A 72089-nucleotide genomic window follows, 5' to 3' on the forward strand; every position below is an offset into this window, starting at 1 on the left:
CGGGCGGGCGGGCGTTAAATATTCTGCGTTAAACTTTTCAAAGAATTTTAACCAATGTTTATCTAACTTGGTCAGACTATTTGTCGGAATGTTATCTTGAATATATATGAATATGGGTCACCTCGGGTCAAAAACTAGGTCACTAGGTCAAATATTTAGAAGAAATATTTCACGGTATTAAATTCAACAATTTTTATCAAATCTTGATGAAACATGGTCAGAATGCTTGTCTGCATTATATCTTGCATATTTTTTAATATGAATCAACCCGGGTCAAAATCTAGGTCACTAGGTCAAATCTTAGGAAAAATATTTCCACATCATAAATTCATTTTTTTAGGCTTTACTGGCCAAAGGCCAGAATAGCTTATGCGATGGTATTGTGTACGTCGTGTGTGTGTGTGTCCATGCGTCTGTGCGTTCGTGCGTACGTCTGTAAACAAATGCTTGTGAACACGATACAGTCTTTGATTGTATCTCGATGCAACTTGTATAGTATTTAGATATCCACCAGAGCTTAGTTCCTTTCGAAAACCAGCCAGATCCTCTCATGCATGCTCATAGATTATGGGCCTTGAAAGTTTTCAAAAAATGCTATTTTTATCTAGGTCTATTTTTAGCCAGGTCTACATGAGCGAATGTCTATTTTAGCCAAGTTTACATGTACATGAGCTAAGTCTATTTTTAGCCAAGTTTACATGTACAGTCAAGTCTAGGATTAAAAGGAGACAACTTGCTTTTTGGTTCTGCAGTTGATTTTGTGAATTACTCTCCCTTGTTCTTGTTGAAAGGCCAAAGGCCATTTTAGCTCTTTTGCTAAAGTGTCTGTCGTTCGCGCATCCATCTAAACACAATTGGTTGTGAATGTTTGTTCAAAATATGCCCCTGGGGTCATTTCTGGCCACGCCGCAGGGTTCACAGGTTTGGTATGCTTAAATTGGGAAACGTTTGAAAATCTTTTTGTGTGTTCTTGCATCCATCTAAACACCATTGCTTGTAAATGTTTTTTTTTTCAAATTACGCCCCTGGGGTCATTACTGGCCATCCCCCGGGGTTCACAGGTTTGGTACTAAAATTGGAAATGTTTCAAAATATTTTTGTCTGAACCAACTATGCAGACCCTTGCTATTTTGAATAAGGCATAATTTAGTGATCTGCTACCATTGTTGTTCAAATTATGCCCATGGGGTCAAAACTGGCACTGCCCCGGGGGTCACAAGTTTCCTAGAGACTAATTTAAGAAATATTTTCAAAATCTTCTTGTTTCAAACCACAAGGCTGATACCTTTGATACTTGTTGTGGAGCATCATATGATGACCGTCTATCAAAAAAGTTGAAATTATGCCCCTGGAGCCAAAGCTGGGCCAACCCCTTTTGACCTGCTTTCTTATATTTAAAGCTACAGCAATACAATTTGGACCTTGTGTAAAGTTTGGCAAACGATCATCAATGTTGACCTTGACTTTGACCTTTTGATAAAACTTTTTTTATTTGTAAAGCTACAGAAATGAAATTTTAACCATGAGTACAGTTTTGAAAGCAAATATATATTTTTTTCGTCAGATGACCTTGGCACATATTAAAATAGTTCATGCAACTAATCTGCTTACAACACTTTCTGTCCTCAGATGTTGAACGTGCAACGTTTTCAGCTAACCCAAACACAAAACGTGAACTATATGTTTGTTACCTATTACCCATACATACATGCTCTGGATCGAAAATGACCACAAGAGCCATGCCAGTAGAGCATAGGCCCTCATGGGCCTCTTGTTTTCATATCTTGATGAAACTTGGTCAGAATGTATGTCAAATTCTAGGTCACTAGGTCAAAACTTAGGAAAATCTTTCCACGTCATTAATTCAACAATTTTGGTCAAATCTTAATGAAACTTGGTCAGAATATTTGTCTGCATAATATCTTGAAAGTTCTTTAATATGGGTCATCCCCGGTCAAAATCTAAGTCACAAGGTCAAATCTTAGGAGAACGAATTCCACGGTCATAAAAATTCATTACTTTTTGTCAAATCTTTATGAAACTTGGTCAGAATATTTGTCTACATGTTGTCTTAAACATTTTTGAATATGGGTCACCTCAGATCAAAAACTAGATCACTAGGTCAAATCTAAGGATTTTTTGTCCCGATGTCATAAAAAAAAAGAAATCTTAGATGATTAAGTGTGTCATCTAGGGTCAAAAACTAGGTCTCTGAGACAGATCTTATTGGAAAAGCTGATGTATTTATAAAATGTTCATTCTTCCTCACACAAATGGAATAATTTCTGTTTATCAGGTTATTTGTATGAACGATATCTCCAATAAGTATAAATGTGGGTTATTTTGGTTAAAAAGGTCACTAGCTCAAATCCTAGGTTTGCAAAATTGCATCGTCAAATAAAAAAAATAGGCTTTAATGCGGCGTTGCCGCATTGGCGTCATGTATTTATAAAAGTACAGTGTTGCAACTTTCATATAACTGTAAATGGACATGAAAATTAAAAAAAAAACCCTCAAAATTAGTTATTCAAAATTTATTACGAATTATACACATGTACGCAGTATACTGCACATAATATGTTCATGATGCAAACTATGTTGAATCTAATAAGATATGAATTCACGTATACTATATAGTTCACCTTTTATTCGAAAGTTACCAAACATGATTTTTGAAAGTAGAATTTGTCAGTCACATCAATTACATTGTTTTTTTGGTCTGATTGCAATTGATTCCAATAGAAACAATTTATCTGGAAAGTAATACTTGTATGCATCATCATTACATTTGGGACTGCCATAACAGCATTATTATTATTATTATTATTATTATTATTATTATTATTATTATTATTATTATTATCTAAACCTCTCTTTATCCCCAAATAGAATTGTACAAAGTCTCGCACTCTGTCTTTAAATGTGACATCATGTTATACGGTACTTTTACATTCTTTTAATTTACAATTTAATGGTTTTAAGATGCAGGTTATATCGAATTTCTAAATTAATGAGACTTGAGAAATAGAGCCATATCCAATAGTCAGAGCTGTGGGACCACTCTAGGTGGCATTCATTGCAGGTCTCGCGGCATTTTGGATACAGAATTACTCCTTTGGCGAATATCCCATCAACCAGTCGGAGTATAACTCCCGCTTTGGCTTCAAACTTTTGTTTAAATCACACGTGGATATGTGACAGAGCCATTATAACGGCGTGGGCAGACCTTTGTAAACTTAACAACAACAGAGCTTTGTAAATTAGAGAAAATGTGTTGCGTTCACCTTGCTTAAAATAATTTAGCATTTTGCACTTATCTTTGAAAACACGAAATGATGTGACAAAGGTCTAAAATACTAAAAATATATATTCAATATATATATATATCTTTGTATGACTCCTGAGAGTGCTCAGCGTTAAGCGATCGTTTGTTTTTCGTAAAGGCCTCAAAGTAAATGACAACGAATGCAGTGTGTTTATGTATTTCTCAATACTGTCAAAATACGCCATATTGATATTTCCATATACGATGCTACTCATAAAAATAGCAATAACCTTTACATAAGGCAGCAGACTTTGAGTTATAAAAAGATCCCGACGAAGACGATATTTGTTTATAGTCACTAACAAACGTGTTAATTTGAAACCCGATAAAATTCCGCAACATCTGCTAGTGTGTTCCTTTGTTTTAATGGATTTTTTACGTAATCAAAATCATATTGCTGGATTTATTCGTCAAGGTAGGATCACATTTTCATTTCAATTTCTGAGATTAAATGTCAATAAAAGTCCCAAATGTCGCCTAGAAACAATTGATTATAAAGATAATAGGTAACTCATGTTTTCATTTCTATCGAAAGAACCATGTAAGCTATTTCAGTGAAAAGTAAGCCAGTGATCTTGTTTATTTTTTGTTTCATTGAATAGTCATCGTAAACTATTTTCTATTTTGTTTTCTAAAATTGTTAATAATGAGTGTTGATGTTCTGATTCAATCGTTTAATGAGCTGCCGACGAGCACGACCGTCAAATTTCAATTAGGGATGGGTTGTCCAGCGGTTTGCGCATGCGCCCTGGCTAGTTTTGTTACCATTAAGGTAGTTATAGTTAATTTTTACCAGATTTGGTAAAACTAAACGATAACTATCACTTCATGTTTACATGTGATGTTGCGATATGATTGAAAGAATATTGACAGTGTTCCAAGCAACAAAAATACAATATGATGTTTTGTATATGCCTTGTTAAACGAATTAATGCGCCGGGGTTACAGACTGGCGCGCATGATACCGTGTGGTTTGAAATGGAGCGAATTTAACTAAAGACCACTTTGCTAAAATTCTTTCGTAAGATTTTTAACGTTGATGTGAATTGAAAACAAGCCAAAAATTAAGATTATCATATGAATTATGTACGGCTTTCTCCGATTTCAGAAATATTTATTGTCAGGAGCCGTGTACTTTGCATAAATTTTCAGCTCAGTAATCAGTTAGATTTTTAGAAAAAGTTTAGGATTTTGGAGAAAGTTCTATATTTGATACAGTTGTAAGCATTAACATAATAACAATAATAATAATAATAATAATAATAATAATAATAATAATAATACATGTACTACTACTACTACTACTACTAATAATAATAATAATAATAACAACTTTATTTAACGAAGGTTACATACTAAGTGTATAATCATTACAGACATACTACTTATTTCCAGCATGGCCTTCACACAAAAAGTATTACAAAAACACATATACTAAGTTACGTATTAAGCAACATACAAAACATACAATCACACTGTCACTATCATACATTGGCGGTAGATAAACTGAGCGGATGCAGCTCGGGGTCTGTACGCAATGCTTTGCTCTTGAAATTTCTGACTAAGGAAGAAAATGACATGTTATATCTCAGTTTTACATGAAAACCAGCTGACCGATTATAAACGTTTCTAGCTCTACTGGCAAAAGTACGTATACGTCGTCCGTGCGTGCGTGCGTCTGTAAACAATTACTTGTGACACAATCTTCAGTTTTAATTGAATCTTAATCAAACTTATGCAGTAGTTAGATATCCATGAGAACACGATTACCAAATCCGCCATCGCTGGAGTATGGCCCTTGAAATTATCAAAATTGCTTCGAGAGCCAACTTGTTTAAAGTGTTTGCAGTTAGTGATTGTCTTACTATTCATTTCCTTTAATTAAGAGTTTCAGAGGGTTTGTTGATTTTAGCTCTACTAATTTTTAGCTCTCCACCAAGTCTGTTTTAATTATGCTATTTGGGTCATAGCTTATCCCTCCCCTTTTTACCTACATGTACTTTCATATTTCTGAAGCAACAGCAAGGACACTTTTGAAAACAAACATTAATGGTGTGCTTGGATGACATTGAATGTGTCCTTTTGACTTCTTTCTTATTTTTAAGCTACAGCAATGAAATTAAGACAATGATTTAAATTAAATATCAATATCCTTCTAGGAGGACTCTGACTGTCACCTTTCGACATTCTTCCTTATCGTATACGTTTGGACCATGTTGAAAACAGATATCAATGGTGTGCTTGGATGACCTTGATTATGACCTTTTCACAAACTGCTTATTTTTGTAGCTACTGCAATGAAATTTGGAACATGAGTAAAGTTTTGCAAACAATCAATATTGACATTGACGGGTTACCTTTTTGACCAACTTTCTTATTTTTGAGGGTACAGCAATGGAATTTGTACAGTATGTACAGTTTGTGGACAAATATCAAGCTTAGATATTTGGTTTTAGCATTGTCTAATCGTCCTCTACCAGGATTGTTAGATACAAAATTATGACCCTTGGTTCAAAATATCTAGGCTCACCTGTGTTACATAGAGATATTAAGGGAAAAAAGTCTTGTTTGAAAATGAAAGGCCAACAGCTAAGATATATGGTGTACAACATTATCATTGATAACTAAGGTTTAACACATTCACTCAGGTGAGCGATTTAGGGACATCATATCCCTCCTGTTATTGTATCTCAATCAATCATATACAGCAGTTCGATATTGAAAATCAGCCAGATCTGCTCTTGTATGAGTATGTTATTATGGAGACAACTTTTACAGATAGTTGTGTGAAACGTATGGTTCATTTTTTAATGTTGGTTCAGTATATTGTCTGTTACTAGTATGTTCATGCTTTGGAAATGGACTTCTGTCACTAACATATATTAAAATTGTTCATTCAACTTAACAGATTACCACATGTTCTGTCCTCACATGTTGAACATGCAACGTTTTCAGCTCATCCAAACACAAAATGTTCCAAGTGAACTATAAATATGTTGTCTATAACCCATACCTACATGATTTGTATCAAAAATGACAAGGGTCATGCCAATAGAGCATATATATGTCCTCATGGGCCTCTTGTTTCATTGTTAGATTATTATTTCATTTTATGAGTTCTCCTTCGTATGTGAGCATTATTTGAGATCATGAAAAGTATGCCTTCCTGTATTTTTTTCATGTTACTTTAGAAAGGCTAGTATTCAAGAAATACAATGCAATACATATCGTCTATATTTTGTTGAACTTGTATCTAAGCAAAAAAGAAAATCGAATTCACTATGCACATCAAATTGGTAATTGAAAAGACAAGAAATCCACTGATGCACAGCACCAATGTACGCCGTAAAACTTTGTGTTGTCCAGAATGATTCAAGTGGAATATTAAGTTAAAAAAGAAATCAAACACTATTTTGTGGCAAAATATGTTTGAGAATCATGCAATGGTAAAAACATATAAACTGTGCATATACAAACAATGGTATCTACTACGCATTTATATGAATGATAGAAGTTTGTGAACACAGTTTAACATAGCATGATATTGTATGGTCCTGTTGACTTAGCCTCATAAGGATTGCATATTCCATTACAGAACATGTTCATATGATATCAACATAAGATGTGCATTAAGTAATATGATGCAGGTATTACCACAACAGCTACGTTTGAACAGAATGATGCACAAGATCGTTTTTTGATGAATAAAAACAGTACACACGTGACTAAGCTCGACCAATCAATATAAATACACAGTACTGATAAAACACTATATTCTGAAAAAAGATCAACGGCGTGTCCTTTTTGTAAAATTAAATACAGCAGCGACTGATTCCCGATTTCCACCATTAATAATTTTGCTTAGGCCGAAAATCAATCAGTAAGGGGGATGGAGCGTACGTTAAGCAAAAACAAACAACACAAACAAAAAGGTTTTCTAAAGATATGTTCATAATTTAGTACCAAAAAACAACGCGGTGCCTTTCATTAATATTTCACTGTTACAAAGTCAATACAAGAAACGGAGTATGGAAAGTAACTTCAAACTTCGGCTGTCTCAACCCATAGACGTCCCGCACTTCATTGCGGCACAAATAACACCACACCCACATATGCCCTCGCCTGCACTGCTTCGCGCCGACACAATTGACTCGTGTTGAATTTTAAAAATCCTATGTAGTGCGGGCGGTGTTTTAAAAAGTCCATAATTTTTTGAAGCGATGGAAACAGTATGATTGCTTATCATTTCTATGATAGCTATTTTATAAACTGACTTGGCACCATTTATGGTCATGAAGTAAACTCATAAGACTGATAAAATGGCTGCCAGTTGGACTGTGTTGAAAATCTGGTACAACAGGTTTAGTTTGCATTTATAAAAATGTGTTTTGCACCACCTGCGTAGATTACATGTTTATATTCCCAGTAAAGGCGCTTTGATGAAAAATATACTAAAATAACCACCGAGGCCGGAATGAGGCAATGCATGTGTGGAGTTTCAAAGAACATACGTCTTAAACTCTACTGGAGCCTTATGAGCGAATAAGAGTCTAAAAGATTCGACTATGAAAAAACAAATCTTTAATTTCCACCATACATATAATTGTGTTTATCTAAAACGTTCGTCAGAAAGTAAGAGCCCGAGGTAAGGGGGCAGCAAATCAGAACTATTTGGTTCGTTTTGTTTATAATCTGCTAGCGCATTAAAAATTGCAGCACACGTGTAACTTAAATTTAAAGCTGCACTCTCACAGATTGAACGTCTAGAGAATTTATTTTGGTCTTGGAGCGAGCCAATATATGCGAAAATGCATGTAAACCATTTATATAAGACTTTTCTCTATCAATAAGTAAAAAAATAGATGCTTTTTGCATTTTCCTTTAACCGTTAGTAACACTTTAAGCCATAGGACATTAGTTTTCGAACCGAAATATGGAAATCTGCGATCTGATATTTTGTGAGCAGTCTTTTATAACTGGTTTGCAGATATTTACGCAAATATTTGCTCATTCCAAGACAAAAAAAAAATAAAAAAGTTGTAAAAACGGAAAATCAGTGAGAGTGCAGCTTTTAACACTGAATCTAGTCTATACGAAAAGCAAACTCTTTGGATTCCTCTTATTGTAATTTTGTTCCAAAAAGTATACGTTATCATTGTTATAGTTATATCAAACAAAACATTATGTATTGAATAGTTTATAATATATGTATTTGTCCCCCTTACATTGCATACCATTGTGGAATAAAATGCATCTGTTTGTGATTTGCTTTGCGGTTATTTCCCTTACAACACATTTTAAAAGCTATTAAAAAAATATCACTGATGTTGTTATGTACTGTTACAGTATGAAGAGACATGCCAATTACGATTTTCTCGTTCTTAGATTCAACTCGTTCAGACTCTTGAACCTTACATGTCCATTAACAAGTCAATGACAAAGAATTCCAGCAGATGTCGTCTGCTGGTCGAACGCGCGTCACATAAATGACTGCATGGGGCTATAAAACATGCATTTGCCCTTACCTAATCGGCTTTATACCACATGGCGTAGGTTATTAGAGAATATTTTATTGGTATTTCTTGAAAATGGATATAAGATAAAAGCATATATAAACCTATTATATACTTGATTTCTTGATAACATTGCCATAATACAATCGCAGTTGATTGATTCAATGTAACACAAACATTGCATATAGTATAAAAAAGAAAAAAAAACGCGACAACATGTGCACTACATACCAATGCTGTGTTCACATGTAGGACAGCATCATCTACGTTTTCTAGATTTCACTTCAGAACATGTTAAAGAACAATCAAATGAATTCATTTGCATACTTGTTAAATACTAGATTTCTGAAATTGATGTAAAATATATAAATTGTGTAGCATTTTCATTACAGGCCAAGAAAATGAAACTTTTATAACATGCTTCCTTTGAATTTAATAAAGAAGAAAGTCATTAACTTATATATTTCAAATGGTAAAAAATTAGCACAAATTGCATAAATCATAACAATGGGGTCCTGGGCAAATCCTGTGCCCCAGGCATTGTTCTAGAATCAAAGAATGCAGAGCAAAACGAAACGCTTCTTGACTAGGATGACCTCGTTAAGTTATTGTACTCATAATAATCAACAAAAGATTGCACATTTTGGTACCGAATTTGCTTGATTGGTTGTATATTATATGAGCATAGGAAGAAACGTAAATGAGATTAGTATTTGAATATTGTCACAGTAAAGTAATATTTTAATTGTACACAGAATAGATGTCCATCCGATGTGATAGCTGTTTTCACATCTATTTCCTATTCGGGTTCGTGACAAATAAAGAATCGACTGCCTCTAGACAGCGGCGCCCTTAACTGTCAATCATAGCTACTTCAAGCATGCGCAATCGGTAAGGAGCTATGGTAAATAGGGTAAATCATCGATTGTCATTAGCCCACACATATGTGCGAACACCAAATAATATGGAGCTACAGTAAATGGGGTAAATCCTCGATTGTCAGCAGCCCACTCATATGTGCGAACAACAAATAATATGGAGCTACAGTAAATGGGGTAAATCCTCGATTGTCAGCAGCCCACTCATATGTGCGAACAACAAATAATATGGAGCTACAGTAAATGGGGTAAATCCTTGATTGTCATTAGCCCACATATATGTGCGAACACCAAATAATATGGAGCTACAGTAAATGGGGTAAATCCTCGATTGTCAGCAGCCCACACATATGTGCGAACACCAAATAATATGGAGCTACAGTAAATGGGGTAAATCCTCGATTGTCAGCAGCCCACTCATATGTGCGAACAACAAATAATATGGAGCTACAGTAAATGGGGTAAATCCTCGATTGTCATTAGCCCACACATATGTGCGAACGCCAAATAATATGGAGCTACAGTAAATGGGGTAAATCCTCGATTGTCAGCAGCCCACACATATCTGCGAACACCAAATAATATGGAGATATTTCATATGAGATACATAACACTGAATGTACGATTTAGAAAGTGCACTCAGTGTATGTATGAATATCATCGTGTAAAAAATAGATATAAGAACATTTACAACCTCAACGAAAGTAACCACTTCATAAGACACAGAGAGATTAAAACAGTTCAGGAGTATATCATACCAATGATAAATCTGTACTGCATTATGGAGCACTGTTCATATGGTTAAGTTGAAACACGGAATGAATCGCATAGGTTCTGTCAATAAGCTCCATCGAAACATGTAAAACTATTGATACACGTCGTACGGCTTCATTTATAGCAAGTGCCGGAACTATACTGAGAAATTCAACAAAACTAAGGACAAACGAATACATTAAACTATTTGCATATTCGACCTGAAGTTAAATACCATCTTTTGTGTAAAACCGTAGTCAATACATTTCTTTGTCTTTTATGTAATTGTCCAAAGTCAAAGTTACGTTATGTACAGGGAAGTCGAACAAGTATGGATTGAAGGAAAACAAACACCGTTTGAATGAAAAACGGGCATTTATTAAAATGCCATAAATATTGCTAAGTTATTTAAAAGGTAATTTAGAAAAGTTGTCCGAAAAACATATCTGGGTGGACCATAACCGCCAAAAGGAAACGCCGCCCAGATTGATTGGCTCCTGGGATAAAGTGCCCGTATGGCTAATTCCCGAGATATTGCCTAAATCCTTTGCCACGGCCGTACAGAAATAAATTGAACAACGGCCATAAATAATTTTATGTTTGCATAAAATTGAATTTGTCCATTAGCATTTCCTATAATGTAGGATTTTTTTTTTCAAAATGTTGACCAATGTACAATTGAAAATGATTTTTTTCAAATTTGTTTATGATTGTCAGACTGTAATAGGAGAAAGATATTTGTATAAGGCATTTTCCATGCAAATGCCATCACCAAAAAATAAACATTGACATGAACTATGAAAACAATGGAAATTTCAGTTTAAAAAAAAGATAACTGATATAAGGTTGATATACAGCTGCATTATGTAACCATATAAAACAATAATGCATGTTAAATTCAATTACAGAATTCGTGATTCGTTACATTGTGTAACTATAACAGAGGTGATTCCCACAGAGCCCGGTCGACCATTTAACCGAGGCTGATTCCGATTTCTTTCCCCACATGCACACCACACACACTCAGGGGTATGCGCTCGTCTAACGTTTTAGCTGTATTCATCGTTGCAACCAAACCTCTTCTTTGGCGCTAAATTGTCTTTAGCTGGAAACCTCACCCAAAAATGAGAGTTAATTCCTTTGGTAGGCTTCTAAATTCCTCTTAAACACTGTCATTGGTCAAGACATAATGAAGCCAATGTTAGCGGTCAGATAAAATAAACCTACCCGCACGCACACACGCACACACACATACACACACGCGCGCGCGCTCGCACGCACGCACACACGCACACACACACACAAACAAACGCACGCGCACACACGCACACACAAACATACACACACGCACGCACGCACGCACGCACACACAGAGCGAAGTTTGTATATAGTGATGCAAACCACTTCGTTTGAAGAACGACGCACACTCCGACAGCGCGACATCATGGACATTTTACAGTGATTTTCAAGCAATCATTGGAAACTCTTTCGAGGTAGACCCTTATGGCTAGTACACTGATTAAAGTAGTAATTCGTTCTAAATCTGCCAGTGTCCATTGGCAGTTACCTGTTAAATCACACATGAAGTTGCAGTATAAATACAACGGTGAATTCAAAAGACAGAGCTCAGATATGTGTTATGTTGCGATGGTAGTTTTGTCTCCCACGTTTGTTCAAGCCATATAAAGCAATGGGAGAATATAGCAAATAAATAATACGCAAACAGAAGGCAAAGCTTACGATACATCTGTGTGTCTGGAAGTCTTGTTAGAGGTTGAGTATATAAGTGAGACTGTGCTCATGCAGGAAGCTATAAATGACGTTTTATTTTTGTTTATCGTTATGAGATAAATTATGTTCACCGGCCATGTACCAGTGTACCCTGTTCTTTTTGTCTCCATTATCTTGTTATCAGCAAACGAATGTCAATAAATTATATATGAGTATTTGTTTTGTGGATAAGTTGCACAACTTAACATTGGGAAATTCTATGTTTTATCAGAATATTTGCAATAACAAGGACAGATTTGAACAATATGAGCTTATTTCAATGTATTTATGTGTTAAAAAACAAAATATTATTATAACAAAATCAACATGACACTCATAGCGTCGACTAGTTTTCATGCATATAAGTTATAGAAGAGAACACGATTTGTTACGTTATTTGTTTCGTGGCAAGCTTTGAAGTGTCATACTGCATGGCATGCTGAGGGTTATGCTAAATGCTGCTTTCGATTCTAATGATGGTCAATGATATTTGATGTAAGTATGTTCAGTATTTTGTGTCGATACTATATTTTGGATTTAACAATATATATTATATATAAGTACATTTAACAAAGACATAAATAACAGACATGCTAATTAAGGATGGAGGAGAGCTTAGAGCTAATAATTATTATTCGTCTCTCCTAATTTGACAATTAATAAAAACAACAATGTACACAATAATTAACCGACATTATATACATGGGAATAGCCCGATAGTTGTAATAATTGCGTCACTACGTAAGTGGTTATATAAAATGAAAGCACACTACGTCAGTGGTTATAACAAAAGGAAAACACGTCAGTGATTATAACGAAAGGACAATACGTCAGTGATTATAACAAAAGGAAAATACGTCAGTGATTATAACGAAAGGAAAATACGTCAGTGATTATAACGAAAGGAAAATACGTCAGTGATTATAACGAAAGGACAATACGTCAGTGATTATAACGAAAGGACAATACGTCAGTGATTATAACGAAAGGACAATACGTCAGTGATTATAACGAAAGAACAATACGTCAGTGGTTATAACGAAAGGAAAATACGTCAGTGATTATAACGAAATCACACTACGTAAGTAGTTAAAACGAAAGGACAATACGTCAGTGATTATAACGAAAGAACAATACGTCAGTGATTATAACGAAAGGAAAATACGTCAGTGATTATAACGAAAGGACAATACGTCAGTGGTTATAACGAAAGGACAATACGTCAGTGATTATAACGAAAGGACAATACGTCAGTGATTATAACGAAAGGACAATACGCCAGTGGTTATAACGAAAGAACAATACGTCAGTGGTTATAACGAAAGGAAAATACGTCAGTGATTATAACGAAAGGACAATACGTCAGTGGTTATAACGAAATCACACTACGTAAGTGGTTAAAACGAAAGGACAATACGTCAGTGGTTATAACGAAAGGAAAATACGTCAGTGATTATAACGAAAGGACAATACTTCAGTGGTTATAACGAAATGAAAATACGTCAGTGGTTATAACGAAAGGACAATACGTCAGTGATTATAACGAAATCACACTACGTAAGTGGTTAAAACGAAAAGAAAATACGTCAGTGATTATAACGAAAGAACAATACGTCAGTGATTATAACGAAAGGACAATACGCCAGTGGTTATAACGAAAGAACAATACGTCAGTGATTATAACGAAAGAACAACACGTCAGTGGTTATAACAAAAGGATAATACGTTAGTAGTTATAACGAAAGAACACTACATCAGTGATTATAACGAAAGAACAATACGCCAGTGGTTAAAACGAAAGAACAATACGCCAGTGATTATAACGAAATGACAACACGTCAGTGGTTATAACAAAAGGACAATACGTTAGTGGTTATAACGAAAGAACAACACGCCAGTGGTTATAACGAAAGAACAACACGTCAGTGATTATAACGAAAGAACAATACGCCAGTGGTTAAAACGAAAGAACAATACGCCAGTGATTATAACGAAATGACAACACGTCAGTGGTTATAACAAAAGGACAATACGTTAGTGGTTATAACGAAAGAACAATACGCCAGTGATTATAACGAAAGGACAACACGTCAGTGATTATAACGAAAGGACAACACGTCAGTGATTATAACGAAATGACAATACGTCAGTGATTATAACGAAAGGACAACACGTCAGTGATTATAACGAAATGACAACACGCCAGTGGTTATAACAAAAGGACAATACGTCAGTGGTTTTAACGAAAGAACAACACGCCAGTGGTTATAACGAAAGAACAACACGCCAGTGGTTATAACGAAAGAACAACACGTCAGTGATTATAACGAAAGGACAACACGTCAGTGGTTATAACAAAAGGACAATACGTCAGTGGTTATAACGAATGAACAATACGTCAGTGGTTATAACGAAAGGACGATACGTCAGTGGTTTTAACGAAAGGACAACACGTCAGTGGTTATAACGAAAGAACAATACGTCAGTGATTATAATGAAAGGACAACACGTCAGTGGTTATAACAAAAGGACAATACGCCAGTGATTATAACGAAAGGACAATACGTTAGTAGTTATAACGAAAGAACACTACATCAGTGGTTATAACGAAAGAACAATACGTCAGTGATTATAACGAAAGAACAATACGTCAGTGGTTATAACGAAAGAACAATACGCCAGTGGTTAAAACGAAAGAACAACACGCTAGTGGTTTTAACGAAAGAACAATACGTCAGTAGTTATAACGAAAGAACAATACGTCAGTGATTATAACGAAAGAACAATACGTCAGTGATTATAACGAAAGGACAATACGTTAGTAGTTATAACGAAAGAACAATACGTCAGTGGTTATAACGAAAGAACAATACGTCAGTGATTATAACGAAAGAACAATACGTCAGTGGTTATAACGAAAGGACAATACGTTAGTAGTTATAACGAAAGAACAATACGTCAGTGGTTATAACGAAAGAACAATACGTCAGTGATTATAACGAAAGAACAATACGTCAGTGGTTATAACGAAAGAACAATACGCCAGTGGTTAAAACGAAAGAACAATACGTCAGTGATTATAACGAAAGGACAACACGTCAGTGGTTATAACAAAAGGACAATACGTGAGTGGTTATAACAAAAGAACAATACGTCAGTGGTTATAACGAAAGAACAATACGCCAGTGGTTAAAACGAAAGAACAATACGTCAGTGATTATAACGAAAGGACAACACGTCAGTGGTTATAACAAAAGGACAATACGTGAGTGGTTAAAACGAAAGAACAATACGCCAGTGGTTAAAACGAAAGAACAATACGCCAGTGGTTAAAACGAAAAAACAACACGTCAGTGGTTATAACAAAAGGACAACACGTCAGTGGTTATAACAAAAGGACAATACGTTAGTGGTTATAACGAAAGAACACTACATCAGTGGTTATAACGAAAGAACAACACGCCAGTGGTTATAACGAAAGAACAACACGCCAGTGGTTATAACGAAAGAACAACACGCCAGTGGTTATAACGAAAGAACAACACGTCAGTGATTATAACGAAAGGACAACACGTCAGTGATTATAACGAAAGGACAACACGTCAGTGGTTATAACGAAAGAACAACACGCTAGTGGTTATAACGAAAGAACAACACGTCAGTGGCTATAAAGACAGGACAATACGTGAGTGGTTATAACGAATAACAATACAGCAGTGGTTACAACGAATAACAATACGGCAGTGGTTATAACGAAAGGACAATACGTCAGTGGTTATAGCGTTAGGACAATACGTCAGTGGTTATAACGAAATTACAATACGTCAGTGGTTATAACGAATAACAATACGTCAGTAGTTATAACGAAATGACAATAGATGAGTGGATTGGAAGAAGAGGAAGGAGGAATCAAGTTAAAGTTTAGACTGGTCATGTCCGAATTCAGAGTAGGCCTTCCGTATCTAAGAAAATATTTTCGTTATGGAGATAAATTTGTGAAAATGGTTGAATATGACTCTGTTTGAATTTTCGATTAAAGTTTCCATTTAGAAAGTGTCTGGACACTGATACGTTCAGTTGGTTGAATACTTTGAAAAAGGATTTGTCTCGGCTGGTGGTAGAGTTTGTAGTGAAAGAAATAATGCTATGTTGATTCGAATTGGCTACATTGGTAAAACGGGTCTGGAACAATATTCTTATATATTGAAAACAAATGCTTTCTAAGGGTGCTCCAGTGAGTCCTTATGCGTGAATGATTAATTGTGTCCTTACGAGTGCCTTCGTAGTGAAACGACGGAACATCTGGTCTGTTATAAAGAGCAGAAAGTCGGCGTTTGAATGTGGAAATGAATAGGATTCTCTGACATGGTCACGAAGCTCGTTCCAACGAGCACTTGTTGAAGGATTAAAAGAGGTTGCAAATAGGTGTGTGTTGTTAGAGTAGTTCCTTGTAGAAGAAGAGTTACGGAGGTTATAGGAAGTAACATTACGTTCTTGGTCGGGGACAAGAGATGAAAGATATATAGGTGTCAATGAGGTTACCATCTTGTAAAACAATATACTAGTAAGTCTATGTTGTTCTCGTCGTGAGTTAAGTGATTCAAACCCAGATTCTTTATTAGGTTTTTCCAGAGAGACAAGTTTTGTAGTTTCAGCAATAATTTTTAGTGCTTTGAGTTGGACTTTTTCTAGTAGATGTTCCTCTCGTTGGGTTAGATTTCCCAAACAACGTCACAATATTGCAAGGTTGGTCTAATAATTGAATTACACATTTTTTCAAGTGACTTTCTGTCGATTGTGAAATTCAGTGATCTTAGGGCATGAAATATTTTCTATAATAATACAAGTATGATCGTGCCAGGTGCCGTCGATTGACAGAGACCAAGGTGTTTGTGTGAGGTAACCTCGTGCATTTGTGTTTTATCCATAAAGACTGGAGGATGAATCGATTTGTTTTGTTTTCATGACATGATAATACATTTTGTAATATGTTTTATTGCATAAGGTTCTCCTGTTTAATCTGGGAGTAGGATTATGTTATTGGTCCCAGGTTTAATGAACCATTTAACATGTTCTAGCAGATCTAACTTCCTCTCAAGGGAATCGGTCATTGAAGGAACAACCCGCACTGGTGTTTTCTTTTCGATGCCTCTTGGCTGCATCTACCATTATTCCGCACATACACACATAACTTAGCCTTTCCACAAAGTGAAACACCCCCCCCCCCATTTTCGTCCAGGTATTTCCGTATTTTGATAAATAAATGCTACGTTTTGTTATGCCCGTTCTTATCAAAACACACACAGAAGAGGAAGGATAAATGTACGAATTACAAGACAATCACGCAATTCGTGGAGCTCATGGCCAAAAGCAACACCATTTGGTGACAATATTCAATTGTCCAACATATTTGTGGCCAAAAATACCACTGCCGTTGAAATGCTGTAGCTGATATTGCCTCATTTAAATACTTGAAGGGAAAAACACGAACAACCATCATGGGAAGCGTTTATGAAAATCACTTTGTGGACATATTTTAGTCTTCGTATCAGAATAAAACAAAGTTTTATTCGACGGAGAGCTCAGTTTACTGAATCATTTCATGATATTTATCATATCTTTCATAAAAAAAGTTCTAACTATTTCCAAAAGATTAACAACCGTACCTCAAATTCCTTTAGGATGAGTGGGCGTAGGTTGGCTTAAACCGCTGCGAAGGTGATTTTTTAGAAGGTCTACCCTGGAGATTCTCTGGCAAGCACTGCCGATCACATAAAAGGGTGATCACTGCGTATGAGATAGAAAAGGTCTGTGTTAAGTTGTATCCCTTTTTATCAATTTTGCCATTGGAAATAAATATGCACAGAAAGTTAGTAGATTTTTGTTTTGGTTCAGTTAAAATACGTGTGTACAAGTGTTAACACGTTATTTCTGAAATTCTGTCAAAATGATATCAGTCAGTACTGTAGTAGTGACATTGTTGACTTTCAACAATCGTTCAAAACTGGATATTTAATATATGAAAGCTCACTCACAGTTGCTGGATGCTGGTCTCTAGTACAGCTGCTCAACAAGTTAATTTAGCAAATAGCTAGTATTCTCAGATTTTAACCTGACATAGAATATGCCATTTGTCAAATTTTGTTTTCCATAGATTTACTGTAATACTGTAATGATCAAATATATACTAAAGTACACTACTGGTAAAGGTGTTTAGACATTAAAAGTAATGGCCATACTGGTTGAGTACCTAAATCGGAAAAGTACCTAAATATGTACCTACACCCGTTATAAAGGGTTTTTCCGATTCCGTTTATTTACAATTTTAATCAATAAAGACGCTTGCGTTAGATACAAGATCCAAAGAACACGTTACTACGGAATTTCAAATGTTTCTATCATTTGTAACGTGCGAGCCAATAAAACAAACACCAGAGAGCCGAGCTTTCTGGCGTAATGAAACAAACACCAACAGATCCCTTCAGGGAAAAGCATGCTCGACCCCGAAGGGGTCCACTGGTCTTTATATACACTAACTTCTCTATTCTCACATAGCCGGGGCTTTGCTAATTTGCATATTACCAACCAAGTTTACATCCGGTATGAACGTACTTCTGTTTTATACGGAATATTATTATGAACGCACCTCCGCCGCTGTAGACCTCTGCCGCCTACAGGGGACCGTTACACTTCAACCATCAGGAAAGCAGAGCTTTAAATATTGTTGAAGTTCCAACTTACTATGCCTCACAGAACAGCTGAGCTTTCTAGCAAGTGCATAAAAGTAGAGACTATGAACGCACATCCGCCGCATACAGCGGACCGTTACACATTCAAAGTTTTTTATGTTCAAATGTCAATACATGGCACGCGGGGGAATGACTTCGCATGCTTACCACAATCACAGCATATTCGGTATAGTCTGCACTTTTTTTAAATTAAATCGTCAAATTTTACTGACAAAAATGACGAAAAAAAAACAAGCTGGAAATAAAATAAATTTTAATTTACTAAAACAAAACATGTAGCAATGATTTAAAAAGGATACATATAAATGAATAACAAATTAAAATTGTTCCATATTTAGGTACTCCGAGGAAAAAAATGCAGTCCTTGACAGTGCGGTTAAAAAAAATATTTGCATGCAGATTAAGTATCTTGAAAAATACCATTTATATCAACCAATTGGTCTTGATTCCTAGTATTCTGATAGAAATTTTGTAGTTGTAATGCAAGTCTAACTAACAATATTTCCAAAAAGTGCCGAAAGTGTTCCGATTTAGGTACTTACCCATTTAAAGTGCACAGGCCGTCGTACAGAATAAAATGCAATATCTCAATAAAACTTCGCTTAAATAGGTCCAAGGTATATTTTAACTCAAATCACAGTAAAAATCAACAACAAACGTTTAGCTTATACATTCGATAACAATTTTTATAGTTTAAAAGATCGAGAGAAGCTTACACGTCTGGCCTCCGTGGGGCGTATTTATACTGCGATGAAAGTGATATAAACTTTCTTAACAGGTCAAAACACCCTTTAAACATACCAAAACACTCAAACAATCCGCTATTTTGTTCCGCATCGAACATATCCCTCGCTTAAAATTCCGCAAAAATAATTTAACCCCTAATTATATATGTTTAAAGTTGCATACTAAGCGCTTAAAGCGTTGACAGGCTTTCGGCCATCAGATGTTGCTGAAATGTTAGTGTGATGTAAAAGTATCTCATATAAAGCTAAAACTATTGATTATTAGTTCTTTTTTCATGTCTAAGATTTTAAACCTATCAGGTTATCGTTGTATATTTATATGTTTAATTGAATGTATTATATCTACTATGTAATGAGAAACACTCTGTGTTCAAGTTCTTAAAGCTGCACTCTCAAAGATTTTTTTTTTTTTTTGTCTTGGATATAGCATTTTTTTGTAAATATCTGCAAAGCAATATAAATAGAAGATGGCTGACAAAAGATCAGATCGCAGATTTTCATATTTCCGTTCGAAAATTAATGTTTTATGGCTTAAACCGTTAATTACGGTTTAAGAAAAATGCATAAAACATCAATTTTTGGAACTGAATATAAAAATCTGCGATCTAATTTTTGTCAGCAATCTTATATAACTGATTCCATGCATTTTCGCAAAAATTGGATCGTTCCAAGAAAAAAAAAGAAAAAAGTTGTCGCCACATTCAATCTGTGAGAGTGCAGCTTTAACAAATAAGATGAATCTTGAATATATGTTTTGTGAGATAGTCATGTAATGCCGAATGGAACGGAAAGTGTGTGTTGATTTCTCAGTTTGTTTTAGTAATTTCAGTCATGGATCTTGAGCATGTCGAATATTTGCAAGCCTCTGATATAAATCTATTCATTTTATGAAAGAGTGACATAGGTTGAGGGCAATTTTAAGATACATGTACATCAATATATACGGGCAAGACAATACAATATATGGTTGATTCGATCCAGAGGAATTATGCGCGAGGATCCTGTCATTGTAAGACGTAAACTTTATTAACGTGCTCAATGTATTTTGTTGGATGCATTTGCTTTTCCCCCCGAGTTTCAAGTAACTAAAAATTATTGTTAGTTTGTTTTACAATTACGTGGCTATACTCACAAAGCCTTTTAACGCATTAAGCCCTTTGGTTATAGTTGTCTTTCAGTCTCTTTGGTCATCGATGATAATCAATTTCGATCAATAGCCCTTATAGTTCGCTCTTTTGTTCGCTTTTTTGCAGCTCCAGTATCCATTGGAACTTTTTGTAAAAGACGTGTGCTATAAATTATAATTCTCTGACGCGATATAATTAAATTCTGATCATATTGGTAGTTAATTAAGATAACGAAAACTTGGCGTGATATGGAATACACTTATAACACTAGATTTGCTCCATGGCCTACAACAAAACTAAATAGAAAATATTTCATCTGAAAACATTTTTTATTTTGTTTATTTTGTTTTAAAAGTTGTTATCTGCAGCTCATCGCGACCGTGCCCTTTGACCTACTGATCTCAAAAAGGCACCATCTGGTGGTCATGACCAACCTCCTTACTAATTTTGAGGACAAAGGTCCAATCATTTTGTGCTCAAGGTCACCTGGGCCGATACCTTTGACCTAATGACATCAAAGTCAATAGGGGTTAACTGCTGATTATTGCCAATCTCCCTGCCAAGATGACCTGAGGCCCAAGCGCTCTCAGTCACCCGACCCTTTATTCGAAGAGGGCATAATAGGATATCAATTGGAATCATTTATGGCTTCTGCTATTGTCGCAGGACAGGGACGTATCATTGAATATTCTGATGGTCGTGGTCAAGGTTTGATACTTTATCTTTTACACTGATAAAGATGTCATGATAATTTACTAGCAAGTTAAAAGAAAATAATAAAATCGTATTTCCTGGTATCTTATTAAAATAAGGAAACAACTACTTATAACGCAGATTGTTTTGTGATTAAGTTACATGTGGAATTTGAATGCTATATTGAAGTCACTGTTTGAGTACTTAATTCAACAATAGAGTGGATGTTTTTATGATGGGCTCAAATCGGCCTTCTATACAGTAGTTTATCCTATGTCATAAAACGCTAAATTGTTGCTGCTAAAACGAGTTCCTCATGACTACGCTAACGTTCTGCTGTTGTTGCAATGAAAACATTCAAATCTCCAATCTTTCGTATCACACAAAAACGCCTTGATGAAAAATAGTACGCAAACCATCGGCCGATCTAAAACAATAGCATATATATAGCCCAACTGTAAACAAGGAAAAAGATGCTTCCGTGTTTCCATGATTTGTTTAGTAATAAGGAAGATACAGGTGTTCTTAACCCACGCCTATACAGAGCTACACAGGATATTGGATAATACTCCGGTCCAATTGTCGTTTACAGAAATGTTATTGTCTTTAACACTTTACCCGCAAACCATGTCTTCTCACGCAAGCAGTTTACATGAACTTTAAAGAGACTTGTTCGCGTATTATAGTGTCACACATCGAATAAGTGAAATGTAAACAAAATTCTTTTTTCAATGGTGAAAAAAAAAAATCATCAAAAGTTCTAAAAAGAGCACCATTGTTAATGTTAATAATCATTGAAAACTGTTTCAAATTATTCTCTATTTCACCGAAAAACGTTATTCTATGTTTGAAAATTATGTTAGTTAACTTGTTGTTTTGTGTTTGTTCTTAAAAATAAGTAAAGTAACTCAATTTCAACCACATTTAAAAAATAAATTTCCAGCATAAAATCTATGAGTCTTTAAGCTGCCGGGATTATGGATGATCAGTTATTGTAATGAACTGACCTTGGATGATTAGGAAATGAATTTATGTAGCAATATATTATATATATTAATAATTAATAAAATATAACACCTGCATCATTGCGCCCCCTCTAACGCCAAATTTCAAAAAATGGGAATGGCTTAAAAGTTTAAAGCTGCACTCTCACAGATTGAACGTTTTGACAAGTTTTTATTTTTTGTCTTGGAGGGAGCCAGTTTTTGCGAAAATCCATGGAAACAAGATATATTAGACTGCTGACAAAAAATCAGATTATATTTAAGTAAAAAAATTGATACTTTACGCATTTTACTTAAACCGTTATTAACGGTTTTAGCCATAAAACATTAATTTTTAAACGGAAATATGAAAATCTACGATCTGATTTTTTGTCAGCAATCTTATATCATTGGTTTGCAATTAATCATGAAAAAATTGCTCTTTCCAAGACAAAAAATAAAAAAGTTGTAAAAATTGTATATCTGTGAGAGTGCAGCTTTAAAACATATATTATTAAGGAAGAAATCTAAATATTAAATATTAATTGATTTCTGAGGATGCTGTTTGAATAGGCAAATGGCAAATATTTAATGAGTACTAATCAAACATCTCGATATAAATAAAGTTTAAATTTAACACAAATGAGGATTCGTGACTTATTACAGGAAGTTTAACGCAAACAAATGAAGCACGGAGTTCAAATGACTTTAAAACATTGTGTTTGGTTACGAACTAATACTTATGAAGACTTTAGGTTCTTATTCTTCATAACAATAGGTTTTTTTTTTCTTTTTAAAGATTGAAAATCACATTTAAGTGTGATAAAAACAACAACAATAAATGTAGTGGAAAAGATATGACAGCGCTATATACATGCGCTGATCTGATGGTTCGGGGTTCTTGTGTATTGTATGTCATATACCAAATATATGAACAACGAATGGTTTAATGTTATAAGTAGTAAAATAAGGCAGGTGCTCTAACCAAAGCTACTGCTGCTGAAAATGTTGTTGTTGCTGCTGCTGCTGTGGTAATGATGATGATGATGATGATGATGATGATGATGATGATGATGATGATGATGATGATGATGATGATGATGAAACTCCATATGCGAAGATGCCGAAACATTTTTTTTATGTTGCATCATATCAATCAAAATTTTAACAACATTTCTTATGCTTTGTTTAAATTTATTTATCTCATATATTCTTATGCTTGAAATTTCTCTCAGAGCGGAAAAGTTACATAGTAAAAAGAATCCTTATTCTCGCCCGTTTCTGTTTGAAAACTATAAATGAAATTGTTTTTATGTTGTTGTTTTTTTCCGCCCACTTACCATTGTTATCGGTCAAAAACCGTAGAACTAAACGAGTTCCAACGAGTTTAATTTGACCAATGAGTTTGCCTGTAGCCCTTGATCAAATCATAGTGATTATACCAACACTGTCTCATTATGTAAATTACGTTTCTCTCTTGGTTTTATGAACTTTTGTTAACTTTATTGAACTCGTAGACTTTTTTCTTCATATTTTCAGTTCCTACTTTGCATGAAGAGACGACACTGGATCTGCCCGACCGTGGCCTGTAGGAACAAAGACCGGCCGCGATATACAGACACGCAATCAGTCTGTTCTCCACTTGTTTGAGCTTCGACAAGCTTATAATTTGTTTGAATAACCTCTGTCAACAGAAATATGAAAAAAATAAGCGGAATTCAATACTTGCAGCAAATAACGCGAATAGTTATGTCAATGTATAACTAAATGAGTCGCGGATTGTTTACAGTGTTTAACGGAGATCCGAACTATATCTTCCTCAATAGCGGCCATTTATTCCATTTTAGCTTATGAATAATGGACGATATGTTTTGGATTATGTGAAATGTAAATAACAAATATTTTAATGTGCTTAATTGACTTTAGCTATGCGCCTATATCTAAAGACGGCCGTATTACGGACGCTGTCAGTGTTGTGCTTCGTAGTGTTGACGTTAAACTTCTACATTAGGAGCGTTTGGGTAGCCGAGATGGAGAGCACTTCCCGCCCCTGGGGACGGGACTTCGACCCCATGGGCCACCATATCATTCATAACCGGAACAGTGTGACAACCCAGTCGAGCGCTTACGTGATTAAGAACGTCAGTTTGGAGTCCATACGTCAAAAACAAAATCCAGTGACACTGATTTCAGATATTATTGTCAATGAAGTATCAAATAAACACGTAGTTTGGCCTAGCAATGAATTCTACAATAATGACAGAATAACAAACCAGCTCAAATATAAACCAGAATGGCTACACAAGAGAGAATTAGAAAAGCAAGAGCTTCCATTAAAGAAAATCCTTCTGTTTGGTGGTTTGGGGGGTTGGGAGGTGAAGCGAGGCAGTCAAACCTTCCTGGATCAGAAGTGCACAGTAAACACGTGCGAGATCACGGACAGTCGGGAGGCGGGGAGGGACGCTGATGCTGTGCTGTTTTCGCACACGCCCGCCAATCCCTGGGTGGATCGGCCACAACATCAGGTGTGGATCCTGTTTATGCTTGAGTCGCCCTACCACACCCCAGGGCTCGGCGGCTTTGGTGGCCTCTTCAACTGGACCGCCACCTACCGCCACGACTCGGATATCGTAGCGCCTTATGAGAAATTTGAACTTTTCAACGAAAACGTTCGAACATTGCCACAAAATAAAAGCTATGCAGCAGGAAAGACTAAGCAGGTCGCATGGTTTGTCTCAAATTGTGGTGCTAGAAACAGACGGTTGGAATATGCAAAAGAGTTAGGGAAGTACATATCTGTAGACATATATGGCTCCTGTGGATCTCATAAGTGCCCGAGAAGAGACTCGAAATGCTTTGATATGCTCAACACTGACTATAAATTTTATCTCTCATTTGAGAATTCTAATTGCAGGGATTACATAACTGAGAAGTTTTTCGTGACAGGGCTACAGTAAGTATTACTTTATTTTCAAAATATGTACACATGTCCAAAGCTATCGGTTATAGACAGCATATGTCACCAATGCATAATAATATCGACCGTACTGACAAATAACTCGTATAGATAAAGTGTATCTATTATGAATATAATATGCTAAATTTAAATGTTGAATCATATCTAATATATTTGACATCCCAGGTGTCGCGTACCAGCTTCATTCTATGCACATATTTCGGATTTCGTTTTCAAAACCTACCTGCCAGTAAAGAAAAAAAACCACTCTTGCGAAAACAAGCACATTACTTAATCTAACCTGTTAAAAGTTTCACACAGACAGACCTAGGCAAAGCACTGTAAAACTTGTCTCAACTTTCTTTATCATTCACAGTAAAAAAGCAAAGAACCCGTCTGTGTCCTACCTTTTGACAAACTTTTAAAGTCTGAAGTATACGTGCTGAGAGTAAGATTTTGGGGCGATAACATCTCACTTTTTGCATACATGATTATTTTAATGGTTTTTATCACTTAAATTTAAATACACACATATTGTGTCGAAACAGGAAAGGTTGATGTGTATTTTTTTAAGAAAATACCCCATAGTTGTTGAATAAAACCTCCTGTTTTTCTTTTCGCATTTTACTGTCAATTTAACTTGGGTGTGTCTTTAAAACAAATATTTTCACTTGCAGATTTATACATCACTTAAGCTGAACATTTTTATTGATTATTACATACTGCTATTCTAAACTAGTTTCATTACCATACAATTTCATAAATTTATGGACTAAATTTTGTTTTTCACAAGTTCACGGGGCTCAAACTCTGTCATATGTTACAAGGTTTATGTCTCCGGTGCATGACAGTACCTAGTGTCTAACGTTTCCGAGCCCCAATACTAAATTTAAATTTCGGAATTTAAAATTATATTAGTATTGGAATTTAAATGCCCTGTAAGTCTTTGATAAATTGTAGCATGATAGATGTAAGAAAATGCGAATTATCAATGAGTTATAGGTTAGGTATTATAAACTTCGAATAAGGTTTTGTTTATCGTTTTCCTTTACAGCGAACACTATTTTACTTAAAAGTTTTGTCATTTGATTTAAAAATGCATTTTATAATGCAATTCCGGTGCTTGTCTTCCGAATCTGAATTTCGATGAAAAGTTTTTTAATGGTTAGCTTATTATTTAGGTTTGCATGACGAGCTTATATCGATTGACACTTTCCGGTGTTGATATGGTACAATACAAGCATCTTTCTCTCACTCAGGCCATACATACATAACAACATGAGGACATATCAGATTGAAGAACAGTGTCAATGAGGGCTTAAACTAATACATATACGAAGAGGTATAACTTTGTCTGGAGCTGCGGACAAAGGATTGTGTGTTTTATAAAGTCGGATATATGCATGGAATTGGTCTCTTACCAATGGAAAAGAGAAAAATAGTTAGTGTTACAAGATGAAAGAACTTTACGTTGGATTTACGGATCACAACCATAGTGCACTGTCCAAATACCATATCAATAAATAACTAGCGGTTTGTGGACCTTTTAAATAAGTACTTTAATTTTATAAAATGGGAGAAATATATCTCACGAATAAAGCTTATAACACAATGTCGTCAGTTTAACATCGTGCAAGTTAAAAGTTGAAATGCATTTGGCCTTGTGACATAATAGGTGGAAAGGTACTTTCTTTCTTCGAAGAATGGTAACAGTATATTGTTTTCACAAGAAAAAGGGGATTTAATATCGCTATACAAAATGCATATCATACGCATTAACTTGGCTGATAAACCATATTGAATTAGAAATATTGATTATTGTCAAACGCAGAAAAAAAATCGACGTAATAGAAGTAAAAACAATCTACCCCATGACATTTCTGTTAGTGTTTACAGTTTGCGCTTCTTTGTTCGCCAATGAACGCGCTGAATTGTGTTTGAAGTTTTAAAACTATTTCTGAAAAATGCACAGACATCTTAAAATGGAGAAAAACTAGTCAGTTATTTTTCCTGTATGTGGTCTATATGATCAAACGTAATTGCGTACGTGACCAAATAGGTTAAACTGTAAATGTGTTATCGTTCATATGTTTAATGTTATGGAACATATCACGGCGCTCGCTACGCTCGCATGTGATATATTTCATAATAGTAATATATGAACGAAAACTGATACATACAATGAGTCGTTGTGTATTTTGCCATATAACCAGCTTGATTTTCTTCAAGTTAAACATCGTATTTCAATTCACTTTGTATCCATAACTTGGAATCAAAGGACTGATATGCTAAACGTCATGAGCGATGATTCTTTTTTATTGAATATTCGAAATGATTCATATGAATGATATCATGGCACTCATTATATACGATTCGCAGCAACCACCATCACTGCAACCGCCGCCATCCTCCTCCATACCACCACCCTCCTCCTCCTTACCACCACCCTCCTCCTCCTCCTCCTCATTATCATCATCATCATCATCACCATCATTATCACAATCATTATCATCGCCACCACCACCACCAACACCACCACCACCACAAAACAGCGAGATGTACACAAAAGACAAAGATTTCAACAATACAATTATTTGATTATAAACAACTGCATCAGTGGTGACAGAACATCTTAACATACTTAGCATTGTATATGTTTTAGACAAACAACTTAAGGTGTTTTAATTTTAATGACATTATCAATTCGAATTGATTCTGTGTAGTCCATGAGCTGGAAATGTAAGGTTGTAAACGTCCAGCAGAGTAATACGGACAGAATAGGAACATATTTTATTCGGTTTCTTCTATATTCTTGTTTTATTATGCCTACAAATTTCAATTCCAAGAGAATGTGAACGCAATTCTAGTGTAGATTAACCTGTTTCTATTCCGAAGAAGTTAAAACAAAGAGAGTGTTACATATATTTAGATCAATTATCCGTTGCAATACTATATGGAAATAAGTATCATTAAAATGTTCGTAAAACATAACACTTGCATATGCAAGGGTGGAGAATTTTAAAACTTGCGCAACGCAGAGGAAAATGACACAGCTTACGAATAAGTTTGAGTATCAAAACCAATTTATGTTTTCAAAATCTTAAGGTATATAATTATCATTGGATAGTGAAACAGTATAGGATATTCTTCCATATAACCATCAATGCTACGGGGTATATTTCGTCCATTAAGTAAATTTCACTGCAATACCAGTGTAAAAGGAAGAAATCGGCATTTAATTAATTATGAATTGTATATCTGATTTCCCTCCCCTTAAGTACATTCTTTATAGAATTGTTATGCAATATAGTTCCAATGAGTTCACAAGCAGAACTGTCAGGATTTTTCAGTTATTTGAGTTTTCCCTTTCATATCCGTGTTTTATGTATGTTAACTGTAATATACGTCAGCTATTACACATCCTTACTTATGTAGGGGGGGGGGACATCAATAAAACATTTCATTAAGGAAGATATATAATCATTATCCTCTTGAGTACCCCTCTAGATAAAATCGAATTCCATTCAAACAGGACGAATTATTATGAATGCATTCCGTTCGTTTTCGGAATGTTATAATGTTATATTTAGATCAACTAAGGAAGTACCAATTCAACAACAGAATAATTGAATAAGTAAATTATTTCTGTACAAGAGTTTGGAATTAAAATAAGGCCACACAAAAATGATCACATATCTACGGATTTTGACAGAAAAAAGTAGGAGCGAATAAGTGAGCGTACGTAAAAAATAAAAATACTTCTTTTATAATTTAAGGAAAATCAGAGGCGAGAGAAAGCGAAAAAAATGTTTATTTCTTACCAAACTGATCATGCTTTTTTAATTGCAAAAAAGGTTCTCAGTATAAAAGAAATGCTTTTGTATTACATGAACATCTGTCTTAATATTAAACAAACGGCAATAAGATCCGACTTGTTTCACCAGTAACTTTCATTGTGACAGCTATTTAAACGTGGATACATTGTTAAGACAGCAATCCTAACAGTAACATGCAATTATTCTAAGACCAGAAAGAACAACTATTGTATTCATGCAGTACTAATCTAACTTACTATCAAAAACGGTATTTTTAAACTATTAAGAGTAATTCATCATTTATCAATTGAGCTTTTCTAAATACTGTGTTAGGTCTAAATCTGAACCACTTGAAGCACGTGATAAATTTGTAGTGACGTTGGCATAACAGAAGATGAAAAATGTTAATAACACAGAGAACATTTCTAAAAAAACGACACTATGGATTGAATTGTGGGACAATATAATTGAAGCAGTATCAAACAGATCTGTAAATATGGCCCCGGTCATTATATTAAGTGCAGATGGTGGAATAAAGATATTATCGTTTCAAGACACGAACTTATGGTTTATAGGTCCGTACCTTGACAAAGAATAACATGTCGGCCTCCATTGCCGATGCCCGTGTGTACTATAAAGGAACAGGACACTTTTGTACTAATTAATAAAAATAAATAAGTGCGACAAGAACAGAAATTGAAAAAAAAGAAGTCATTTTACCTTTAAAAGGTTTAATTATGTTACTCATGTTATCATGTAAAGACATACGGTTCCTAAAACATTTACAAGTCCTAATTTTATCTGTTTAAAACGCTTGTGAGTATACGATTACTGAGAAATGCATTTAAAAAAATAACTCACGAAAACATGTTCAAATGGTTGTTAGTTGTAATTGAATATACGTTTTGCACTCAAAATCTTATTTAGTTATGTCCGTTTGACTGAGTTGGCACTAATTTTTGTGTACACAACAATGAAGTACTTAAAACACACATAAATAATTATTTCCTTCGACACTGTGATACGGCTGCTGCTTACTGAAGATTATAATGCATTAAATATGACACTGATTTTCACTGAAATTTGTAAAATTTGCAAGTTTGCTTGCAAAGAAAATATAGCATGAAAATACGAAAAATGCGAAGTCGACTTTGCAGGTTTTAATTCTAGGTGAAAATAATCAGATAATAAGGGAAATTCAGAAGTAAACAGCAACAAAATCTTCGCAGCCCAAATATGTGCGGGCGCATTTTTTTTTCGTTTTGCGATTTTTACGTGCGGAAAGTCCAACGAACAAATGATCAATTTGTTGTGACCTAATATTTAAAACTGAAACAACTTAAGTTTTCTCCTTCACAGTCTGTGTTATTCCGGTTTTATAAGACCATGCATTTTATGGTCGTATTCATCATTACACCAAGGTTGTCCAGGCAGTTCGCGGAATTTAAGCATAAACAACAACAACAACAACAACATAAGTAGTTAAAAATATTTGTACGTTAATTGGTGCAGCTGAAGTTGAATGAAATCCTGATTAACCATAAGGTCATAAGTTCGAGCCCAGCCAGTATATATTGAAGCATGCCTTTCCAAAACGCCCTAAACGACAATCGTGCCATCAGCCAAGATAATATTGACTACCGAATTAAAGCTGCACTCTCACTGATAGAACTTTTTGACAGGTATTTTATTCATTTTTTTTAATTTACTTATAAAGATCAGATCGCAGCTTTTCATATTTTCGTCCCAAAATTGATGTTTTATGCATTTTTCTCAAACCGTTAGAAACGGTTTAAGCCATAAAACATTAAATTTGGAATGGAAATATGAAAATATCCGTTCCGATGTTTTGTTAGCAGCCGTTTGTCACTGGTTTGCAGATATTTACCCAAACATTTGCTAATTCCAAGTCAAAAATTAAAAAGTGTTGCAAAAGCGGTAAATCTGTGAGAGTGCAGCTGTAAGGCAAATGGACATGCACGGTCTATTGATCAGTTTTGAAACAACAAGCACATCGGATGGTGGTATGGAGGAGGATGGCGGCATTTAATTGAACGAAGAGCCGAAGTAATAGTGTGTTTTTTTCAAGGAACGACGGTTCAAGGACGACATCAAGTCACCTGTATTACGAAATTAATATGTTAAATAACCTTCAAATAAATTCATTTTCTGCTAGTTGTGTTCCATTTCCAAGAAGCTGCTTAGGATGAGAATCGTTTTACATAGTTTATATATGTGCATAGGTTCATATTTTCAATTGTCCATGTATTATTGTTGATGTATTATTGTTGTAAAAATACATGTATGAAAAGGTAAAGGTATATTGTTACTGAGCATAGTTTTTCCAGCGAGGGTAGGAGGCAAACACAATCATGCCGTTTTGCCTTGAACTTTATTTAAAGAAAATATGGAATCACATCCTGAAATACTAGTTATTTTGTATATAAACATAGACATCTTAAATACTACCATTACATTGGAGCAGAAGGAGAACGCTTTAATATACGTTAATTGTTTGCCTGATCTTTTTTAAATTTAAATTTCACGTATGTTACCCGTACTTACATAGATATGATATACATGGTTATTTGCACAGATGGTATATATCTCTTATTATTCAGCAACTTAAAGTTAATTTAAAGGCATATATTCTGTAAAGAACGGGACGACCTTTAAAGGCGTTTTATTCAAAACACTGTGGAGCATTTAGAGGGTTTATTGAAATGCATGTTAAGTCATTATCATAAATCAGTATTCACATATTTAATGCATTCAAATTGTGTTTGCAATATGTGACACCACTCGTCACTAATCTTTTGCCCATGTGACTGAGTTGGAGCCCCGTGAATTAATAGCAGATCGTGCAAACAATGCATTCAATGGAAACAAAATCGGCAAGGTCGGTTCATTATCCACACACAAAAAGAATACGATAGTCTGAACAGAGGCATATCTGATAACGTTCACAGTGACACAAAATCCGCCAGTATTATGTGTTTTTGTTCATATAATCATGCATATACAGTTAAATATATATCTTCCTCGATTAATCTATTTTTAAGTCGTACTTGATATTCACATGTATCGTCGTTAAACCTTATATCCTGATTCAACACGTTTTAACACTTGAATTAATGGCTTCACATGAATTCATGTGAGCATAAGAATTGTATTGATAAAATTCAACAAAACAACTTAATACAATATGATTATATCGTGACAATCCAAAGTAATCATATAAATGGATCTGGAATGTCACCTTAAGACATTTACTGTAGTACCCGCATACAGCGAGCTCGAACATTAGACAAGCTCCATGCCTGCTTACCATGACAACCTCTAGCTCCCTTAATATAAAATTATAAATCCCTTTAATTTGTACTACACGCATGATATCATGTTATAACTCTAAACATATCATCGTATATTATATGTGTCTTTGCGGGAAATCAAAAGTGTCATACAGATGATTATACATTTACGTTTTCAGGCACGATGTTATACCAATAGTGATGGGTGGAGCCCCTGAGGACTATGAGCGGGCAGCCCCGCTCCACTCCTTCATCCATGTGGACGAGTTCGAGTCTCCGGAAGAATTGGCTAAGTATCTCCACAAACTCGACCAGAACGATGACCTGTACAACGAGTACTTCCGGTGGAAAGGCACGGGCTCGTTTATAAACACGTTCTTCTGGTGCCGTATTTGCGGGATGCTGCACGAGGAATCACGTGGAAGTCACGTGTACAGTAACCTGGAGAGGTGGTGGCGGGGGCCCGAGGTGTGTATAGGCAAGGACAGCTGGCGCGACCATCCCCGCGCCTCTCCATACATTATGGGCGACTTTCTGCTCAAGCAGGACCCTGCTCACTGACCCCGCATTCAGATTTCAGATTGTCATACATTCCACCCCTGTTAAACGTTACCAATTACCTTTTAGCCCACACGTAGTCTCAAGTTCGCAATATCCACTTCACTTCCCATTGTTCTCGGTGTGCTCCATCGGAGATTATTTTCGCAATATGTTAAACAATTGTTCTCATTTTGAAAGAACAGGTGCGCGTTTCATGCACCTTTAGCATCGTTGTTATTTCTGTGTGTGTGTGTGTGTCTGTATGTGCGTGTGCGTGTGTGTGTGTGTGTGTGTGTGCGCGCGCGTGCGTGTTCGTGTGTTCGTGTGCGTGCGTGTCCGTATAAGAATAGTAACTTTCATGTATTTACTTCTAGCCTTTATCAACAGGACATGTTGTATGTGAAGCAAACAGCCTTGTGTTGGTATCGCAGCGCTCATGTGTTGGTATCGCAGCGTTCTTGAGCATATTTTTTTTTCAAATTCAATGTTGATATTTAATATGAATCTGTTTCTCTTTGAACAACAGGTATTATTGATTGGAAAAGTTCGATTTTGCTTTCATTTGAATTGTTGTCACACTTCTCGGTACAAACAATGATGTAACTAAACGCGGAGGAAACCTTGAACGTATCAAGTCTCCAACATATATACAAGCTATTTTATTTTTGCAAATACTTTGTCCACGAGAGTGGAATAACAAACATGGGATATATGGTTACTTGCAACAATCATTCTTGTTTTAACTCTTTGGTCAATTGATGTTTGTGTCACCGTGATTTCTATGTAGTCATCCATTTAACATCATACCCTGACCAAACCTGTTGATGTTTATTAAAATAGCTTAGGATTAGAAGGTCATTGTATTTGTTGCACTCATTACGGCCATAGCCTCTAAATGGCAGCTGTTGTAACAGCATCACACTTCGGTACTGACGCAAACAACTGACAGCATTCTGCGATTAAGAAAAGAATTGCATAGTGATGTATTGTTTGTAGAGCATAATATACATATCGATATAAACACATTGATATCCTGGTACATGGATTAGAATGAATGGTTAGAACGTAATTCCCTGACAGTTATAATTATGTACAATGGCAGTTTGATAAATGTTACATACTCTTTATCGTGGTTTATTCTAAAAACAAACTGTTTCAAATAGTGTTCAAGTGTTTTCTTCTGTTTATTGGTATCACTTTTTAAATACCACGTAATGGTTAGTGGTTGTTCCTATGTTTTTACAAAAATAAATGGTTTCATGGGACACAGTCGCATAACCGGTTTTTTTTTGTGTAAAAGTCATACAAGCAATCTCTTTAAAAAAATAGTGGTCTACATAAAATATAACTAACCACTGACTGGTCCAACCACTGTTTATATTTGCCGCTTCACCTGATTAAAATCCATAACGGCTGACTGCTGACATATTGGAATCAATATCTTGAAAACAAACAAAAATTTGGTAGCTCTGTTCAAATTGTACATTCTTTTTTGTAAGATGTGTGTTCAGATATGTGTAGAGTGTCTGTACTATTGCTGCATGTATGTGTGTGTGTGTGTGTGTGCGTACGTGCCAGCGTGCTTGTGATGAGGCTGTTTATGTAGAAAGAAAACAATTTAGTTGTGTTCGCTACATTTTTGTTACTGTTCCTGTTAATTGTTAATTCATATGAACGTTTATTGAAATATATTTGTCTTTGTATCTAATTTATTGTTCTTGAATTAAAATAAAGGCGAAACTTACTCCATGTCTTGATTATTATGAACTTTTATATAAGGCACTCATTTATTTGCTGAACTCGAAACAACAATACATGGCCCCTTACAGGCTTAACATTGGGTTTAAGGATGAAATCAAATTTTCTGAAATAGTCCATGTTTTGTCTCCAGTACCTCAAAGAATCCACTTCAAGCGTTGAATCATGAAACTAATATAGTCTTAAGAGAAGAGTAAAGAGAAATACAGTACACAGAGAAATATAACTACACGTATACAGGAAAGCGTACAGAGATAAATACATTAATGTATAACTATACAGGAACTGTACAGAGAAAAATACATTAATGTATAACTATACAGGGAAGTGTACAGAGAAAATGCATACGTGTATAACTATACAGGAAGTGTACAGAAACATATACACAGAAGTTTACAGAAAAATACACAAACAGGTATATGTACACAGAGAAGCGAACTGATACATAAACAGAGAAGTGTACAGTGAAATATGCAGACATGTATAAGTATACAGGAAAGTGTACAGAGAAAAACACATACATGCTCAACTATACAGGGAAGTGTACAGAGAAAATCATATACATGTATAACTATACAGGAAAGTGTACAGATAAAAACACATACATGCTCAGCTATACAGGGAAGTCTACAGAGAAAAACACTTACATGCTCAATTATACAGGGAAGTGTACAGAGAAAAACACATACATGTATAACCATACAGGGAAGTTTACAGAGAAAAACACATACATGTATAACTATACAGGAAAGTGTACAGAGAAAAACACATGCATGTATATAGCGCGGAGATGTACCTGGTAATCACACTTGGTCTATATCAAACAAGCGGAGATGTACCTGGTAATCACACTTGGTCCATATCAAACACGCGGTGATGTACCTGGTAATCACACTTGGTCTATATCAAACACGCGGGGATGTACCTGGTAATCACACTTGGTCTATATCAAACACGCGGGGATGTACCTTGTAATCACACTTGTTCTATATCAAACACACGCAGATGTACCTTGTAACCACACTTGGTCTATATCAAACTCGCGGAGATGTACCTGGTAATCACACTTGGTATATATCAAACACGCGGGATGTACCTGGTAATCACACTTGGTCTATATCAAACACGCGGGGATGTACCTGGTAATCACACTTGGTCTATATCAAACACGCGGGGATGTACCTTGTAATCACACTTGTTCTATATCAAACACACGGAGATGTACCTTGTAACCACACTTGGTCTATATCAAACTCGCGGAGATGTACCTGGTAATCACACTTGGTCCATATCAAACAAGCGGAGATGTACCTGGTAATCACACTTGGTCTATATCAAACACGCGGGGATGTACCTTGTAATCACACTTGTTCTATATCAAACACACGGAGATGTACCTTGTAACCACACTTGGTCTATACCAAACTCGCGGAAATGTACCTGGTAATCACACTTGGTATATATCAAACACGCGGGATGTACCTGGTTATCGCACTTGTTATATATCAAACACACTGAGATGTACCCTGTACTCGCACTTGGTCTATATCAAACACGCGGGGATGTACCTTGTAATCAAATTTGGTCTATATCAAACACGCGGTGATGTACCTTGTAACCACACTTGGTCAATATCAAACACACGCAGATGTACCTTGTAATCAAATTTGGTCTATATCAAACACGCGGTGATGTACCTTGTAATCACACTTGGTCAATATTAAACACACGCAGATGTACCTTGTAATCACACTTGGTCAATATCAAACACACGCAGATGTACCTTGTAATCAAATTTGGTCTATATCAAACACGCGGTGATGTACCTGGTAATCACACTTGGTCTATATCAAATACGCGGGGATGTACCTTGTAACCACACTTGGTCAATATCAAACACACGGAGATGTACCTTGTTATCGCACTTGTTATATATCAAACACACTGAGATGTACCCTGTACTCGCACTTGGTCTATATCAAACACACGCAGATGTACCTTGTAACCACACTTGGTTTATATCAAACACGCGGAGATGTACCTTGTTATCGCACTTGTTATATATCAAACACACTGAGATGTACTCTGTACTCGCACTTGGTCTATATCAAACACGCGGTGATGTACCTGGTAATCACACTTGGTCTATATCAAACACACGCAGATGTACCTTGTAACCACACTTGGTCTATATCAAACACACGCAGATGTACCTTGTAATCACACTTGGTCTATATCAAACACGCGGTGATGTACCTGGTAATCACACTTGGTCTGTATCAAACACGCGGAGATGTACCTTGTAACCACACTTGGTCAATATCAAACACACGCAGATGTACCTTGTAATCAAATTTGGTCTATATCAAACACGCGGTGATGTACCTGGTAATCACACTTGGTCTGTATCAAACACGCGGAGATGTACCTGGTAATCACACTTGGTCTATATCAAACACGCGGGGATGTACCTTGTAACCACACTTGGTCAATATCAAACACGCGGAGATGTACCTTGTAATCACACTTGGTCTATATCAAACACGCGGGGATGTACCTTGTAACCACACTTGGTCAATATCAAACACGCGGAGATGTACCTTGTAACCACACTTTGTCTATATCAAACACGCGGAGATGTACCTTGTAACCACACTTGGTCTATATCAAACACGCGGGGATGTACCTTGTAACCACACTTGGTCAATATCAAACACGCAGAGATGTACCTTGTAACCACACTTGGTCTGTATCAAACACGGGGAGATGTACCTTGTAACCACACTTGGTATATATCAAACACGCGGTGATGTACCTGGTAATCACACTTGGTATATATCAAACACGCGGAGATGTACCTTGTAATCACACTTGGTCTATATCAAACACGCGGAGATGTACTTTGTAATCACACTTGGTCTATATCAAACTCGCGGAGATGTACCTTGCAATCACACTTGGTCTATATCAAACACGCAGAGATGTACCTTGCTATCACACTTGGTCTATATCAAACACGCGGTGATGTACCTTGTTATCACACTTGGTATATATCAAACACGCGGAGATGTACCTTGTAATCACACTTGGTCTATATCAAACACGCGGAGATGTACTTTGTAATCACACTTGGTCTATATCAAACTCGCGGAGATGTACATTGTAATCACACTTGGTCTATATCAAACACGCAGAGATGTACCTGGTAATCACACTTGGTCTATATCAAACACGCGGAGATGTACCTGGTAATCGCACTTGTTATATATCAAACACGCGGAGATGTACCTTGTAATCACACTTGGTCTATATCAAACTCGCAGAGATGTACCTTGAAATCACACTTGGTCTATATCAAACTCGGGGAGATGTACCTTGTAATCACACTTGGTATATATCAAACACGCGGTGATGTACCTGGTAATCACACTTGGTCTATATCAAACACGCGGAGATGTACCTTGTAATCACACTTGGTCTATATAAAACTCACACTTGGTCTACATCAAACACGCGGAGATGTACCTTGTAATCACACTTGGTCTATATCAAGCACACGGAGATGTACCTGGAAATTACACTTGGTCTATATCAAACACGCGGGGATGTACCTTGTAATCACACTTGGTCTATATCAAACTCGCGGAGATGTACCTAGTAATCTCACTTGGTATATATCAAACAAGCGGAGAAGTACCTGGTAATCACACTTGGTCTATATCAAACACGCGGAGATGTACCTTGTTAACACACTTGGTCTATATCAAACAGGCGGAGATGTACCTGGTAATCGCACTTGGTTTATATCAAATATGCGGAGATGTACCTGGTAATATCACTTGGTCTATATCAAACAGGCGGAGATGTACCTAGTAATCTCACTTGGTCTATATCAAACAGGCGGGGATGTACCTAGTAATCTCACTTGGTATATATCAAACTCGCGGAGATGTACCTGGTAATCACACTTGGTCAATATCAAACTCGCGGAGATGTACCTGGTAATCACACTTGGTCTATATCAAACACACGGATATGTACCTGGTAGCAGCTTTAGTTAGAAAGATTGAGTCCTATAGAATATGAAACTTACCTTGAGAAATATTTAAGGGACGTATTCTTGGTCGGTATGAGCAGTGCAGCTTACTAAAGTTAGGCCACCAGTCAGCATAAATGTGTGTGTTCCGCTATAGCCTTAGCCTTGATGTCGTAACCTTAGCCTTACTTTTAATGCAAATGAAACTTGGTACACATGCTACCAGAGATATTATGCACAAGTAGAGCAGGGCCTATAATTCTGTCTTTCAACTGCATAAAACAATTACGCACGGGCGTTGGCACTCACTCGGTGGCGCTCTTGTATGGCTTAATTTCAGTACATAAGAGATATACCTAGAAGTTCGTTTATAAGAGATCGGCGCTTATTCAATCTTACGTTTGTATTTAACTTTATTTTGTCACTTAAAGTCTTACTTAACTTGCATTCAATTTGTGTTTTTTTCCTTACCTGTGCATTACATGTATATTCATGACAGAATAAGGCCTTCGATGAGCTGAAATTTTATACCTTTTTTGAAATGGAGTAAACATCGTATGAGCTTGTTTTGCTTACTTTTACTTATAGGATGGTATTTGGTGTTTGGTGTCATAAACCGATCTTGTTTATATTCACATGCAATACTTAAGCGACAAAGTATTTTTTGTTACTGAAAGTCTACTCATGAATACTTCATCCCCTTAAATAGGCCAATCAGAAGGAAGTTTTTCATACATTAAATTTTGGTGTTCGACGCATTAACTATCAATCCCTCGGAATAAATTTGTTTTAAAATGTGAAATACATACACTGCATTGAATAGCCTATACATAGTGTTTAAGAATCAATATATTTGAATAGAACATGAATGTGCACCCTGAGAAGTTAATATTCCCTTCTAATTATAATAAGGCAGTCCAAAGGACGGCTATATCCCCCGCCATTGTTATTTAGTATATTTTGTTTTTCTCACAACCTGACTATTAAGTTGAATCTGACCAAAATTGTACACAACCACTAGTCAAGAGTGGGAATATAGGAAACACAAGTTGTTTGATCGGTAACTTAAATATTCTTGGATATATGAACATATTATAAAAGGATATTTGTTAAAGCTATTCATATTGTGTGTAGTGTAGGTCGATATCAAGGCTATTTTGGCTAAAAAAAAAGAAGGAAAATGAGTCTTTGAGCATGTGTACTCTGACCTTTAAATGTCTCGTGTGGCCTTGACCTTTGATGCATGGACCCGGGTCAAGGTCACTGCACATCGTATCAATGAGAACAACATGTGTACCAAGTAATATGGTAAACCATCCATGCATAAGTAAGTTAAAGCGCGGACACGAGCACGTGTACTTTGACTTTTAAATGTCTCGTGTGAACTTGACCTTTGATGTATGGACCCGGTTCAAGGTCACTGCACATCGTTACAATGAGGACAACATTTGTACCAAGTAATATGGTAATCCATTCATGCATAAGTAAGTTATAGCGCGGACACGAGCATGTGTACTCTGACCTTTAAATGTCTCTTGTGACCTTGACCTTTGAGGTATGTACCCGGGTCAAGGCCACTGCACATCGTCTCAATGAGAACAATATTTGTACCAAGTAATATGGTAATCCATCCATGTATAAGTTAGTTATAGCGCGGACACGAAAGGTTACAGCCAGACGGACAGACGGACGGACGGACGGATAGACAGATTGACAGACGGACGAAGTATATTCCTATAATCCCCTCCCCACTCCATGGCGGGGGATTAACAAGGTTCATATGAAATGCATATCATTGTAAAAAGTCCCGGTTTGTCGACCGTTATACTGACAATAATCGATTGCTTAACAATCAAGACTGGTTATGGTCAGATAGGTTGAGTTTTTATGTGTATAATTACATTTAAACGTTGGTTTTCCACCACGTCAGACCGATTGGTAATGCAGACGAGATTCTTCCATTTCCGCGGCTAGAGATGGGGAGACGTTTGGATTTTCGGTCCGCATGTCTCGTCACTGGAGTTGTCCGAACGCTTACCCCAAAGCGACTGACTTTGAATCACGCCGGAGGACAAAAAAGTAAATCTAAATCCCCATTCCTTTGCATAGACAAAATACACAAGGCATTTGAACTAGATGTTCTGTTTTTGTCAAAACATATATAATAAGTTGTAAAACGACATATTATGTAAATGTTTAATTTATACAATTTAAATTGTAAATAACACTAGGAACTGGACAGAAAAGTTGATTTTTTATTCCATATGTTCGTTTGTGCACAAAAGGTGATGGGTAGACAATGCGACCCTCTTATTAAAAAGCAAGGTATTGCAAGATCGAAAATCGGAGGTAAATATGTTAGCCAGCGTCTCGAATCATAAATTTGGCATCAAATTGCCAATAACGCACTTGGAAATATGGATTTCTAAAAGCGCTCGTAAGATGCGTACATGTACGTTCAGAAGATGGGCCCTTTATATGCGAGGGGTGGGTGGGGGTCTGAATCCAGGGGCGGCCAACGGACACGGGATATTCAAACGTTGTAACCTGCAACGTCAGATATATAACATACACTAAAAGAATCAAGTTGTTTACAAAAGCCAACATGTCCACAACCAAGAAGGTAATCAGATGTCAGCAGCTGGTCAAAAGCGCCTCATATGACAGACTGCATACGGCTATAAAACACACATTTCTGTAACCTAATCGGCTTTATACCACATAATAGTTTATCCACTCAAGAATTTATTACTAATAAGGGCATTAGAGAATATTTTATTGGCATTTCTTTGAAATGGTTACAAGGCAAACGCAAAAATAATCCTTTGGTATGCCTTATTTCTTAATCACATTGCACAAGTATTACAATCATTTACCACATTACAAAGTTACACAACAAATGTCGTAGTGTTTTCCCCTTTTATATCTCTACGTAACACAGGTGGACCTTGTGGCGGAGCAAAGATTGAACCCTGCGGTATAATTTCATCAAACTTGGTAGAAGAACATTATACAATGCTACACACCAAAATATAAGCCTTTTGTTCTCAAAACTACACATATAGTCCAAAATTCATATCAGTAGCTGTAGCTTCAAAAATAAGAAAGTAGGTCAAAAGATCACCTGTTAAAGTCAATATTGATTTTTGTTTGCAAAACTCTTCACATAGTCGAAATTTCTTTGGAGTACCTTCAAAATTAAGAAAGTAGGTCAAAAGGTCATAATCAAGGTAATCCCAGCATTGATATTAAAATGTTTTCAAAGCAGTACACATGGTCCAAATTTCATTGCTGTAGCTTCAAAGATAAATAAGTAGGTCAAAATTTCGCAGTCAAGCTCTTTCGAGGACGAGATTAATATTTGTTTTCAAAAATGTACCAAAAAAATAAAGTAGTTCAAAAGGTTACAGATGAGGTCATTAATGCACATTATTGATATTTGTTTTCAAAATTGCGCACATGGTCCAAGTTTCTTTGCTGTAGCTTCAAAAATAAGAAAGTAGGCCAAAAGGGATGTGGCCAGCTTTGACCCTAGGGGCATCATGTTTGAAAAAAAACCTTTGTGGTTTGAGACAAGACGAATTTGAAAGTCGTGTTAATAAGTCTCTAAGAAGCTTGTAACCCCTTCGACAGGGCCTGCTTTGACCCCAGGGGCATAATTTGAACAATCTTGGTAGAAGACCACTTTATGATGCTACATTCAAAGCAATAAAGATCTAGACCGAGCCGTTTCAGATCATAAGATTTTCAAAGATTTTTCAATATAAATCTGCTGGAAACTTGTGAACCTAAGAAAATGGTCAGTTTTGACCCAAGGGGCCAGATTTGATCTTCACAAGCAATTGTGTACAGGCAGACACATGGACGACGGACACTGCGCCTTCCCATTGTTCTTCTGGTCTGTAGCCAGTTGAGCTAAAATCAACCAACCCTCTTAAACCGACAGGACTTGATACAGTTGCCTGCACACTGATAGACTTAATAAGTTGCCTGTACACTGACATACTTGATAAGTTGCCTGTACACCGACAGGACTTGATACAGTTGCCTGCACACTGACATCACTTGATACAGTTGCCTGTACACTGACAGGACTTGATACGGTTGCCTGTACACTGATAGGACTTGATACAGTTGCAAGTACACTGACAAGACTTGATACAATTGCCTGCACACTGACATCACTTGATACAGTTGCCTGCACACTGACATCACTTGATACAGTTGCCTGTACACTCACAAGACTTGATACAATTGCCTGCACACTGACAGGACTTGATACAGTTGCCTGTACACTGACAGGACATTATACGGTTGCCTGTACACTGACAGGACTTGATACAGTTGCAAGTACACTGACAAGACTTGATACAATTGCCTGCACACTGACATCACATGATACTAGGGATGGCAACGAGTAGTAAAATTGGTACTCGAGTACTCGGACAATCTTTCGATCGAGTACTCGGGTACTCGATTACTCGGAAAAAATGAATTTGTTTTTGGAAAAGACAAGATCGTGTTTACACGTATCGTTCACGGCGTATATTATATGCGTTGGTCGTATTATTGGTCATTTTCATCTTTAAAATAGACTTTCATTATTTACTTTAACAGAAAATTAAATAAAAGGAAAACAAATGCTGTTTTATGCTTTTGATATTGTCTTTTTTCATTTCACTTTAATGATTATACGTATAAGTATGCACTGCAAATTAAACCCGGATTTTATTCGAGCGACAAGATTGTCGAGATTTATAATGAACATCAATCAGAATTACAATAAACGTAAATTAACAGCTCACATAAAAAAAACGAATTACTTCGTACTGTATTATTGTTGTTTATCTCATTAATATTCATAATTCTTGATTTAAGATACCAACCAATCAATTGTGATAATCATTGCAAAAATAATTAAAATATGCCCATTAAGAAAACAATGCGCGTTAGCGACCATTGTTTGATGAAAGGACTCTAATTTGTAAACAATAGAATTGTGTAGGTGAAAGTTCCGCTATCAAAACTTCGCTAATTGACATCAGTGCTAATTCGAAATAGGGGCCCTTTGCTGACAGTTTGCAACTCTCAATTAATTTATAAGGGTCAATTGTGTACACAGCGGGGATTAGAGGGACCATAAATTGTCCTCTTGGCAACTAACCAGATCCGTTACTTCGTCTGTAAATCGTGTATTTTGTGTTTTTTATAGATTTTTTCCGAGTACTCGAGTAGTGATTTGGTACTCGAGTACTCGGACGTTCGATTGAGTACTCGGGTACTCGTTGCCATCCCTACTTGATACAGTTGCCTGCACACTGACATCACTTGATACAGTTGCAAGTACACTGACAAGACTTGATACAGTTGCCTGCACACTGACATCACTTGATACAATTGCTTGCACACTGACATCACTTGATACATTTGCCTGCACACTGACAGGACTTGATACAGTTGCCTGCGCACTGACATCACTTGATACAGTTGCCTGTACACTGACAGGACTTGATACAGTTGCCTGCGCACTGACATCACTTGATACAGTTGCCTGTACACTGACAGGACTTGATACAGTTGCCTGCGCACTGACATCACTTGATACAGTTGCCTGTACACTGACAGGACTTGATACAGTTGCCTGCACACTGACATCACTTGATACAGTTGCCAGTACACTGACATCACTTGATACAGTTGCCTGTACACTGACAGGACTTGATACGGTTGCCTGTACACTGACATGACTTGATACAGTTGCCTGCACACTGACAGGACTTTATACAGTTGCCTGTACACTGACAGGACTTGATACAGTTGCCTGCACACTGACAGGACTTTATACAGTTGCCTGTACACTGACAGGACTTGATACAGTTGCCTGCACACTGACAGGACTTGATACGGTTGCCTGCACACTGACAGGACTTAATACAGTTGCCTGCACACTGACAAGACTTGATACAATTGCCTGCACACTGACATCACTTGATACAGTTGCCTGCACACTGACATCACTTGATACAGTTGCCTGCACACTGACATCACTTGATACAGTTGCCTGTACACTGACAGGACTTGATACAATTGCCTGTACACTGACAGGACTTGATAGTTGCCTGTACACTGACAGTTGCCTGTACACTCACAAGACTTGATACAGTTGCAAGTACACTGACAGGACTTGATACGGTTGCCTGTACACTGACAGGACTTGATACAGTTGCAAGTACACTGACAGGACTTGATACAATTGCCTGTACAGTGACAGGACTTGATACAGTTGCCTGTACACTCACAAGACTTGATACAGTTGCCTGTACACTCACAGGACTTGATACAGTTGCCTGTACACTGACAGGACTTGATACAGTTGCCTGTACACTGACAGGACTTGATACAGTTGCCTGTACACTGACAGGACTTGATACAGTTGCCTGTACACTGACAGGACTTGATACAGTTGCCTGTTCACAGACAGAAACTGGTAAGTTTCCAGCATACTGTCAGGATTTGATACAGATACTTGCACACTGACAGCACTTTGTTCAGTTGCCAGAGCACCGACATTATCAAAAACAGATGCTTGCACAATGACAAGACTTGGCACAGTTGCCTGCACGATGGCATTACTAAAGAGTTTGAATTTTATTGATGTGCAGCATGTACAAGAAGCATCTTAAAAATATCATCTAACAAGAATATTGATTTTTGTTTTCAAAAATGTACAAATAGTCCAAATAGTAATGATATCGAAGCTCTCACAATCAGACAAGAAATTGTTCAAAGTTTACCCTTTCTGAACTATATATGTATTGATTAAAGTATGAACAATAATAGTCTATACATGTATTTGTATATGATACATTAAAGTCAAATTCATATGAATCAACATTTTTAATTTAAAAGCTATTCAAAATAAATAAGAAACAAGACACTTTAAAATTACAAATATTATTAAGTACTTAAAACAAACATACACAGCATAAATTTCCTCTAGCTTTCAGGTTTTAACAAAATGTGTTTCTTATGTAAGTTTATAGGAAACTTGTAGCCCCTGGGATGGGGCCAGTATTTACCCCGAGACCATGATTTGAACAATCTTGATAGAGGACCACTATATATTGACACACACAAAATATCAAGAGTCTATGTCTAAAGATTTCAGAAGAAAAGATTTCTCTATATAAGTATGTAATAAATTTGATATCCTCGGGGCACAGCCAGTTTTTGACCCAAGTGGCATAATTTGAACAAACTTGGCAGACACACACAAGTTAATGCAGCACACCAAACAGCTAAGCTCTAGGCCTCATGTATTTTTTCAAGATATTTTTGAAGTGTTTGCTTCTGGTTACCATGGGAACCAGAGTGCTAAATGGAATTCATTTCTTCGAACAATTTCGAAAGGGCACCACCCAAGGAACATCCCTGTAAAGTTGCATCAAACTTGTTAAAACAATTTTGGAGGAGATGATGTTTATAAGTTATTGTTGACGCCGGACAATAGAAGACAAACACCAGACGCCTAACCTAGACCGGTCACAATTGCTCACCTTGAGCACTTCGTGCTCAGTTGAGCAAAAAAATCAAATCAAGCCATATGCATGATTTCCAATACCCTGACTTTGAAAATGATGTAAAAGAAAACCAAACTAGAGATTGCTTTTTTGAAAGAGCGGTAATCTCCCCCATTGCATGGTGCTATTTGAAAAATAATTAATGATGGAAATAGAAATTTCGGGACTGGAGACAAGCAAACACCGGGGTCATCTACTGGTCATTACCAGCCTGCCTACCAAATATAAAGTTCCTGGGTTCAAGTATGAAGTTCATTGGTCCAAGCGTTCTTTAGTTATTGAGCAGAAAGAAGTGTGACGTACGATGTTTTCACCTGAAGGTCACTGTGACCTTTCACCTACTAATCCCAATTATCAGGCGGAAACCATTTTTTCAGCCTTAAGTCACCACCAACATATCGTTTTTTACCTGAAGGTCACTGCTACCATGACATTGGAAGTACTGATCCCAAAAACAATATGGGTAATGTACTGGTCATGACCAACCTGCATACCAAGTATGAAGTTCCTGGACCTAAAGGATCTTCAGTTATTGAGGGGAAACCTTTTTTTCCTCAAGGTCAATTGCGACATTGACCTTTGACCTTCTGATCTCAAAATCAATAGGGGTCATTTTACTGGTTATGACCTGGTGGATCTTCGCGTTCTCAAGTTATTGAGCAGAAATAAAGTGTGACGTAGGGACTGACTGACTGACTGAAGGACAGAGCAAAGCAATATGTCTCCCCTATTATTTAGGGGAGACTTAATAAATTGTGTTACATTCTCAATACAGGCTAAGAAAACAATTTAAAATTATCTCCCTTTGAATTGAATATAGATGGCAGTTATGATCAAATGGTAAATGTCAAGAAGTTCAATTGGGCATTTACTTCCAAAGAAATGCATTCTGAATGCAGGAAGAGGATATAATTGTATCGTTTATGAGATACATCATACTCAAATGTATCAATTAGAAGATTTGTTCAGTGTAGGAACATGTATATTTACAACCTCAACAAATAGAACCTCTTCTTAAGAATCATAATGATCAAAACAGTTTAAGAGCACCACCCCAATGGATTATCTGTTCTCCAGTATGGAGCAAAGGCCAAATGCTAGTGACACTTGAGAAATGTTGAACAACTAAATGAACCACATTATTTTTGTCAATTAGCTCCATCAAGGTTGGGAAAATATTGATTCCCACCTTGTATGGCTCAAGTGGATCTGTAATATAAAATTGATGCAAGAATCAGGACTTTTGTGGGTGTTGTATACATCAAACTATTTGTATATCTGCATGAAGGTAATAAATCTTAATCACATCTTAAAATTGTGTTTCCCTTTTTCAATAAAAATCCATATTTTAATTATTTTTCAATGAAATTCTTTTTGAAAATATTGAACTTAATAAATCTATTAAAAATAGGTGTTTCAATCATATTTTAAATTTTTGAATTTAAGAAAAAAAAAGAACTTTTTCATGCAAATCCCATAAACAAAGATTAAAAATGGACATGAACAATAGAGTAATTAAAATCTCAGCATTAAAAAATGTAATAATTCATTTAAGGTGCATGTATATTTGCCAAGTAAATATAATTAAAAACAACAACAAAACAACGGCATTCATGTAGAAATTGGCACAAATGTTATATCACAGTTTACAAAACAAGTGAAGCAAATGTGGAGTAAATCAACATAATCATATGTATATATATTTATATATACTAAACAATGAAACGAAATTAACTGTTATAACATGTGTATAATCTTTGTGAGCCGAAGTGTAGGGCTAGTCATTCTTGAGGGCTGTGCTGAACAGTAGGGTCTCCACACCAGTACCAGTGATGATCCCTGAAACACACAGGCTAAAGTACAGGGACCCTCAACATGCAGTATCACAACATTTTCAAAATTAGTCTTTTAAACATAAACAGAACAAATTTGTAGACAATTTAAGTTTATATACTAGACAATAAAACTGATAAATACAAACACTACAAAATATCATTGGATCTGCACAATCCGCTGTCAGAGCAAATATAAACATTATGGAAGAATTTTGACATTAAAAGAATGTACCCATTCCTCCACATGTTTACGTACCCATTCCTCCTCATATGTACGTACCCATTCATACTGTCTTCAAATTGTGTACATACCCACTCCTCCAATTGTGTACGTACCCACTCCTCCACTTGTGTAGTGTACGTACCCACTCCTCCACTTGTGTATGTACCCACTCCTTCACTTGTGTTGTGTTCGTACCCACTCCTCCACATGTGTACGTACCTATTCCCCCACATGTGTACGTACCCACTCCTCCACATGTGTACATACCCACTCCTCCACATATGTACGTACATACCCACTCCTCCACATTTGTACATACCCACTCCTCCACATGTGTATGTACCCATTCCTCCACATTTGTACATACCCATTCCTCCACATGTGTACGTACTAGGGCTGCCACGATATACTGGTATACCGGTATATCGCGGTACGAAGCAAAAAAAAATCATACCGGGGTACAACATTAGCGTACCGTTTTTTTCCATTAAAATTCAATTTTCAAAGTTTATCGGTCTTTTCATAATTGTTTACATATATCTAGTCCAAAGTTAAAGACTGAAATGATATAGAAGTTTTGAACTCCGTGATGGTTTTATTGTTGTGTTTGGTTTATTTGTTTTTAGTTAGATATGTTCTAGTCAACATATGATATCATCATATCTATGAATTGTTTAAGCACTTTGCTGTTTTGAATAAAATGTTCCAATTCGAAACAATATTATTAATACACAAAAATATAGCGGTACGTATCGCGATACGCTGCTCTTGTATCGCGTTATACCGTGATTCGGTCTTGGCGTATCGTGGCAGCCCTAGTACGTACCCATTCCTCCACATGTGTACGTAGCCATTCCTCCACATGTGTAAGTACCCATTTTTCCACATGTGTACGTACCCATTCCTCCACATGTGTATGTACCCATTCCTCCACATGTGTATGTAGTATGTACCCATTCCTCCACATGTGTATGTACCCATTCCTGCACATGTGTTCGTACCCATTCCTCCACATTTGTACATACCCATTCCTCCACATGTGTATGTACCCATTCCTCCACATGTGTATGTACCCATTTCTCCACATGTGTATGTACCCATTCCTCCACATTTGTACGTAGCCATTCCTCCACATGTGTATGTACCCATTCCTCCACATTTGTACGTAGCCATTCCTCCACATGTGTATGTACCCATTCCTCCACATGTGTATGTACCCATTCCTCCACATGTGTTCGTACCCATTCCTCCACATTTGTACGTAGCCATTCCTCCACATGTGTATGTACCCATTCCTCCACATTTGTATGTACCCATTCCTCCACATTTGTACGTAGCCATTCTTCCACATGTGTATGTACCCATTCCTCCACATGTGTTCGTACCCATTCCTCCACATTTGTACGTAGCCATTCCTCCACATGTGTATGTACCCATTCCTCCACATGTGTATGTACCCATTCCTCCACATTTGCACGTAGCCATTCCTCCACATGTGTATGTACCCATTCCTCCACATGTGTATGTACCCATTTCTCCACATGTGTATGTACCCATTTCTCCACATGTGTATGTACCCATTCCTCCACATTTGTACGTAGCCATTCCTCCACATGTGTATGTACCCATTTTTCCACATGTGTACGTACCCATTCCTCCACATGTGTATGTACCCATTCCTCCACATGTGTATGTACCCATTCCTCCACATGTGTATGTACCCATTCCTCCACATGTGTTCGTACCCATTCCTCCACATTTGTACATACCCATTCCTTCACATGTGTATGTACCCATTCCTCCACATGTGTATGTACCAATTCCTCCACATGTGTAAGTACCTATTCCCTCAACTTGTATACACACCAATTCTTCCACATGTGTACGTAGCCATTCCTCCACATGTGTACGTAGCCATTCCTCCACATGTGTACGTAGCCATTCCCCCAAATGTGTATGTAGCCATTTCTTAACATGTGTACACACCAATTATTCCACATGTGTATGACCGATTCCTCAACTTGTGTATGTACCCATTCCTCCACATGTGTACGTACCCATTGTTCCACATGTGTAAGTACCCATTTTTCCACATGTGTACGTACCCATTCCTCCACATGTGTAAGTACCCATTTTTCCACCTGTATACGTACCCATAATCCATTTTTCCACATGTATATGTACCCATTTTTCCACATGTGAACATACCCATAATCCATTTTTCCACATGTATATGTACCCATTTTTCCACATATGTACATACCCATTCCTCAACCCTTACCTAGAGTGATGAAGAGTGCTGCTATGTTGATGCAAAGTTCGCGGTCAGTGTCAGGGTAGGCTTTGTCATGGAGAAGGAGGTAGAAGATGTTTACGTATGAGGCTCCACCCAGCAGGCCCACGTACACCATCAGTGCCGGCAGAATTGCAACAGGCAGGAACTTGTACTAGATACATATAAACAAATACTGATCTCAATAGAATTGCACTAACATTTTATTTACACATTTAATTTGAAACATTTTGAAACAATCTTCCTAATCTAAGAGACAACTCTACTGGCATTTTTTTAGTAAGATACTGTAACTAACATTCAAAGGAAAGCAATAAGGGAACCAAGGAACAAATCTCTGTAAAAAGTTGTCTCCTTTGGTAAATACTTTTTTGCTTTTGACAAAGGTAAAGAACTACTACCCTTATAAGCAACTCTCCTTACAAACTTGTCTCCCTAAAAAAATACTTTTGCTTTTAAAGGGTCATTTTTCAGTCTCACTGGCAGATCTGGCTGGTATAAAAAAGGAACCAAGCCCTCATGGATATCTATCTACTGTATAAGTATATAATACAATCAAAACTGAAGACAATATTGTGTTCACAAGCCATTGTTTACAGACAGACGCACGGATGATGGATACCGCACCATCCCATAAGCTTTCCTAGCCTTTTCCCAGTAGAGCTAAGAAATGACTTTGTTTTTGGCCAGCTCAAACACCAAAACATTTGAAAAGTAAATAATATATTATTGCTAATTACTAAAATGTAAATAGAGGTTTCACTTAAACGAAGCAGTAAAACCTATTGGTCAGACCATGTGTATTAGATGATAGCTTGGTGTTTTACTTACATGGACATCTATAAGCCAGAGCAACATGTTCAAGAACTGGAGAATGGAGAGAATGTGGACACGCCGGATCTGAAACATCTGCACCGATGACCTTGACACAAACACTCCAGCCTAAAACAGACAAATATTCAGACTTGATGACAAAAACACTTAAGTCTATAAAACACAAATACTTCAGCCTAAAACACACACTCACAAAAGACTAGCACAAACACTCTAGCTAACAGAATACAATAAACCTAGCCAATAAACCACAAGCACTCAAGACTAAAACAAACCAACATCCAGCCTAGACAAAACAAACATTAAGTCTACAACACACACGCACGCACGCACGCACGCACGCACGCACGCACGCACGCACGCACGCACGCACACACACACACACTTCAGCTTAAAACACATAAAAAATCTAGCTACAAACACACTTCTCAGCTTTCAACACACAAACACTCTGGCCTACAACACACAAACACTCTAGCCTACAACACACAAACACTCTGGCCTACAACACACAAACACTCTAGCCTACAACACACACACACTCTGGCCTTCTCAATACACAATTCTCAGCCTTGAACACCCAAAACACTCCAGTCTACAACACACAAACACTCCTGTCAGTCTACAACATACAAACACTCTAGCCTACAACACACAAACACTCCTGTCAGTCTACAACACACAAACACTCTAGCCTACAACACACAAACACTCTAGCCTACAACACACAAACACTCTGGCCTACATCACACAAACACTCTAGCCTACAACAATCACACACTCTGGCCTTCTCCATACACAATTCTCAGCCTTGAACACCCAAAACGCCGGATCTGAAACATCTGCACCGATGACCTTGACACAAACACTCCAGCCTAAAACAGACAAATATTCAGACTTGATGACAAAAACACTTAAGTCTATAAAACACAAATACTTCAGCCTAAAACACACACTCACAAAAGACTAGCACAAACACTCTAGCTAACAGAATACAATAAACCTAGCCAATAAACCACAAGCACTCAAGACTAAAACAAACCAACATCCAGCCTAGACAAAACAAACATTAAGTCTACAACACGCACGCACGCACGCACGCACGCACGCACGCACGCACGCACGCACGCACGCACGCACACACACACACACACACACACTTCAGCTTAAAACACATAAAAAATCTAGCTACAAACACACTTCTCAGCTTTCAACACACAAACACTCTGGCCTACAACACACAAACACTCTAGCCTACAACACACAAACACTCTGGCCTACAACACACAAACACTCTAGCCTACAACACACACACACTCTGGCCTTCTCAATACACAATTCTCAGCCTTGAACACCCAAAACACTCCAGTCTACAACACACAAACACTCCTGTCAGTCTACAACATACAAACACTCTAGCCTACAACACACAAACACTCCTGTCAGTCTACAACACACAAACACTCTAGCCTACAACACACAAACACTCTAGCCTACAACACACAAACACTCTGGCCTACATCACACAAACACTCTAGCCTACAACACTCACACACTCTGGCCTTCTCCATACACAATTCTCAGCCTTGAACACCCAAAACACTCCAGTCTACAACACACAAACACTCCTGTCAGTCTACAACATACACAGTTCTCAGCCTTCAACACACAAACAATAAAGTCAACAACACAGAATACAACCGAACCTATAGCACACAAACTCTTTAGCCTACAACACATGAGCCTGATGAGGTATTTTCTGTTAAGTATATGAGTATGAGTGATACCAAAGCCTGATGAGGTAATTTCTGTTAAGTATATGGGTATGAGTGTTACCTCAGCCTGATGAGGTATTTTTGTTAAGTATATGGGTATGAGTGTTACCTGAGCCTGATGGGGTATTTTCTGTTAAGTATATGGGTATGAGTGTTACAAGAACCTGATGAGGTGTTCCTTGTTAATATATGGGTATGAGTGTTACCTGAGCCTGGTGAGGTATTTTCTGTTAAGAATATGGGTATGAGTGTTACCTGAGCCTGATGGGGTATTTTCTGTTAAGTATATGGGTATGAGTGTTACCTGAGCCTGATGAGGTATTTTTGTTAAGTATATGGGTATGAGTGTTACCTGAGCCTGATGAGGTATTTTTGTTAAGTATATGGGTATGAGTGTTACCTGAGCCTGATGAGGTATTTTTGTTAAGTATATGGGTATGAGTGTTACCTGAGCCTGATGGGGTATTTCTGTTAAGTATATGGGTATGAGTGTTACCTGAGCCTGATGAGGTATTTTTGTTAAGTATATGGGTATGAGTGTTACCTGAGCCTGATGAGGTATTTTCTGTTAAGTATATGGGTATGAGTGTTACCTGAGCCTGATGAGGTATTTCTGTTAAGTATATGGGTATGAGTGTTACCTGAGCCTGATGGGGTATTTCTGTTAAGTATATGGGTATGAGTGTTACCTGAGCCTGATGAGGTATTTCTGTTAAGTATATGGGTATGAGTGTTACCTGAGCCTGATGAGGTATTTCTGTTAAGTATATGGGTATGAGTGTTACCTGAGCCTGATGAGGTATTTTTGTTAAGTATATGGGTATGAGTGTTACCTGAGCCTGATGAGGTATTTCTGTTAAGTATATGGGTATGAGTGTTACCTGAGCCTGATGAGGTATTTCTGTTAAGTATATGGGTATGAGTGTTACCTGAGCCTGATGAGGTATTTTTGTTAAGTGTATGGGTATGAGTGTTACCTGAGCCTGATGAGGTATTTTTGTTAAGTATATGGGTATGAGTGTTACCTGAGCCTGATGAGGTATTTCTGTTAAGTATATGGGTATGAGTGTTACCTGAGCCTGATGAGGTATTTTTGTTAAGTATATGGGTATGAGTGTTACCTGAGCCTGATGAGGTATTTTCTGTTAAGTATATGGGTATGAGTGTTACCTGAGCCTGATGAGGTATTTTTGTTAAGTATATGGGTATGAGTGTTACCTGAGCCTGATGAGGTATTTTTGTTAAGAATATGGGTATGAGTGTTACCTGAGCCTGATGGGGTATTTTCTGTTAAGTATATGGGTATGAGTGTTACCTGAGCCTGATGAGGTATTTTTGTTAAGTATATGGGTATGAGTGTTACCTGAGCCTGATGAGGTATTTTTGTTAAGAATATGGGTATGAGTGTTACCTGAGCCTGATGGGGTATTTTCTTTTAAGTATATGGGTATGAGTGTTACCTGAGCCTGATGGGGTATTTTCTGTTAAGAATATGGGTATGAGTGTTACCTGAGCCTGATGAGGTATTTTTGTTAAGTATATGGGTATGAGTGTTACCTGAGCCTGATGAGGTATTTTTGTTAAGAATATGGGTATGAGTGTTACCTGAGCCTGATGGGGTATTTTCTGTTAAGTATATGGGTATGAGTGTTACCTGAGCCTGATGAGGTATTTTTGTTAAGTATATGGGTATGAGTGTTACCTGAGCCTGATGGGGTATTTTCTGTTAAGTATATGGGTATGAGTGTTACCTGAGCCTGATGGGGTATTTTCTGTTAAGTAAATGGGTATGAGTGTTACCTGAGCCTGATGGGGTATTCCTTGTTAATATATGGGTATGAGTGTTACCTGAGCCTGGTGAGGTATTTTTGTTAAGAATATGGGTATGAGTGTTACCTGAGCCTGATGGGGTATTTTCTGTTAAGTATATGGGTATGAGTGTTACCTGAGCCTGATGAGGTATTTTTGTTAAGTATATGGGTATGAGTGTTACCTGAGCCTGATGAGGTATTTTCTGTTAAGTATATGGGTATGAGCGTTACAAGAGCCTGATGAGGTAATTTCTGTTAAGAATATGGATATGAGTGATACCAAAGCCTGGTGAGGTAATTTCTGTTAAGAATATGGATATGAGTGATACCAAAGCCTGATGAGGTATTTTCTGTTAAGAATATGGATATGAGTGATACCAAAGCCTGATGAGGTAATTTCTGTTAAGAATATGGATATGAGTGATACCAAAGCCTGATGAGGTAATTTCTGTTAAGAATATGGATATGAGTGATACCAAAGCCTGATGAGGTAATTTCTGTTAAGAATATGGATATGAGTGATACCAAAGCCTGATGAGGTATTTTCTGTTAAGAATATGGATATGAGTGATACCAAAGCCTGATGAGGTAATTTCTGTTTAGAGTATGGGTATGAAAGTTCCCTGAGCCTGATGAGGTATTTTCTGTTAAGTATATGGTATGGATTTCTATTGTGTGAAAAAAGTTAAAAAGAAATACCATGCATGGAGACGTTTTATCCATAGCCATAGTTATAGAGACTACCAAGCCTATTGTAAATTACATAACAGTGCGACAAAAGCAATTAGATTTTCTAAGAAAAAATATCAGAAAGGAGTTGCTGAATGTTCAAAAACAAATCCAAAGGCTTTTTGGAGTTACGTGAAAGGTGAAACCAAAAGTAAAACTGGTATCGGAGATCTGATTGATAAAGATGGTAACCAAGTAACTGAGAATAAAGGAAAGGCAAATGTTTTGAATGACTTCTTCGCATCAGTCTTTACAAGAGAAGATAATTCTAACATTCCACCATTTGATAACATAGTTGACCAACAAAACTCAATATCTGATATTGTTATACAACCAGAAGTAGTTTTAAAACATTTGAAAAGTTTAAATACTTCGAAGGCGTGTGGTCCTGATGATTGTCACCCCTTTTTCCTGAAGCAGTGCTCAGAGGAACTGTACAAACCATTGAGTGCTATATTTCAAAAATCTATAGAGAGTGGTCTTTTACCGCAAGACTGGAAATTGGCAAATGTTTCTTGTATATTCAAGAAAGGAGATCGATCAAATCCAGGGAACTATCACCCAGTATCTCTAACTTCTGTAATTTGTAAAATGCTGGAAAGAATCATTAGACAGAATATTGTTGACCATCTCAATGAAAATGGATTATTGTCAGACTGCCAGTTTGGGTTTAGGAAAAACAGAAATACTATTCTTCAGCTCCTGTCGGTACTTGAAGATTGGACAGAGGCGATAGATAAAGATTTGCAGGTTGACACAGTTTATTTGGATTTCAGTAAAGCGTTCGATAGTGTACCGCATCGTAGACTTCTGAAGAAGGTGGAATCATATGGAATATCAGGAAAAATACTAGTTTGGCTTCAAAGTTTCCTGAGTGATCGCTTGCAACGTGTTGTATTGAATGGCCATAAATCAAACTGGAATTCAGTTATATCCGGAATACCTCAAGGATCTGTCCTGGGACCAATTTCATTTATAATCTTTGTAAACGATCTACCTGATGTAGTAAGAAGTATATGTAAGATGTTTGCTGATGACTGCAAAAATTTATACTCCTCTTTCTTCGAGAGTGGATCAACAACATCTTTAAGAAGATATAGATAACCTGTGTCAATGGAGTAAGGACTGGCTTTTAAAATTTAATGTGCAGAAGTGTAAAGTAGTTTCTTTTGGTCGCAAAAGAGTTGACACCAACTACCATATGACTGACAGAGATGGAAATATACAACAGCTTAAAAGGGAAGACTCTGAGAAGGATTTAGGAGTACTTTTTACTGAAAGTTTGAGTTTTGAAAAGCACATCAGTAATACTTTGAACAAAGCCAACATGATTATTGGATTAATAAGAAGAAAGTTTACTCATATTGACAGTACTCTATTCCTGACCTTACACAAATCACTGGTCAGATCGCATCTGGATTATGGAAACCTGATATATTTCCCAATAACAAAGAAGTGTAAACAGATGATTGAAAACGCTCAGAGAAGAGCAACTAGATTAATTCCGGGCTTGAGGGGATTGACTTACAACGATCGCCAACGAGAATTAAACCTCCCATCTTTAGACTTTAGAAGGAAAAGATTCGACATGATTCAAGTGTTTAGAATAGTACACAATATTGATGACATTAGTATGACAACATTTTTCACCTTTGCTGACAATAGTGGTACCAGAGGACACAATTTGAAATTATTAAAACCTAAAACAAGGAAATCATTATGTCAAAATTCTTTCGGCAATCGTACAGTTTCAACTTGGAATAATTTGCCACATGAATTAGTGCACACCACATCTGTGAATGCCTTCAAGGCAGGTCTTGATAAACTTTGGAAAAACAAACGGTTTGATACTTCTGAAGTATATTAAGTCATACCGAAGGCGGAGAACTTACAGACGAAGCAGTTTAAAGGGATTTACTAGCCTTTTAGGGCTAAAGAAGTTCCCTAGATGACAAAAGGTAGACAGAAGGTAGAGTGATACCAAAGCCTGATGAGGTATTTTTGTTAAGAATATGGGTATGAGTGTTACAAGAACCTGATGAGGTATTTTTGTTAAGAATATGGGTATGAGTGTTACAAGAACCTGATGAGGTATTTTTGTTAAGAATATGGGTACGAGTGTTACAAGAACCTGATGAGGTATTTTTGTTAAGTATATGGGTATGAGTGTTACAAGAACCTGATGAGGTATTTTTGTTAAGTATATGGGTATGAGTGTTACAAGAACCTGATGAGGTATTTTTGTTAAGAATATGGGTATGAGTGTTACAAGAACCTGATGAGGTATTTTTGTTAAGAATATGGGTATGAGTGTTACAAGAACCTGATGAGGTATTCTTTGTTAATATATGGGTATGAGTGTTACCTGAGCCTGATGGGGTATTTTCTGTTAAGAATATGGGTATGAGTGTTACCTGAGCCTGATGGGGTATTTTCTGTTAAGTATATGGGTATGAGTGTTACCTGAGCCTGATGAGGTATTTTTGTTAAGTATATGGGTATGAGTGTTACCTGAGCCTGATGGGGTATTTTTGTTAAGTATATGGGTATGAGTGTTACCTGAGCCTGATGAGGTAATTTCTGTTAAGTATATGGGTATGAGTGTTACCTGAGCCTGATGGGGTATTTTCTGTTAAGTATATGGGTATGAGTGTTACCTGAGCCTGATGAGGTATTTTTGTTAAGTATATGGGTATGAGTGTTACCTGAGCCTGATGGGGTATTTTTGTTAAGTATATGGGTATGAGTGTTACCTGAGCCTGATGAGGTATTTTCTGTTAAGAATATGGGTATGAGTGTTACCTGAGCCTGATGGGGTATTTTCTGTTAAGTATATGGGTATGAGTGTTACCTGAGCCTGATGAGGTATTTTTGTTAAGTATATGGGTATGAGTGTTACCTGAGCCTGATGAGGTATTTTTGTTAAGTATATGGGTATGAGTGTTACCTGAGCCTGATGAGGTATTTTTGTTAAGTATATGGGTATGAGTGTTACCTGAGCCTGATGAGGTATTTTTGTTAAGTATATGGGTATGAGTGTTACCTGAGCCTGATGAGGTATTTTCTGTTAAGAATATGGGTATGAGTGTTACCTGAGCCTGATGGGGTATTTTCTGTTAAGTATATGGGTATGAGTGTTACCTGAGCCTGATGAGGTATTTTTGTTAAGTATATGGGTATGAGTGTTACCTGAGCCTGATGAGGTATTTTTGTTAAGTATATGGGTATGAGTGTTACCTGAGCCTGATGAGGTATTTTTGTTAAGTATATGGGTATGAGTGTTACAAGAACCTGATGAGGTATTTTTGTTAAAAATATGGGTATGAGTGTTACCTGAGCCTGGTGAGGTATTTTCTGTTAAGAATATGGGTATGAGTGTTACCGGAGCCTGATGGGGTATTTTCTGTTAAGTATATGGGTATGAGTGTTACCTCAGCCTGATGAGGTATTTTCTGTTAAGTATATTGGGTATAAGTGATACAAGAACCTGATGAGGTATTTTCTGTTAAGTATATTGGGTATAAGTGATACCTCAGCCAGATGAGGTATTTTCTGTTGTGTTAACAGGTATTGAGTGTTACCTGGTAGCAAAGAGAGAGCCCAGCATACAGTTCTGGACAACCAATATTGTACTCCTTCTTGGGCCGCACCTTAGCTGCACAACCTTGGGCTACATACTCAAACAGGTACACTGCACAAAGCTGAAACAATACATTTATATAATCCATATATGTAACATGAAAACAGAGTTAGAAATGATGTGTTCATATAATATTCAAACATAATGGTTCCTTAACACTAAGTTCCTAGTCATTCATAGATTCATTGTAAAGACAGCTACCTACAAGTACATATATAAACATATAAGAAACACTCTTTGGCCTGTTTCCTGGGTTGAACCTAATGCAGAAGTCTATTTTGAGAGGTCTGGAGAAAGTGCTTCTGGAAGAAGTCAAAACAATGGCTGACATGTATACCACTACACTATCTCACAATCACCATTATTTTAAATTCATTATTTTTGTATCTTTTGCGCACATGTAACGTAACAAAACATATGCATTTTTCCTCTCCTGAAAGCAAATCTCAGAAGCCAAAGCTTACAGAGCTGTAAAATCAAATATCTTTTTATGCATTTTTCCTCGTGTCAAAACCTGGCTATCCTTAACAGGGCTAAAGAGAGCATAAATTTTATCTCCTCAAAACTGGTTACCATTTCGGCATAGAATCCATTTTCGTGAAATTTGGCTTTGGGGTTGGGTAATCCAGAGCATTACGAAACATATTCTTTTCATTTTGTAAGTAAAAAATGTACAAAACATAACAAAGTCCAATTTATGAAGCATAAAAGTGCAAAAAAATGTGAATTGGATCAAATAGCATTATAAATCAGATAAGAATAAAATTAAACAAATTTCCATGTCCTGTTTTACATAAGTTTCTGTTTAATAAAGTGGTAGTTGTTTGCCACTATGATTTCCCAGTATGAGAAACTATACATTGCATACGCTTTACAACATTAAAGGTAGTCAGTAAATTCCCTGAAGAAAAAATGTGCCATACTACATAACAGGCATTCACTGTAAAGTGAGCAGATTTTGAAAGATATATGATTTTAAGTATTTCAGTCACATAGCTTCTCATGAAATAAAAACCAATCCAATTTAGCACAAGTTTTATACGACATGTATTAATTTAACAAGTTATTATCGACTCTACAAGTTATAAACATAGTTTTCCTATATAAAACATGTGAAAATGCAAGGTGTGAGTTTGCATTAGTTACATTGATGGACACCCATGAGACAAGCTTGAAGCACCTCCAGATGCGCTGCAGGGAGGTCTCAGGAGGAGGTTTGGCATCAAGAAGCTGGGCCAGACTGCTGCTGACATCCTCGATCCTGGGCGGCCCCTCCTGACCCTCACCTGACATAAAAATAAAACACATTACAACTAGAAGGTACATGCATGAATCACAGTTAAATACAATACTTGTAATTGGTCAACACTTTGTTACATCACCACGTTCAGGGTTTCCAAAGTTCAAATAAGATTTTCGCTTTATCATGCCATTGGCTGTAATGTTGATGCCTGGTGACCCCGTATAATTGTAAACATTTGAAAGGGTAAATATACCTTCGTACTTATCACATATATGTGAAATGAATGACAACCACACTACAGATTAAAGTATGGCAGTTCTATTTAGTTCTTTTTTAACTAAATCGGGAGTGAAAAGAACGATCATTTAATCTTTCATTGTCAAAGTATATGTTTGCAGTATATTTATCAGTTTGATACTTTTAATACTTTTTTTTCTTCCACACATGAAGCGCTCTCATTTGATACCAAAATAATATGGGCTCACAAGGCATTAGAATTTCACATAATTGTACATTATTAAAGCTGCACTCTCAGTGATTTACCATTTTTACAACTTTTTATTTTTTGTCTTGGAAAGAGCAAATTTTTGCGTAAATATCTTCAAACCAATGATATAAGATGCTGACAAAAAATCAGATCGTAGATTTTCATATTTCTGTTAGAAAAGTAATGTTTTATGACCTAAACCGTTAATAACAGTTAAAGAAAAATGCATAAAACATCAATTTTTGAACTTAAAAAAAAAATATCTGCGATCTATTTTTTTTTTGTCAGCAGTCTTATTTAACTGGTTTCAATGGATTTTCACAAAAATTGGCTCGTTCAAAGACAAAAAATAAAAAAGTTGCCAAAACATTCAATCTGTGCAAGTGCAGCTTTAACCTTAAGCACCTTAAGTAAACCGGAAAAGCAATCTTATTAAATAAACATAAATTAAAAACACTTAAGACCCATCTCACCCAAGGCACATTAAAAACTAAAAAAAAAACATCTGATTAAATAAACATAAACTAAATACCCAACTTACCCACTAGTGTTGACTTAACATACACTGGAAACATTTTACCAAATAAACACAAATTGAAAACTCATTTTACCTTATAAACATACACTGAAAACCCAGCTTATCCAATACACATCGACTGAAAATCCAACTTACCCAATACACATACACTGAAGACCCAGCTTACCCAATACACATACACTGAAGACCCAGCTTATCCAATACACATACACTGAAAATCCAGCTTACCCAATATACATACACTGTAGACCCAGCTTACCCAATACACATACACTGAAGACCCAGCTTACCCAATACACATACACTGAAGACCCAGCTTACCCAATACACATACACTGAAAATCCAGCTTCCCCAATATACATACACTGTAGACCCAGCTTACCCAATACACATACACTGAAGACCCAGCTTACCCAATACACATACACTGTAGACCCAGCTTACCCAATACACATACACTGAAGACCCAGCTTACCCAATACACATACACTGTAGACCCAGCTTACCCAATACACATACACTGTAGACCCAGCTTACCCAATACACATACACAGAAAACCCAGCTTACCCAATACACATACACTGTAGACCCAGCTTACCCAATACACATACACTGTAGACCCAGCTTACCCAATACACATACACTGAAGACCCAGCTTACCCAATACACATACACTGTAGACCCAGCTTACCCAATACACATACACTGTAGACCCAGCTTACCCAATACACATACACTGTAGACCCAGCTTACCCAATACACATACACTGAAGACCCAGCTTACCCAATACACATACACTGAAGACCCAGCTTATCCAATACACATACACTGAAAATCCAGCTTACCCAATACACATACACTGAAAATCCAGCTTACCCAATATACATACACTGAAGACCCAGCTTACCCAATACACATACACTGAAAACCCAGTTTACCAAATAAACATACGCTGAAGACCCAGCTTACCCAATACACATATACTGAAAACCCAGTTTACCAAATAAACATACACTGAAAACCCAGCTTACCCAATAAACATACACTGAAGACCCACTTTATCCAATACACATACACAGAAAACCCATTTCACCCAATCATTTAACTGAAAACCCATGTTACCCAATAACCCATTTTATTCAATACACATACACTGAAAGCCCAGCATACCCAATAAATATAAACTGAAAACCCATTTTACCCACTAACATAAATTGAAATGATAAACTTTGTTCAGAACAAAGAATACAAGAGCTGTCGTAAGACAGCGCACTCGACTACGCTGCTTTGACTTAGAAGTGAATACAATTACGATGTAATATGTGCCTTTACATAAAAGCAATAAAACAATCAAATTAAAAAGTGAACAAGAATCACGATGTGACAAAACCAGGTTTTTAATGATTGGCAGAAGAGATTCAGTTTCAACTGCTTTCTTCTATCTTTTGTAACAGTGACCTTGATGGGGCCCTAAACACAATCCCATGAAAATCCTTCATAAACTCTTCCTACATATCAAGTTTGGTCACAGTATGTCAACCATAACTGAAACAGTAATCTATTTTTAGTAACAGTGACCTTGACCCTAGGGGGCCAAAAGGCAATCCATGAAAGCTCTGCATAAACTTGTCATATACACCAAGTTTGGTCACACTATGTCAACCCTTACTTTAGTTATTCAGTACTAACCATATTTCTTTTTTAGCAACAGTAACTTTGACCTAGACCATGACTCTCGGATCCCAAAACACAATCTCAGGAAAGGTCTCTATAAACTCTTCCTATATACCAAGTTTGGTCACAATATGTAGACCCTTACTTAAGTTATTCAATACCAACCCTTTTTCTATTAATAGTAACCTTGACCTTGAACATAGGGGCCTCAAACGCATTCCCATAAAAGGTTTCCATAAACTCTTCGAATATACCAAGTTTGGTCTCTTTATGTCAAACCTAGCTAAAATTATTTGATACATAAGGTGACTTTGATGCTGCCCTCCCACCAGCCCGCCCCAACAATGACTTAAGTCATTCAAATAACTTGTTTTCCCTTTATAAAAATGTGGTAAAGAATATAAAAATGTGCCTTTCAAAAAAATAAAAAAATAAACAAAGGCCATAATAACCGTCTCCGTGGCCTAGTGGTTAAGCATCTGCCTACGGAGCGGGAGGTCGTGGGTTCGATCCCTGGCCCTGTCATACCAAAAGACGTTAAAAATTGGTACAAGTAGCTCCCTTGCCTGGCGCTCGGCATTTAAAGGGTAGTGTTTGGAAAAGTGGTGTACTCAGTACTGGTTTAACCCAGGAAAGTTGTACCAGTGTATCGGTGCTTTACACCGAGCACGTAAAAGAACCAAGGGATCTCTTCGAAAAAGAGCTAGGGTATCGCACCCAGAGTTCCTTGTATCCCACCACTGTCTCTTCAGCGTGCTGTCCCTTCAGCAAAAACAAAGGACCCCGTTGGAAATAAGTGCTTGCACATTCACGGGTTATCCTTGACCGCAAGGACTAAAAAAAAATAAAAAATAAAAAATTGGTATTTAGGGTTAAAATGGAGTTATGTTTCTTGTTGTAAGATGGTCATCAATAATCTTGAATTTTATTAAGTGCATTGAATGAAAGGTATAGAAGTTTTTTTTATTAAAATCCCAACTTGCCCTTAATATTAACTTGCCCTAAAACTTTAACCTTAGTCAATCAGGGGCCATAACTTGTATTAAGGATAATATGGAGTTATGTAACCTCATTGTGTCATGGTCCTGAACAATTGTGTGAAGTATTAAGTCAAATGAATGAAGGGTATAGAAGTTATTAATAAATATCCCAACCTGCCCTTAAACTTTAACCTAAGTTCCATAGTCAATCAGGGGCCATAACTTGTATAAAAGATAATATAGAGTTATCTAACCTCATTATGTGATGGCTCTGAACAACTGTGTGAAGTATTAAGTCAATTGAATGAATGGTATTGGACTTATAAGTGAAAATCCCAAAGTTGCCCTAAAACTTTAACTGGACGCCGACGCCGATGCTGGGGCGAGTAGTATAGCCCTCCTTATTCTTCGAATAGTCGAGCTAAAAATGCATCTTCAATATCGAAGCATACAACAAAACATGAGTGAAAAAAAATGAAATCAAGGTGACCATTTCAGTCTTTACCCTGTATGGATTGGTTACCACCTAGAAATGGTTCCCGTTCTGAGTCCTGCTGTATATGGTCTGGTTCCCGTTCATGTCTCTCAACAGGGCGCCGGATCAGCAGGAAGTAGGAGAACAGGTACACAACCACTGCAGGAGATGTCAACAGAAATGCATACCTGTAATGAAGGAAATTTCCTGAACCAAAACACTAAAACTCAAACCTGAGTTATTGTGTAATATTTGGTTTTGACATGACTTTGTTATAATGCACTATGATAAGTAAACAGTCATATCATGGAATATTTTGTTCAATATAACAGTGATTATTTTTTTCATTATAATATAAACATTGCATGAATGTTTAATACAAATCAATGTATTTTCAAAAATGCATTACTTTAGGGGCAATTTCAGATATTTGTTCAGTGTTAAAACCATTATCTGGAAAACAAACTTGCAACAGAGTATGCAGGATTTATTCCAGGTATTATGGAGAATGGACCCTTTTCAAAATTTAGAAAATTGTTCCATCCCAAGCTACTTTCATATTTCACATCTGTGTTAGAACTGTTAAAATGCCATGGAAATATACATAGATTGCCCAACAAATATATTATTTTTAATTCTTTTTCGGTGAAATATCATGCTATTATTTTCAAAAATTCAGAGTAAGACTAGTTATCACAGAAAACTATATTTTAGCATCTTGAAGATTGTTTTGTTTTCACTCAGTTATATGAATTTTGATCTAACAATGAAATTAAATAATTTATCTACCTTTTCTTTGTTTTAAACAATGATTTGTATCACATATGTCAGTTACAGATAATTAACATGCAAACAAATAAGTAGGAGTGACCTACTGTGTGAGATGTCTGAGTTTGCCCAAGTTGTCTCCCCCTGCTCCAACCACGCAACCGAAGGTAATGTAGATGAAAGAGCCCAGCACGCCCGCCATTCCCGTGCCACTCGACCATGCATTTACCATCTTGCTGGGGAAGAAGCGCAGGTATCCCAGGGCAACACTAAAAAATACACACCGCAGTAGTCACCTTTCTTCCGCTCACCACTCACAAGCAACTGCACAGTTATAGTTACCTGTACATGGACATGTATCATCTGATTATACAGGTCTGTCTTTAATAAACTATTCACTAATTCACTCTTAGATGAAGATAGGGACATTTGGTATCCAAACTTACTTTTCTCCGAATGCAGCACTTGCTCCAACAAAAACCTAAAAAGATCATATAAAATGACTAAGGTGATAAAGAATTTGACTGACAAAATATTCAACTACTGTTTGCAAATGAACTTAGGGAAGTGAACTCGTCAATCAGTTAATAAAACCACAATCACAGGGTCAAAGAAGCACTGCATAGATATTTGTTTATTACTGTGCCCTGCTTGTAAAGCTACGATGTAATTGGTCGGTTGATGTTTAACCAATGCAAACTGTACATGTATAGATGATTTGCTGAGATATGAGCCAGCCTCTTTGTAGTTAGTTCAAGGTGATGCATTACATGCAGTAAATGCCAAATCGCTAATGACTGCAGTAGGTTTCTTCTGATGTGCGAAGTCGATTGACTGGCATAGATGTTGCACTTTATTTGACATTCACTTGTTGAATTTGGGCTAACTTAAAGCCACGATCATTCAATGCATCAAACACTTGAAGTGCTAAATTCATTTGCAAAAACAGTAGTAGTAAAACAAAAAGACACATAAGAAAACTGCGGAAGATTTTAAATAACAACAAGGAATAATATTCTTTATAAAATCATATATTATTGCATGGGGATACAACAGACAAACAGAGACAGTAGTAGTGTGCTCCTTGTGCTAACTATGGGGCGTTATGTCTAGTGTAGATTATATAGTATTATCCATCTGTAAATATTACAACATTATCATCATCCGAAAGATATGAACATCTAAAAAGTAGTTTGTTAGTACTCAAAAGATGACATTGTCAAGTGTTCTGAAAAAATATTCCGTCTTTGGAATGTAAAAAGTTAGTGTTAAAAGCCAAGTGTTTGGCATTATATCAGCATAACAGTGACTACATAACAGAGAGACTCAACAAATGAATGAAGGTCAGTAGTTATTTCTTATGGTATATGTGCATGTCACACGGACTACCAGCAGCTTTCTCCAAAGAAGTGGTGGAACATCAGGTCCTTTAAACTATTGTTTTGAATTACGCCTGAAAGACTATAAAATATTCATAAATTGTCAAAGGAAAATAATTATATAAGAGGAAAGACAAGCAATGTCATACTCACAATGCACACCAGAGAAAACCAAAAACTTGGTGCATATGCCACACCAAAAAGCCCTGAAAAAAACCCAGCTCACATTTGTTACAAAGAGATGATAGTAGAAGAGTTAACCCACACAGTGTTATATGAGGTGTTGTTTTTATTTGAATCATAATGATTCATAAATATGAAACATTTACATGTAACACAAATGGACACACTATCCTTCCCATGTTCATAGAATTGTGAATAGGCATACAATTGAGATGTTAACTTTTATATCAGAGCTTTTGACTGAGTCAGGGGTCTTAAGGCATATTATAGAAAGGTATACTATTGGACATGTCCCTATATTTAATCATTTATTAAGACATATACATTTAAGAGTTGAGTGGATTCAAATTTAATGTTCATATACCATTGTACATTTGTTGCTAAAAATTAAGCGATATCGTTAAATAGTTTGACGAATCGCTAACAACTAGCAACTTTCTGAACAATCAGGCAAATGTGTTATAAATTACAACACATCACTACTTGCATGTTTGAAGACTTGCCTGTTGTTAGTGCACAGTATGTGGACAACTGACCAAACACTTACCTATTAGCATCAAACAGGCATTAACAGCATATCTTATCCCATAGGAAACATTGAGTAAAAAGGCACCATTAATTGCTGAAAATAAAAATATATATATGTAAAAGGGTATCACTGTTGTCTACAAATTTAAGACTTCCATACTTCTATTTCTTCTAGTCACATACCGGATGTTTTATTCAATAAATACAAGACGGTCCAAAGGGCCCTAGATCGCACACGTGATATATGGAACTCTGGCCATTGCATTTCTATTGTTTTAATAAGAACTTTCCCTGAAATGAGCTAGTGACATACTGTTTCAACCAATATGAAATGACCCATTACAAACTTGACCAAGTCTAATAGAGACAATCAGCCTCTGAAAATTAAACCTTCTATTGAGTAAACAAGATTTTGCTATTATTTAACTAGCCTTGATGACATCTGAAATGACATGTATTAAAACTTGGAACTAGATTTCATGAAGAGCACTCTTTTTGTTAGTCAGAAGAAAACTATACCCTCGATTATGATCTCAAGATATGACCTTTAATATGACCTAGAGACCCAACAAGGACTATTTTCAAGCTTGAAGTAAAACAAGAGCTGTCACAGAGACAGCGCGCTCGACTATTCCGGTGCTTTTCAGTGTAAGGATTGAAAAGTTTTGGCTAAACATGCATGGATCACTGTTAGATTAGATTTCAATGCAATACATGATGTGCTGAGATATTAACATAAATGTGGTTACATGGAAAATTTCAACCAGAATTTTTAAGTCTAATAATAAAGTGCCATTATTTGCAAAAAACAGTTATCTATCTTGGTTATTCATTTACGTTGGATGGTTGAATACCATAGAATAAAGTCTCAATGCAATACATCAAGTAGTTGCTGAGATAATATCCTATGTGTGCTAACATGCAAGACCTTAACCAGAATTTCTAAGTTGCATAAGAAAGGGGCAAAAATTATATAATATGAAAGAAGAAGGTTAAATGGTTGGGAGCCGTGTGTAAAGATTCAATGCAATACATGATGTATTCGCTGAGTTATTAAGTCGAATAATAAGGGGCAATTATTTGCATTAAATGCAAACTAGAGTTATCTAACTTGTTTAATTAAGTAGGTTTGATGGTTGAGTACCATTGTATCGAGTCTCAATGCAATACCTCAAGTAGTTGCTTGGATATTAAAATAATGTGCGCTTGCACACAAAACCTTAACCAGAATTTCTAAGTCTAATAATAAAGGGCAATTATTGGCATTAAATGCAAACTAGAGTTATTTAACTTGGTTAATTAAGTAGGTTGGATGGTTGAGTACCATTGTATCAAGTCTCAATGCAATACCTCAAGTAGTTCCTGAGATATTAACCTATGTGTGCTTGCACGCAAAACCTTAAGCAGAATTTCTAAGTTGAATAATAAAGGCCTATTATTTGCATTAAATGCAAACTAGAGTTATCTAACTTGGTTAATTGAGTAGGTTGGATGGTTGAGTACCATTGTATCAAGTCTCAATGCAATACCTCAAGTAGTTGCTGAGATATTAACATATGTGTGCTTGCATGCAAAACCTTAACCAGAATTTCTAAGTTGAATAATAAAGGCCTATTATTTGCATTAAATGCAAACTAGAGTTATCTAACTTGGTTAATTAAGTAGGTTGGATGGTTGAGTACCACTGTATAAAGTCTCAATGCAATACCTTAAGTAGTTGCTGAGATATTAACGCAAAACCTTAACCAAGGTGTGACGCCGACGCTTGGGTGAGTAGTATAGCTCTCCATATTCTTCGAATAGTCGAGCTAAAAATTGAGTTTTCAAGTAGATTATATAAAGACAATCATTTTGGACAAGTTTTACAATGATTGGATGAAAATGAAACCATCTGTTGAGTTCAAACTACTTTTTAATGATTCAACTTGGTGACCTACATGAAGCTTTTTATCCGACATGTCCAAACCCATATTCAAACTTGACCATAATTTCATTTCTATTGAGCTCACAAAACCGTTCTATGACTTGAAATAGTGAGTCAGTTTTTTACCTGGCATGACATCTGAATTTTTTTTCTCCGAATAATGTCATTTATTTTTGTTAACACTGTTACCATATACATACAATAATTTCATACACACAATACTGTCATATCGATACATTAATAACATAGGTATAGTGATCATTTGGAAATCGAAAATATCTTATTTTGTATTTTTAACAGTGCTATTTTTTATGCAGTACAAATACAATACAACACATACAAAATACACATGAATAGTGAATATACATAACCATGTTTATATAAACAAAATGAAAGTTGGATGGTAAAAAGTAATACTGATGATTCTGAAAAAGTTTTCTGTTGGTCAAATACTGCGCTGAGTTCACAATATTTTTCTATAATTTGACCTAGTAGCCTTGATTTTGACACCAAGCCAACAATTACACTCGCCTGTTATTTTTCAGTAGATAAGGGACATAACTCAACAATAATTAAAGCCAGAGTTATGGGCCTTGCTGTAAATGCAACTGATGCTCCAGATGACACCGAGACTAAGGCTATGACAATACAGTTTCTTTGTTTCTTGAAATTAGACAAACTATCAGGATGTTACTTTTTAATTAAAACCATTCATGTAACTTTTTAATTAAAACAGTTTACATGATGATAACATTTAATCTGAAGCTATACAACTTTAAAGATGTTATGAGAAAGCACCAAGGGTTAGTTTTACCTTTCACAACTGCGGACAGGGCAACATTGGCTCCAAACACAAGTCCAATTAAGTTTTTCTTTCCAAAACTGAAACAAGTTGAAATTGTTACTTTTAATAAATATATGTTAAAACTTTCAGTTTTCAGTTATTATTAAAAATGAATTATAAACACACATTTACATGTAAATACAATTTAATGTCTTACAAATAAATAATGAACATGCATGAATTAAGTTGAAAAGAAAGGAGAATCCTGGTTACCTATCTGCTATCGTACTGGCAGCGGAGGTCACAATCACATACGGAAGATTGTTGATGGTGCCCAGCAAAAACAACCCAATCTGAAAAATATGGCTATTCATAGTAGTGAAGAAACGAATATCGAGTAAAGCACATCGTGGTTAACATAGATGTTGTTGGTCTAAAATCAATGCAGCTACAGGAAACATTCATATGCTGTGTATTTATAATATAACTTAAATTCAAATATTAAACATATTCATATTGTGAGCAAAAATGCAATACTTTATTCAAACAGAACATTTTTCCGTGAGAGTCACATTGGTGTCATTTCAGATAACACAAGAAAACGAGACTGGAAAAAAGGCATTTGCAAAATTTTGACATTCAAGGGCCATAACTCTGTTAAAATTATGATCTGGCTGTTGATGGAACTCATTTCAGAACCATGCCAGTAAACAAGCTTGGTAAAGGTTTGAAAATAAGTTAGACTGTGGAAATGGCTATGCAAACATATGAAAACACGGGTCTGTACCTTCAATCAACCAAGGGGCATAATTTGACAAGTATTTAAACAGAATGTATATACTTTGCTACATATATTTATATTGTTATTGGTACTATGCTTACAAAATCTTATGTCAACATTTTGAACTATATTGAGGTTTAAGGTTTTGCACAACTTCTAACATAATTCAACATACATCAGAGCCAAAGTTCACCTTTCTACTTATGTGTGTATTTTAATTGACAACATGTGTACAAAGTTTAATGGAAATATCTAAATAGATTTTGGAGAAAGACCAAGGGTTAGTTTTTGCATATCAACAATGTCAAGAAGGCCTGTCAGTGCTATGACAATAATTATTGTTTTTAATAAAGAAAAACAGACAGGCTAAATAATGAAAAGTGAAGTACTTTACCCAGTTCCTTATATCCATTTTTTTTCTAAATGCTAGTATCAGGCTGATGAACTGACCATTCTCCTGAAAATCATTAATAATAAGAATCACATTGAACTCTTTTTATTTCTGTGGAAAGTGGTAAATTGTATTGACTATTTGTTCAGAATCAGGGGTCATAATAACATTCATCTTTACTCCATTTGTTTTAAAAAAAATAATTGTGAACAATTGTACAATTTCAAATAGTTATATTAAAATTATATATATATATATAAAATTCAGCAAATTTCATC

The 72089-nt window shown here is 36.3% G+C and overlaps 2 protein-coding genes across 4 annotated transcripts in view; one reads left to right on the top strand and one right to left on the bottom strand.

Moving 5' to 3' along the window:
- The first annotated feature begins 12612 nt into the window (after window positions 1-12612).
- LOC128231180 (glycoprotein 3-alpha-L-fucosyltransferase A-like) lies at window positions 12613-34904 on the top strand. Of its 2 annotated transcripts, none has more exons than XM_052943667.1 (3): window positions 12613-12734; window positions 24077-25490; window positions 32799-34904. In XM_052943667.1, exons 2-3 carry the CDS (start codon window positions 24466-24468, stop codon window positions 33178-33180), a joined length of 1407 nt encoding a protein of 468 aa, XP_052799627.1. In that variant the 5' UTR covers window positions 12613-12734; window positions 24077-24465; the 3' UTR covers window positions 33181-34904. The 2 variants fall into 2 exon arrangements, with proteins under 2 accessions (XP_052799627.1, XP_052799626.1); XM_052943666.1 differs by lacking the exon at window positions 12613-12734 and adding an exon at window positions 20541-20743.
- Window positions 34905-45787: 10883 nt separating this feature from the next.
- Window positions 45788-72089, bottom strand: part of LOC128231182 (battenin-like) — a 27900-nt gene continuing 1598 nt past the window's right edge. The window contains exons 3-15 of one of the 2 annotated variants that reach the window (XM_052943669.1): window positions 71815-71877; window positions 70913-70992; window positions 70670-70737; window positions 67951-68025; window positions 67374-67426; window positions 66288-66322; window positions 65949-66110; window positions 65104-65261; window positions 60820-60959; window positions 59615-59734; window positions 51716-51826; window positions 50873-51038; window positions 45788-48372 (exon numbers count right to left, since the gene is read on the bottom strand). In XM_052943669.1, coding sequence (XP_052799629.1) covers window positions 48311-48372; window positions 50873-51038; window positions 51716-51826; window positions 59615-59734; window positions 60820-60959; window positions 65104-65261; window positions 65949-66110; window positions 66288-66322; window positions 67374-67426; window positions 67951-68025; window positions 70670-70737; window positions 70913-70992; window positions 71815-71832 — 1248 coding nt within the window. In that variant the 5' untranslated portion in view covers window positions 71833-71877 and the 3' untranslated portion in view covers window positions 45788-48310. The remainder of the gene's footprint in view (window positions 48373-50872; window positions 51039-51715; window positions 51827-59614; window positions 59735-60819; window positions 60960-65103; window positions 65262-65948; window positions 66111-66287; window positions 66323-67373; window positions 67427-67950; window positions 68026-70669; window positions 70738-70912; window positions 70993-71814; window positions 71878-72089) is intronic. The other variant, XM_052943670.1, reaches the window with a different exon arrangement.

Source organism: Mya arenaria, chromosome 4 (assembly GCF_026914265.1).
Source record: "Mya arenaria isolate MELC-2E11 chromosome 4, ASM2691426v1".
Classification (NCBI taxonomy): domain Eukaryota; kingdom Metazoa; phylum Mollusca; class Bivalvia; order Myida; family Myidae; genus Mya; species Mya arenaria.

Bases quoted from the DNA above. Each gene is read 5' to 3' on its own strand.
- LOC128231180 (XM_052943667.1), top strand. From the start codon at position 24,466: ATGCGCCTATATCTAAAGACGGCCGTATTACGGACGCTGTCAGTGTTG. The intron at 25,491-32,798 runs GTAAGTATTACT...TTACGTTTTCAG, and splicing joins TTTTTCGTGACAGGGCTACA to GCACGATGTTATACCAATAG.